The sequence below is a fragment of the Conger conger genome, chromosome 1 (genome assembly GCF_963514075.1).
Source record: "Conger conger chromosome 1, fConCon1.1, whole genome shotgun sequence".
NCBI classification, from domain to species: Eukaryota; Metazoa; Chordata; class Actinopteri; order Anguilliformes; family Congridae; genus Conger; species Conger conger.
Window position 1 is genome coordinate 2,736,157 of NC_083760.1, and position 64,973 is coordinate 2,801,129.

The 64,973-nt window shown below is 48.5% G+C and overlaps 2 protein-coding genes across 8 annotated transcripts in view; both read left to right on the top strand.

Moving 5' to 3' along the window:
• Positions 1 to 21,941: 21,941 nt before the first annotated feature.
• Positions 21,942 to 60,343, top strand: thrap3a (thyroid hormone receptor associated protein 3a). Of its 7 annotated transcripts, none has more exons than XM_061234863.1 (11): positions 21,942 to 22,066; positions 36,801 to 36,954; positions 44,934 to 45,920; positions 47,433 to 48,176; positions 48,998 to 49,170; positions 50,551 to 50,662; positions 51,383 to 51,473; positions 53,249 to 53,433; positions 54,602 to 54,797; positions 56,005 to 56,243; positions 57,097 to 60,343. In XM_061234863.1, exons 2-11 carry the CDS (start codon positions 36,830 to 36,832, stop codon positions 57,269 to 57,271), a joined length of 3,027 nt encoding a protein of 1,008 aa, XP_061090847.1. In that variant the 5' UTR covers positions 21,942 to 22,066; positions 36,801 to 36,829; the 3' UTR covers positions 57,272 to 60,343. The 7 variants fall into 7 exon arrangements, with proteins under 7 accessions (XP_061090847.1, XP_061090857.1, XP_061090837.1 ...); XM_061234873.1 differs by having other exon boundaries at positions 22,016 to 22,383; positions 56,008 to 56,243; XM_061234853.1 differs by having other exon boundaries at positions 22,017 to 22,383.
• A 2,090-nt stretch (positions 60,344 to 62,433) lies between these two features.
• Positions 62,434 to 64,973, top strand: part of sh3d21 (SH3 domain containing 21) — a 25,851-nt gene continuing 23,311 nt past the window's right edge. Inside the window, exon 1 of the mRNA XM_061260226.1 lies at positions 62,434 to 62,591. Coding sequence (XP_061116210.1) covers positions 62,588 to 62,591 — 4 coding nt within the window. The 5' untranslated portion in view covers positions 62,434 to 62,587. The remainder of the gene's footprint in view (positions 62,592 to 64,973) is intronic.

Below are 64,973 nucleotides of genomic sequence, written 5' to 3' on the forward strand. Positions count from 1 at the left end.
TGTGTCTGCTCTCCTCTCCCTGTGTGTGCTGCTCTCAGGAGCTCCTCTCTCAGGGGAGTTCTGCTCCGCGCCGTGCCATCTTCCTCCTCCTGGTTCTTCATCCTGTGGAGGGTTTTTTCACCTCACCGCTGGCGTTTTGGGAGTTCTGGTTCATCCATCCATTATCTGAACCCGCTTATCCTGAACAGGGTCGCAGGGGGGCTGGAGCCTATCCCAGCATACATTGGGCGAAAGGCAGGAATACACCCTGGACAGGTCGCCAGTCCATCGCAGGGCACACACACCATTCACTCATACACTCATACCTATGGGCAACTTAGACTCTCCAATCAGCCTAACGTGCATGTCTTTGGACTGTGGGAGGAAACCAGAGTACCCGGAGGAAACCCACGCAGACACGGGGAGAACATGCAAACTCCGCACAGAGAGGCGCAGGCCGACGGGGATTCGAACCCAGGACCTCCTTGCTGTGCCACCGAGTTCTGGTTCAGTCTTTCCTAATTTCCCCCTTTTCCTGTTTCCTCTAAAAGCATCGCTACAAAAAAGCATGAATTTGCAACTTCTGAAATCCTCATATTCATGCACTCATAAATCTGTTTTGACCAATGAAGTCGCTGAGCTGCAATCAACCAAATTATTAATAAAATACCATGAACAGAATATCATATTGGCAGGCTGGGGAATGGTCTCATATTTCCTCAGATTGAGGCCAACAGGTTTGGTATTAATATTAATAGACTACAAGCATAGCAAGAACATTGCACTGCAGGGGAATTGAATAATTAAATTAAATGATATGCATGCAACATGTTGGCTTTTTGTGTTCATTAGAGTAAAGGTGTTATGCACTGCTGGTAGTCATATGATGCCATTGAAAAATATGTTGCTGAATAATTATCATCTCTCTCCCTGTCGCTCTCTCTCTCTCTCCCTCTCTCTCCCCCTTTCTCTCTGTCTCTTCCTCCCTCTGTCTCTCTCTCTCCCCCTCTCTTCCTCTCCCTCCCTCCCTCTCCCCCCTTTCTCTCTGTCTCTCATGTGGAGAGGAACACAAAATTACAGTTTTCATTTGACTATAGATTACCGCTCTTTGATAATAAACCACTTCACAGTTGTGTTGGGCGTGTTGGGCAGTCACTTCTATTGAGATGAATAAGTCTGTGAAACGCAGATTACCTTGTTTTTTTTCCCCCCCCAAGAAAACAAGTGACAGGTGTTGGGTTCTCACTTTACTTTGATTGTAGTTTTCTTGGTACCACGCTCTGGACACGTTGGTGTGTGGGTGGACTCCTCTGCGGGGAACACACACAGCGGCCTTTTGTGAAGCTGGTTTCAGAGTCTGGAATGTGTTCTCTCCACAGGCTGATAACCACACAGAGATGTTCTTTTCTTATCAAATAATCTGCATGTTATAAATCTATTTCATAGCAGTGTGATATAGTGCAACATCATTATTTATAGTGCAACAAGCATTTGCCAGTGTATTGTGTTTTGCAGTATGTACTGATTATTCATTAATAATGAATACAATTAATGAATAACATTTTATTTTACCTCATATTTTATGACATAGAAACCAGGACCAATTTCTCTGCATAAAAGATTCATACTGATGGCAGTGCTGTTCATACCTTCGACGGTGTCCGGAGCAGAATCTGGGTCTGTAAAGTTTCACAGGAAGTGAGCAGCAAATGAACCGTGTCAGTTTCTCTCTTCTCTCTCCCTCTCTCTCTATCTCTCTCTCTCTCTCTCTCTCTCTCTCTCTCTCTCCCTCTCACGCAAAAAAGAGAGGGAGGAGGAACGAACGTGAATGTGTGGACAAGAGGGAGGGAGGGAGAGACAGGGAGAGAGGGAGAGAGAGGGGAGGGAGGGAGGGAAAGAGAAAAAGGGAGAGAGGGAAAGAGGGAGGGAGAGAGAAAGAGGGAGAGAGGGAGGGAGGAAGGGAGAGAGAGGGAGAGAGAGAGGGAAGGAGGAAGGGAGACAGGGAGAGAGAGGGTGAGAGAGGGAGAGAGGGAAAGAGAGGGAGGGAGGGAGACAGGAAGAGAGAGGGAGAGAGGGAAAAAGAAAGGGAGAGAGGGAGACAGGAAGAGAGGGTGAGAGAGAGGGAAAGAGAGGGAGAGCGAGAGAGAGAGAGGGAAAGAGAGGGAGAGAGAGGGAGGGAGGGAGGGAGGAAGGGAGGGCGGGAGAGAGAGGGAGAGAGGGAGGAAGGGAGGGAGGGAGAGAGAGGGAGAGAAGGAAAGAGAGGGAGGGGGAGGGCGGGAGAGAGAGGGAGAGAGGGAGGGAGGAAGGGAGGGAGGGAGAGAGAGGGAGAGAGGGAAAGAGAGACGGAGGGGGAGAAGAGAGAGGAGGGAAGGGAGTGATGTTGGGTTCAAAACGTCACCTTGGGGAGGGTACTGGAAAAACAAATGTATTTAAGGGGCCCCTTTCTATTGAAGTTCAAAGTTGTGACCGCGCCAGATCCCCCCGCCCCCCTCAGACCCAGGTAGTTTGGCATGAGGGACCTGTCTGACAGTTAATCCCCCCCCACCCCAAAATAAAAACAGGAAACCTCCTCAGATGGTAGTAAAGGCCATATGGATGTTTTAAGAGGGTAACCGTAGTAACGGCAGCTGTGATGCTTGGCTCTCACTCGCCGGGTTTGTGTTACCGTGGTGATTGCACACGGGCCGGAGATAGGCTGTTAACAAGCAGTAATGCTGAGTGACTGCGGCCCACTGATATCGCACTACAGTCAGCTGGAGCCCATCCACCCCCTGCTACCCATCCACCCCCTGCTACCCATCCACCCCCTGCTACCCATCCACACCCTACTACCCATCCACATCCTACTACCCATCCACATCCTACTACCCATCCACATCCTACTACCCATCCACACGCCCTGCTACCCATCCACATCCTACTACCCATCCACACACCCTGCTACCCATCCACATCCTACTACCCATCCACACACCCTGCTACCCATCCACGCCCTGCTGCTACCCATCCACGCCCTGCTGCTACCCATCCACGCCCTGCTGCTACCCATCCACGCACTGGTCTTACCCATCCACACCCTGGTCTTACCCATCCACACCCTGCTGCTACCCATCCACGCCCTGCTCCCAGCCACGCCCTGCTCGTACAGGGACAATTCGACGCAGCCTGGGCGGGGGATCGAACCGGCGACCAGACTGCCAGACGACTTCTCTTACCGCCCGAGCCAATGTTGCCCCCATCCTGCTTACATCTCAGTAGGAGGAGCTAATTAAACCACCGCCCGTACTGTACCCGCTCATGCCCCTGCTCATTCTGCCACTGCTCATTCTGCCCCTGCTCATTCTGCCACTGCTCATTCTGCCCCTGCTCATTCTGCCACTGCTCATTCTGCCACTGCTCATTCTGCCCCTGCTCATTCTGCCACTGCTCATTCTGCCCCTGCTCATTCTGCCACTGCTCTTCTGCCCCTGCTCTTCTGCCACTGCTCATTCTGCCCCTGCTCTTCTGCATGCTGTTGTTGCTGCTGCACTCACTGGAACTCCTGCATCATGCAAGTGAAAGGTTTTCACTTCCTGAAAGGTTTGTGGAAAAGCACCTCCGTGAAGGCAGTGCACCTCCGTGAAGGCAGTGCACCTCCGTGAAGGCAGTGCACCTCTGTGCGCATTTCTTTGTTCAGTGGCGGCTCCATGGCCACATTAACGCACCCTCAGTAAATTATTACTGCTCTCTCTCTCTCATTGAGTCTGCTGGAGGCCACTGGGCAGATCCTGGCACCTGGTTTCTGGGGCAGATCCTGGTGCCTGGTTTCTGGGGCAGATCCTGGTGCCTGGTTTCTGGGGCAGATCCTGGTTTCTGGGGCAGATCCTGGCGCCTGGTTTCTGGGGTAGACTTTTTGTCTCTGTTGCAGTCTCAGACAAGTGAACATCTTTGTCTGTCGGACCCCAGTGGGATGGAGCTGGTTGCAGAGGATTGTGGGAAGGGCTTTAGGGCACTGGGTTCCATAACAGGACATGCCACAGTTGCCCACAAGGGATTTTGGGAGCTTTCATTGCATGACCTCCCTACATACTCATCCAATTTCCTGAGGAGGCTGGAGTTTGTCTGGAGAACGAGACGTGTGCTTGCCTGGCTTTGTTTTTGTTTCCCCTTACGTGCACGGTTAAGGCTGTCGTCCTGTCCGTTTAGCGTGTCCGTTTAGCGTGACCGTTTAGCGTGTCCGTCGGGGGCCCCAAGCCAGTGTGTGTGGCCCCACTGTGACTCGACGCAGAGCGGGGAGATCTCGCGCACGACCTGAAGAGCAGTCCGGTCCCTCGAGCCAGGCCTTCTGGAAGCTTCCACCGTCCAGAGTTCCTGAGCTCAGATCCAGCCCCGAGACAGGCCAGCTGCAGGTTTCAACCCACTGCAGTCTCAATCTCTCTTATATTAAGACTTAAAATGAAAAAAATCTTTTAAATCTTTTAAAATCTTTTTTTTTTTGCTGAATATGACAAAAGTATTGCCCATGAGGTGAGACAGTTTGACTCATTTCAAGATTTGCCAGTGGGGTAAAGAAATGTCACTTTTTGCTGTCAAGCAAAGAGTAGCTCAAAACACGCTAACATCTACTTGAGAGAGAGTAAAAATAAAGAGTCGCTTGTCAAGACTTCTTTTTTTTACAGTGTATACACCACTTACAATTATAGTGTTTCATCTGTTGTCTCTCTCTGTTTGCACTTAGGGCTGCAAACTGTTGTTTGAAAGGTGCTGGGTAAGTAAATAATATATTTATTTCTACTTTGAGAAGTGAAATGAATAAATAAATAGGCAGAATGTGGGCCGTGATAAGCCTGAAGGCTCCTGCTCGTGTTGGAGCAGAGCCTGGTCCTGCTCGTGTTGGAGCAGCGCCTCGTGTTGGAGCAGCGCCTGGTCCTGCTCATGTTGGAGCAGAGCCTCGTCCTGCTCGTGTTGGAGCAGCGCCTCGTGTTGGAGCAGAGCCTCGTGTTGGAGCAGAGCCTCGTGTTGGAGCAGAGCCTCGTCTTGCTCGTGTTGGAGCAGAGCCTCGTCTTGCTCGTGTTGGAGCAGCGCCTCCTCCTGCTCTCACTGTCCAGATTCGAGCGGTGTCTCGCAGCTCAGGCAGGTCCTCTGGGGTGCATTTTTCTCAGTGTGGGAAATAAAAACCTCACATGTCCGTGGCGTTATCCGCGAAGCGATCGCACATCTGTCAGATATCATCCGCTGACTGCAGCCGGCGTGACTGAAATATGAAATCGGGCAGTTTGGTGTTCTCACAGGACCCCAAAGGATGGAGAGATCAGGCAGGTTCACACACATCTTAGGACAGGGGAGCTGAGGCACGGGACCTTTCACAGACACGCAACCTTTCACAGACACGTGTGGGGAAGCAGATTCCCTGTTTCCCTCTCCCCTGAGAGTGCTGACTGAAAATCAAACTAAGCGTTCAGACTTCTGTTCAAAACGTTGGTTTCACTTTATTTTAAAATAAATGACCTAGTATTTACCGTGGAAGTACCACGTACTTATTAGGTAATCATTTTGATCTCAGAGGTAAGTACGATGAAACGGGGTGTAAATCGTCCTTACGTAGTTCTTACTGTGTTTCATCGCACTTACCACTGAAATGTAGTGCAGTAGTTCCCTGATAATTACACAACTAGCTGTGGATTTACCCAGTAAATACTACGGAAAATAAAGCGTTACCAAAACTTTAATAATGTAATTTTATTCTGTATCTGAGCATGCCTGTGGGCAGGGATACTCTTACCCAGAAAGGGCCGGTGTGGATGCAGGGTTTTGTTCAAACGAAGCAGCTCCACACCTGATTCTACTGATCAAGCCATTAGAGTCTACGCGTAGGACCTTGATCAGTAGAGTCAGGTGTGTGGCTGCTTGGTTGGAACAAAACCCGGCACCCACACCGGCCCTTTCTGGATCTGGAGTGAGTATCCCTGCCTTACGGGATTGGACAGGAACCGGGAAACGTGGCTTGTAATATCACAGGGATCACACTGACGAGAAATAAAATCAGTGAAGTTTATGTGAAAGGTCATCTGAGACTGAGGCAGAAGCTGATCTGTCTGAGGCCCTCCAGGAAGTGTTTGTTTTCCACCTTCCAGTTCCTGCTCTGATGGTTTATCCATCATGCAAAGCCTGTCCAACCATCCATCCATCTCAACCCTGTTGACCCCAGTGTTTATCTCTGCCCATCAGCCTGAAGGGTGTTTCGCCCTTGACTGTGGAGTCAAAACTGTGGTGCTGAAAACCAAAAACATCCGGTGAGCCGCTGTTCTGCTGTTGATGAGAGAGGTCAGAGGAGGAGGGCCAGACTGGCCAAAGCTGACAGGAAGGTGACATTAATGCAAATAACCACGATAATCTCTGAACACACAATGCATCATAGCTCTAAATGGAGAGGCTACTGCAGCAGAAGAACAATGAGTCTGATAAATACCTAATCAAGTGCTCAGTGAGTGTACATATCTGTGCTGCTGATAAACCTGGGAGACTAACGGTGCATCCATCCGTCTCAAAGCCTGGGGCCGCTGTGTTTACCTCGAAGCCTGGGGCCGCTGTGTTTACCTCAAAGCCTGGGGCCGCTGTGTTTACCTCAAAGCCTGGGGCCGCTGTGTTTACCTCGAAGCCTGGGGCCACTGTGCTTACCTCAAAGCCTGGGGCCGCTGTGTTTACCTCAAAGCCTGGGGCCGCTGTGTTTACCTCTCCTCTCATTCTCCTTCAAGCCCTGCGGGGGAAATAAATCCCCTTCAGAGACAAACTGCCGTAAATCAGGCTGTGTCCGCTGGAATCCTGAGACCCCCCCTCTCCCAGAGCCTCCTCTATCTGCCCCCCCCCCCTCTGTCTGTACCCCCTCTGTCTGTAACCCCCATCCCGTCTGTACCCCATCTGTCTGTCCCCCCCGTCTGTACCCCCCCTCTGTCTGTCCCCCCCGTCTGTACCCCCTTCTCCCCTCTGTCTGTCCCCCCCGTCTGTACCCCCTTCTCCCCTCTGTCTGTCCCCCCCGTCTGCACCCCCTTCTCCCCTCTGTCTGTCCCCCCCGTCTGTACCCCCCCCCCCCCCCGTCTGTAGCCTCCTCCCTTCCCGGTCTCTGCAGGGGTCACATGTTTGCGATTCTCTTTTCTGTGAAAGGCCTTCTCTGCCCCTAAGCTCTCCGGTTACCGATTCATCAAAAACCTATTAGAGGAAATCCTACCCCCACCCCCCCAAAACCGTACCCCTCATCTGCCCTGCACCCTGCAGAGAGCCCTCGACATTCAAACTGATCTTCCCCCGAAACTCCAACCGGCCTGGCAGCTGTGTGTCTCACGCAGGAGGAGGAGGAGGAGCAGGAGGAAGAGGAGGAGGAGGATTAGCGTTTTATGAGCTGTGCGGAGCGGGTTACACGAGGAAGGTCTATTCAGGTCCGCCGTCCGGGCGCGGCTAATCCTGCTAACGCCGCAGAACTGAACTCTTAGGATGTCTTAGGAAGAGGCCACTGGAGGACTGAGAGCGAAGGAGTGGGAGAGAGAGAGAAAGAGAGAGAGCGATAGAAGAAGAGAGAGAAGGATAGAGAGAGCCCGCCTACACTGCCGTGAGCTTCCGTGACTCTCTCCACTGTCTGACTGACTGATTGATTGATTGATTGATTGATTGATTGATTGATTGATTTGATTCTTACTGTCCGAACTCCCCTCAGTCCCCTGGACATTGGACACGTTCTCATCGTTCCATAATGCCCCCTCAGACACGGCCACACCTCCGACAGACTGACTTCACTGCAGTGAGAGTCTGTGATCAGAGCTTCACTGCAGTGAGAGTCTGTGATCAGGGCTTCACTGCAGTGAGAGTCTGTGATCAGGGCTTCACTGCAGTGAGAGTCTGTGATCAGGGCTTCACTGCAGTGAGAGTCTGTGATCAGGGCTTCAGTGAGAGTCTGTGATCAGGGCTTCACTGCAGTGAGAGTCTGTGATCAGGGCTTCACTGCAGTGAGAGTCTGTGATCAGGGCTTCAGTGAGAGACAGCGATCAGGGCTTCACTGCAGTGAGAGTCTGTGATCAGGGCTTCACTGCAGTGAGAGTCAGTGATCAGGGCTTCACTGCAGTGAGAGTCTGTGATCAGGGCTTCACTGCAGTGAGAGTCTGTGATCAGGGCTTCACTGCAGTGAGAGTCTGTGATCAGGGCTTCACTGCAGTGAGAGTCTGTGATCAGAGCTTCACTGCAGTGAGAGTCTGTGATCAGGGCTTCAGTGAGAGTCTGTGATCAGGTTAATCAGTTCTGAGGGACCTCAAATAAAAAGAGGTTTTTGGAACGGCAGGCAGTTTAAGTTCAGCCGTTTTCATTACTTGCCCACTGTAAAAATAGTACCTTTCTCACCCATTTTCACAAAATATTGTGCTAAAGAGGCCAGTTACCTCAGGCCTCCATTAATTGCCTCCTTTTAGTGATTTTTTTCTCTCTCTCTATCTTGTGTGAAATCAAAAATATGTGAATTCCATCTACAGGGGAAATGAAGTAATTGTGAAAAACTGAACATTTTATTCTGCGACATTTTTGGAGCGTTTCTCAAACACATGGTCCCCTCAGCATGTGTTTCTGATGCTGAGCGCAGCGCTTCGGAGACCACGTTCACTTCCTCATAAGGATTTCAGCTTTTTTCCCCCATAACTTTCTTTTTTTCCAGGTAATACTGCAAACGCAAGAACCTAATGGCTGTGTTTGACTGTGATTAATCCGAAACAGATTGATAACCAGGATTTACGCAAGCGATTTGCTTGCCTGCACTTCCCAACTGCAGGGCTGTTCGGACATGTTCCCAAAACAGCCTCATTTTAATTTGTTGGGTTTGGCTTTTAGCAACGGCAAGCCAATAGGGCCACTGTGCTACAGACACTGTTCCGTTCCACAATTATTCAAAACAACACAAATAACAGAGCCAGGACCTGCTTGGCATAATACTCCTCTTGTAAAAAGGGGGAAAATATTAGGATGTTTTTTTTATCAGTGGAAGCATTGTGTTGGTGTAGAGTTAAGCACTGAATTCACTAGGGTGCAATGTTCTAGGCTGTTTGAAGTCAAGGAGCTTCCTTAACATTTGGCAAAGCACTTGTGGGTTTTCTCACTTCAGTTCTGTGAAGCATGCATTGTGTTGGGCCATCTGTGTTAGTGTTGATAGCAAAGGATTGTGGGCCGGGGCAGTGGAGGTTAAAAACCCTGGGGCGTATTCAAGAAAACCAAAACATAACATGAAAGTTTTAACCCGGAACCACGAGTGGACTGAACGTCCGGTTGTAGGTATGGGGTGCATGTGTGGCCTTTATACTGTGGCCAGTCGCATATTTTAACTTTTTACAATATGTTACCACCCCCACCAATACACACACACAGACACACACACACACACACACACACAACCAAGGGCAGCCAACATTCCCACCCCCATGGCACGCCCATGAAACAGCTCCTGGGGAGTTGTGCTAAAATGTTTAGCGAAACCTTCAGAGTGAACTTCCTGTTCGATAGATGGAAAGTTTTGAAACACAACATTGTTAGTAATGAATTGAACATCAGGACAAGTAACAGAATGAAAAAGGCCAAACTAAACTGTCATTACAAAAAATGTCAGGTTTCTAACCTGCCTGTTGAAAAGTGTGACACTTAATTCACTGAACTGAGTTTTAACCTCACTTCTTAGGTCAGCACACCCTGTGGCTCTCCAGGACCAGGGCTGGGGACCCCAGCACACCCTGCGGCTCTCCAGGACCAGGGCAGGGGACCCCAGCACACCCTGCGGCTCTCCAGGACCAGGGCAGGGGACCCCAGCACACCCTGTGTCTCTCCAGGACCAGGGCTGGGGACCCCAGCACACCCTGCGGCTCTCCAGGACCAGGGCTGGGGACCCCAGCACACCCTGCGGCTCTCCAGGACCAGGGCTGGGGACCCCAGCACACCCTGCGGCTCTCCAGGACCAGGGCTGGGGACCATGAGCACATAAGAGACGGTTAATTGATTGCAAAATGGGGCACAGATGGTTTTGTTTTATTTCATTGTACAGCGCAGTAGGACTGTCCCATAACCAGGCAGTGGTCTGTCCTGTGCACGTTTGTACAGACGGTTCAGCACTTCCCTGGTCGTGTGAGGCAGGCGGGCGCAGCCTGATGGAGACGCAGGAACCCCGCTCGGCGGCCCACTTCCTGAACCGGATTCGCAGGTGAGGCTCCGGATCTCCGGGGATCGGAATGTCCGCGGAGAGGAGTATTTGTCTCGGCTTCAGACGAGAAACCCGAAAAACGCAGCAACACGGAGCGCATACCTGCGGCAGCTGCAGTTCTCATCACCTGCTCACGGTTAAAAAAAAACCCCTCCAAGTCTGTCAAGAGTTTATTACGAAGCTGGGCTGACAGCGATAATAGTCGTTAGATAACGAGGCGGCTCATGTTTCTCGTATTATATACTGTACGAGTGCGGCGTGGCCCGATTTAATGAGGATTTCAGCTCATAAAGAATAATATTAGGACGTGGGGGAAATCCAATCCTGGGTCAGCACTCACGGGCTGCTGAGAGGTGTCACCTTCCCCCCGCGGTTGGTGATGTTTGGAGGTGCGGGGTGAGGACGTGGGCAGCGGGAATCTGATCCCAGATCAGCGGCGCCGCTCCCGGGTCGGGTTCGAGGCGCCCGAGGGAGCGCGGCTTTGTTCAGCGACGCGGCGTCTTTGACCTTTGACCTCTCCGCTCGACACCTCGCGGCGTCGTCCGCGGTTACGCCGCTGAGCAGAGCGGCTCCGCATAACCTATCGCCCCGTGGAAACATCTAGAAGGTGATAATTGGTTTCGGAACAGCTGGGTGGTGGGCCCCTCCCCCTGCCCCGCTCTGTCTGTCAGGCAACTGCCAATTCCGGCAAGTTCCGCTCTCCATTCCACCGCCTAAGGGTGCGAGTCAAGTACCTTACCCTCTCACCTCCCCCCGAGGAAGGGCCCATGTTATGGGCACTGCTGAGGCATCCCCCTGGACACAGAGATTAAACTGTGTGTGAGAGGACTGCATGCTGCAGAGCTAGGCTAAGCATGAGAGGAGGCTAGGCTAAGCTGAGAGGAGGCTAGGCTAAGCTGAGAGGAGGCTAGGCTGAGCGTGAGAGGAGGCTAGGCTAAGCTGAGAGGAGGCTAGGCTGAGCGTGAGAGGTTAGGATCCAATACTGTTCAGCCCTGGTGAGATAATTCTGTCAGGACTGATGCAACAAGAACGGCTTCAATCAGGATTCAGGTGGTGGGCAGTTTTCTGTAGTTAGTTATGCAGAGCATGAGGTTACATGGACACCATTAATGAGTACCTGTACTGTGTCCCTGTCTGATTTGACTAAGCTGGGGACAATCCCCCCTGGAGCAATGAGGGGCCCAACAACTGCCCTGATCTTATCATGGCTACACTGGGGCTTGAACCACCAACCTTCCGGGTCCCAGTCATGTACTTTAGCCACTGGCCTACAGGCTGCCCAAGATCACATGTATGTGATTAGTGATGTTCTTAACTGAACGTTCTAATGCTTATGTAACAATCATGCAATGGAATTCTTGAACACTGACTTGGAATTTTGAAAAGGAAAAATAATAATAATAATATTCCAAAGAACCTACTCTTCAAAGGGTTACAGAAGCATATAACTACTACAGCAAAAATAATAACATATGAGAGGGAAATCTTGGAGAAAATATGAGGATAAAAAAACTCATTGCACACATCTGCTTCTGTGAGGCAGGTGCAGAACAAAACATAATCTACGGAATCTGCTTCTTCCAGTAAAATTTGGAAAGCAGAACAGCTACAAAAAAAAAAATCAGCAGAAATATCCCCCAAAAATGCCCAGCTGAGCAAATATGGAAATATAGCACAGTATTCAGAACTTCAGACATTCAAACGGAAATCTGTACTTTTATGAACTGCAAAGGACATTTGCAGGCAGGTGAACAGAATAACAGATGCACACAGATTTTATATACAGTACGTTTATTTATAGACCATAACTGTGGAACTCAATAGAGCATGTCAAGGTAAACAAGGCAAGCACAAAAATAAAAATGAAATGTCTGAACTTCTGTTTGATCGAGTCAGCCCGTGTGTCAGCCTGTCTAAACTTCAGCTGTTGAATGAAAGAACGAATGAATGAATGAAAGAAGGAATAAATTAACGAATGACTGAATGAATGAACAAATGAATGAAAGAATGAATGAAAGAATGAATGAACACATTAATGAATTAATAAATGAACAAATGAACAAAAGAATGAACGAACAAATTAACAAATTAAAAAGAACAGCATGCTATCGGAGGCCAAGACAAGATGATCCCAATTCAATTCCAGGAAAGGTGAGATGCATATTTTTTAAGGGCTCTCAGCACTGCAAAAAGCAAAGAACAATAAGTATTTTAGTCTTACATTTAGACTTACAATCGTATTTCTATTACATTTTTTTGCTATATAAGACAAAGGTATTGTCAGTCAATGGGGCAAGGAAATTTAACTTGTCAAGCAAAAATCACTCCAAAAAAAGGGAGAGAAAATATTTTAAGTTTTATTGTTACATTACATGTTACATTACATTACATGGCATTTAGCAGACGCTCTTATCCAGAGCGACGTACAACAAAGTGCAGATCAAACACAAGTATGAGTGCTAAGAGGACCTGAGAGGACAGTACAGTTCAGAGTCCTAGTGTAAACATACAGATAATCAGAACCCTTGAAGAATACATCAACTTCCAAACTAGCATACCACAGTTGGCAGCTAGAATAGTACAACAATACAACAATACAATAGCTAATACAAAAAAACAACAATATCTATACAAGTAACAATATCTATACATAAGTGCTATTACAGTCTATGGTATATATAAGGCTAATCATGGTGGTGAGTTAGGGAGGGAAAGGTGTAGCCTGAAGAGATGAGTCTTCAGTCTGCGCTTGAAGGAGGTCAGAGACTCTGCCGTTCTGACATCCACCGGGAGGTCATTCCACCACCGTGGGACCAGGACAGACAGCAGTCATGAGCGAGAAGTGCAGGTGTGGCGAGGGGGAGGCACCAGACGGCACGAAGTGGCAGAACAGAGGGGTCTTGTTGGTGTATAGGTCTTGATAAGGGATTGAATATATACAGGGTCTGATCCCTTAACTGCCTGATACGCGAGCACCAAAGTTTTAAATTTGATGCGAGCCATAACAGGCAGTCAGTGGAGGTTGCTGAGCAGGGTGGGGGGTGACATGTGAATGTCTGTATTGTAATACTAAAGCACTTGACAGATGTTTTGCCGTGAGAAAACATGATATTTATACGGCATTGGCGCATAGCAGACAATCTTATCCAGTGTGGATTACAGAGGTTACCTTAAATACATACAGTCCATGAACACAGCTGGATCTCTCTACTGAAGCGACTGAGATAAAGCACCTCTCTGTGGGGTCTAACTGGAGTCAAACCTGCAGCCTCTCTGCACCCAGCTCATTCACTGCTTTCTGCCTCGCGTTGCATAACCTCGCCTCGAAAGCAATCTGGATCCGCAATCTGCCATTTGCCATGATATACTGTATTATAAACCCTTGAACTAAATTAATTTTGTTAATGAATTATAAACAGCGAGGATAAGTTAGACTGCCCTATGATGGATCGATGAACTGGGACCGATGTGTTCAGTGAACTGTCAGTTTGCAGAAATCTGAACCCTTTGCTGTTAAATCCTGCCAAGCTCACACAGCTCGGTGCTCAGTTGGAATAAAAGTGTTTATATAAAAAGGCTGCGGGTTTGTAACTGAATATCAGTGCTTTGCAGCAGCGGAACAGGTGCTTTCAGCACCACGGAGACCGATTCCAACACAAGGCCGAATTTGGGAGCTGAGATTGGGAGTGAGATTGAACGTAACGTGCCATCGCTGCACACGGTATCTGTTTGGCTTCAGACAACACCGGAGGGCTCTGCATCACCAAGCAGGATCTGCTGGATAACGGCGCTGAGTAAAACCCGGAACAGAGTCCGTGTTCCAGATTTGAGAGGGTGCCAGGTTTTGATTAGCTAACTCAGTAATCCTGCTCTGTGGGTTTTACTCAGTGCAGTCATCCAGCTAACTCAGTAATCCTGCTCTGTGGGTTTTACTCAGTGCAGTTATCCAGCTAACTCAGTAATCCTGCTTTGTGGGTTTTACTCAGTGCAGTTATCCAGTTAACTCAGTAATCCTGCTCTGTGGGTTTTACTCAGTGCAGTTATCCAGCTAACTCAGTAAACCTGCTCTGTGGGTTTTACTCAGCGCAGTTATCCAGCTAACTCAGTAATCCTGCTTTGTGAAACTGGGCCTAGTTCAGGACTGCACAGATCCATTTTGGGATTTTTTGGCAACATCTACTCTTTTATTATTGAAGTAACACAGTTAGTTATTTGGTCAGACATTTTTAAGCTCCAGCTGTCGACTTCACCTGCATCCTTGGTGAGAAATCTGAGAGTATGCACCAGGAATAGGAGTGGACTATCACAGGTTGTGTATGGCTGTTGGGAATGGAAGTGAGATGGAATTTTTTGGTCGGAACGACCAACTGGCTGAGACTTCGCCAACAAGGATTCCCAGAGAACGTTGAGTGGAAAATGCAGTTTTACAAGGCCTCATTTTCGTTCCCGAATCCCGTTTCTCCGTAAGCCCAGCGCTTGCTTTCGCCAACAAGCAGTCAGTAGCTACAGTATCATGTTTTAAACGTGCCCCTCATCAGGAGAGGCAGGAACGGGGAAAAAGGAACGGGACGGAGAACTTTGAGCCAAAAGCGAAGCAAACGGAGCCAATGTGCTCATATCCTGGCTCACGCGAGCCTTAAATCTCCGCCACAAATATCTTCTCCTTGGCCTGGCTTTCACCGTTGATCAAAAAGACGTTATTGCTGAAAGATAAATGAAACCGCCACAGTTTGGCTTCCGTGGGCCCACGTGGAGTTAGCTGGAATTATAAATCATGGAGACATTCATTGTGGAAGAATACATTTTGGGGAGACAGGGCCTACCCTGTTTTACTGTCACCGATATTTTTCAATCATCGATTGAAATAACGCCCGGCTGACGCAAGCATAATAAAAAATATATACATTATATTATAAATATATTATTGTAAATATATACATTAAAGACACATTGGTGATAGAAAAATGAAAGGAAAACAAGTCAACGAAAGAAATTTAGCTTCTGCAAAGGATGACACTTACAAACATACAAATAGTCCAGGTGTTTTCTTGCTAAAAAGGGAGCCAGCTCCATGCTGAGTTAGGGGGTGTTGAGTTTGAAGGACAGAGCTGGCCTCAAAAGCTCTTACTCAACTCAGACATCTGCCATCAACCCAAGGTGATGGCAGAGGACCAAGTTCACAAAATCTTCAGAGAAACTGTATTAAACAGCAGCTGACTTTGCCAGCATGAATTTGTCCCTCCATAACTGATAAAGTAAAGTAAAGTAAAGTAAAGTAAAGTAAAAACAAATATTTTGTCATTAACTTTGCTAATCCCTTATATGAATTTAAAAATTGGAATCAAATCAGCCAAATTTTTCTGAGCCGGAAGATAAAGTGATAATGGGACTTTTCAAAGGCAAAAGTTGGCTGTACACTCTAGAAAATGTGCTCCAATGGGAACCCTGCGATTCCATAGAGGAACCACGTCGAGATAAAGGGTTCTTTGTCAGGCAAAATGTTTTTTTAAGTGGGAGCACACACACTTCACTTCAGGGATCATAGTTCCATAAGGAACTAAAAAAAAAGGTTCCTCTATGGAGACAAGCCAAGGACGCCTTTCAGAACCCTTTTTTAAAGAGTGTAGTCCTCCGTTTCATGTATTCATGTGTTTGTCTGCAGAGATGACTTTGGGAGTGTTCAGACAGGCAGGTGCAAAGGTTCAAGGCGGTGGGTGTTTGGGGGGTGGAGGGGTTGGGGCGGCTGCCTGTTCCCGTTGCCTGCCCTGTCACAGAGAGGCAGGACGACTCCAACAGGTGTGCAGGACAGAGGGAGAACGTTTTCTCTTAAACCGGCCCCGTACTCGCGGGGGGGAAAGTGGTGTCAGGGGGCCCAGTCCAAAATAAACTGCCTGCAGTACATAACTGGAGAGAGAGGCAGCTGGTGTGTGTGTGTGTGTGTGTGTGTGTGAGACTGTGTGTGTGTGTGAGTCTATGTGTGAGTGTGTGTGTGTGTGTGAGTGTGTGTGAGTCTATGTGTGTGTGAGACTCTGTGTATGTGTGTGTGTGTGTGAGTGTATGTGTGTGTGTGTGTGAGACTGTGTGTGAGTGTGTGTGTGTGTGTGAGTGTGTGTGAGTCTATGTGTGTGTGAGACTCTGTGTATGTGTGTGTGTGTGAGTGTGTGTGTGTGTGTGTGAGTGAGTGTATGTGTGTGTGAGACTGTGTGTGAGTGTATGTGTGTGTGTGTGTGTGAGACTGTGTGTGTGTGTGTGAGTGTGTGTGAGTCTATGTGTGTGTGAGACTCTGTGTATGTGTGTGTGTGTGTGAGTGTATGTGTGTGTGAGTGTGTGTGTGTGTGAGTGAGTGTATGTGTGTGTGAGACTCTGTGTATGTGTGTGTGAGACTGTGTGTGTGTGTGTGTGTGAGTGAGTGTATGTGTGTGTGAGACTGTGTGTGAGTGTGTGTGTGTGTGTGAGTGTGTGTGAGTCTATGTGTGTGTGAGACTCTGTGTATGTGTGTGTGTGTGAGTGTGTGTGTGTGTGTGTGAGTGAGTGTATGTGTGTGTGAGACTGTGTGTGTGTGTGTGAGTGTATGTGTGTGTGAGACTCTGTGTATGTGTGTGTGAGACTGTGTGTGTGTGTGTGTGTGTGTGTGCGTGCGAGAGTGTATGTGTGTGTGAGACTGTGTGAGTGTGTGTGTGTGTGTGCGTGTGAGTGTGTGTGTGTTTCAGGGTTAATGACGAGGTCTGTCAGGTTAATACCATAGAATTAAAGAGACTGATGAGATGAGAGGGGGAAAAATGGTGACTCAGCTAAATTGTTTTCCTGACCTTTCTAAAGAAAACAGAAGTGAGGTCAAAGACGATTAGGACTGATAGAAACAAACTTTTCTGATGATTTAGCCACTAGTAAAATGTTTTACAATTCAGTAAACATGGGATTTATTCTTAAGCAATTCAGCAATATTTGTAATAAACACACAGAAAAGATGCAAGCTTGGATGGTGGAAACACTTAAGTTTTCAGAATTTAACAAAATTCTTAACTTTCTTCTCCACAAATATGGCTTGTGACTCATGCCAAAATTATTTTGAGTTTGCAAGGAAAAGAAATGTAGAAGAAGCTGATGGTAAATGCTGACTGATATCGAAACCACAGACAGGCAGTTACAAATCAACACATCAGCTGCCACAATCTCCACCAAAGAATGTGTGAAGCCAAAAAAAGGCTTAAATGTACACGGTACTTGGCCTATCGTTTTGCTCGCTTACAAAAAATAAATCTCGTCTTTTAGATTAATTGAATTAAAAGAAGATATTGAAACTAAACTGCATCCAGTTAACATGTGATAAAGCACCCCCCCCCCCCATTCCTCAAGCAGGGACCCTCCGTATCAGAAAGCTCAAGTTTGACAAGCACACATTTGTCTTTCAGCAGCCGTTGCTGCAGTTGTGCTGAACAAGAGGGGAACTGTCCGGGGGAAAGCGCCCCTGTTGTGCTGCAGGGCTATTTTGGGAGCGGGGCACGAGTGGCTCTGAGCAGCTGTCACATTCGGCATCAAACGCAGTCATGGACTGCAGCTCTGGCTTTTTGTCTGGGACTTCTTTCTGGGAACTGATTATCCCAGGACCCACACTGTGCAGCCTGTAGCCTAGTGGGTGAGGTACCAGAGGACCCGGAAAGGTCGGTGGTTCAAGTCCCGGTGACGCCACGATAAGATCTGCACAGCTGTTGAGCCCTTGAGCAAGGCCCTTAACCCCAGATTTCTTAGGGGGGGATTGTCCCCTGCTTAGTCTAATCAACTGTAAGTCACTTTGGATAAAAGTGTCAGCTAAATAACTGTAATGTAATTTTTGAACTACAGGATTAACCCTTGCCTTGTTTCTGCAGAATAATATGTTATCATATTAGATCTCAATCTTAATGAAGTTCAGGCAGTTGAAGGGCAAATCTCACACTTGCACACTGACACATAAGAAGCCGATGAAATCTTACACACATATATATATATATATTTTTAGAATTACATTTTAAACTGCTGATTGTCAAACACCCTTCAATGCCCTACAATAATGTTTGTCGCTGTGTTGCTAGCATGCTTTCAAATGGTCCGATGGGCAAATGAAGATTCTGTCTGCAGAATAATAATCATTTGTTATTTAGCTGATGCTTTTATCCAAAGCGACTTACAGTTAATTAGATTAAGCAGGGGACAATCCACATTGGGACAATGCAGGCTCAAAGTCCCAACAGCTGTGTGGATCTTAGCATGGCTACACCGGGATTGAACCACTGACCTTCCGGGTCCCAGTCATGTACCTTCGCCACGAGGCTGCTGAACAGCTCTGTGCAGATCTCATAAATGCTTTCACAGAACCTGGCAGAGATGCAGTTTTACAGAGATATGTTTGTGGGAATGAGTCCATGAAGCATCAGATAAATCAGAAAATCAGATGAATCTTTTTTTTTTTGTGCGATTTCTCATGTTAGTCTCGCAACAGCGTAGGCCTACAGTCCCTGGCCCCTGCCTGCATCTCCCCTGGGAGTCGAAGCTGCAGTGAAGATTTCACCTTGCGTCAAATTTACACAGGAAAATCCAGGTTCAGAAAGTCCTGCCCAGTATTGTGTTCCAATCACCTGGATATTCTAATTAGCACAATGCTTCAGGCAGGCAGAAGAACTAACGAGTGAAATCAGCTGGGTGAGGGTGGAGTTTCTGAGCCCTGGACCTTTCCACCTCTGGTTCCCAGTACACAGGTTTGTAAGAAACATAAAGTTCTGTCCTCAGGGGCGCACGAATGAACCTGGTGCGGCGGTTTTTTTGGAGACACAGTGGTGCATTTTAGAACGACATCCAGGAGACAACGTTATTCTGGCCCGGGGAGAACAGGAAGAGGAGTAGACCTGCTTTGAAATGGATGAGGAGGGGGAATGCACTTCAGGGAGGTGGGGAGGGGGTGGGTGTGTGAACTGGCGAAGCTTTCGAATTTTTCCAGAACAGAGGTGTTTCGGTCTGTGAGAGCAGACCATTGCTTGGGTGAATTGTGAGACTACGACGCAGAACGTAAAAGCATCTGTCTGCCACGCTGACCTGCACTCCTGTCCTGACGACAGCCTAATTAATTCAACACTTGACGCTTTAACCACAATTGGATTTTTTTTCTTTAAGTGATGAGATCACACTCCTGGTCCCAATTAAATGTCTACTTGTGATTAAGACTGTGGCTGATGAAATATGAGGCGACTTTATTCAGAGTTCAGCACCGTTTAGCGATAAAACAGCATGGCGGCTTTCAGTTGATTGAACCAAGTTGGCGATGATGAGCTTGTGGTGGTATTGCTTTTATAAACTTTTACAATGCGAAAATACTTTGGCTGTTGGCCCAAATGTCTCTGCACTGCTTATGAGAGACTTTGGAATCATACACTATTGGTGTCTTACTGTAATTTGTAGCTGTAGTTGATGTCTTGGATCTTTGACAATGACTTGAATAAGACCGAGATGGCTCTTTTTCCCAACAACATTGTTTGATTTACACTTGTTTAGAGATGCTCCATCAACTGTATCACATCATTTCCCCTCGCCTCTGCTTTGTGATGTGAATTTGGCTGTTTCTTCCTTTCACAAAGCACAATATATCTTTTGTATAACTACGGAAGATTACGTCGAAGACCTCCAGGCGAGAGGCTGGCTATGCAAAGAATTCATGAATAAATGCCCAACAACTAACTGCTCTTGGCTACAGTCTAATGGTGGTAACAACTTGGAAAAATAAGAGAGACTGAAGATTATGGCTGTATCAAGTGGCCTTTTCATGTGTGTGCGGTCGCCAACTAAAGCACAGTACTTTGTGTGCAGATCTGCGGGTTGAGGCAGCTGCGGTTGTCTTATTACGGTTATTTTTTAAATCTTCTGTGCAGCGTCCGTTTGCCAGGCATTGGAATTTGGAACCCGATGTTTCCATGGAAACCGAGCCGACCTGCAGTGAAACGAAAGAGGCTGCAGTTTAAAAAAAAGCGAGCGTCAATATATTTCGATGGCGTCAACGAAGCCACGTTCGTATACACTGTCACCTCGTCCGTGGAGATCTGTCACTGGCACCGGGAGATTTTGGCGCAGAAACGGCAAATCTTCGCGACTGAGTTCTCATCAGCCTCCACCGTCATAATTTTTTTCCCCTCATTGCACCTCCATTGGCACGTCCTTTGTTTAATTTTCCGGAGAATTCTTTCAGTGGAAATAGCCACAGTTTACAGGCTGACAGGAAAATGTGGCAGGCTTTTGGAAAATACCAGGCTTTAAAGGTTGGGCATGAGCACAATGTCAGACTTGTGCTGTTACAGGGTGTTTTGCATCCAGCTTTGGCAGGCTTGAGTTGGGTTGTCCTTAGTCTTAAAACAAACTACATTTCATTTATTTTCAGTGATTGGCGCCAAGGCTGCAAAGGCTGTTTTTATTTTGATCTTTTTTTTTTTTTTTTTTGCCTTGTTCACTCTCTCTCACTGTTTGATCATCTGAGCAAGTTGATAATTAGCAAAAGTTTTCAAAGGCCTTGCAGTAAGGCTTGCTCCCACCTGTGCTATAAATAAAATTGCAAAACATTTAGAAAGTTGGCTTTCTGATGTTTCTCAAGATCGTTCACGTTTACTTGCTTTGATCAGGGACACTTTCATCTCAAGAAAAACCACCAATTCTATGAGGCAAATGAAACAAAAAAGATTCTAAAGCAAGATAGCCTACGTCTAACATCAGGCACTGCTAGTTGCATGGTAACCTGTGTCCTTTGAACGTCTATTTCCTGTATCAATGCTTAAACCTGTACACTTTGCAATATTCCAATTCCGAGAGAAAGTACTTAAAAGTAAGTACTTGTCCTATCGCTGTAAATATACATTGGCCAAGGTCATCCCCCGGTGTCCTGGCTAAATCATTGTAAGCGCTTTGAGCATCTAGAAAAGCGCTATATAAATGTAATGATCTACCTATCTAAAAATGTGGCAAGGCTGACCATGTAAAACAAACAATACTGTACTGCCTGTGTCCCCAACTTAATGCGATGTTGAGTACTGGATATGAAGGGCATATACATATTTATATTTTTCAGTGATAGTGTAGCAAAACATTAACACATGTAATTATCAGTGATGTTACCATTGGCAACATCGTAACTTAAGTTGCTGGTGTAGATCATTGCATCTCACACAAAAATAATTTTACAGTGATGAGGGGGAAACTCGCCTCAACCACCACCGATGTGTTGCACCCACCTGGGTGATGCAACGGCAGCCATTTTGCACCAGAACACCCACCACACACTGGAGAATTTTTGTAAATTAAATCAAGGGACAATTAGGTGGCAGGTTGAAAGAGTCAGCCACAATTGATTTATCAGTTCTGTGTGGCATAATTATGCTCAGTTATGAGTTAGTGGTAAGAGATAAACCAACCATTTACATTATCTGAAATCTGGCTCAAGTCAGATTGAAGGTAGTCTCGATAAGGAAAACTGAATGACAGCTAAGTTCTCCTCTGCCTGTTTGGAATTTAAGGTAGCAAATATTAAAATGGTACCTCGTTGTCCAATCGAAAAATCCCGTATAGTGCAGTTGGTTAATGAAAGGAAACACTCTTCCTTTGTGGACGTATTTAAAATAAAAGTTGAACTTCAATTAAGTTTGAACCTCCTTGATTGGTGACACCGGTACCTTCGTAGTGAGCGGTGGACATCCTGCTCCTTTAAGCCGAAGGGGCAGGGTCGATATCATCCATAACTTGTTTGACAGGGAGAGCCAGAAAACCAGGAAGGAAATTTGACCTCATCGCTTGTACTCGAGTGCAATATCCCCTCTTGTGCGGCGCGAAGTGGCGTTAGCCGTCTGCAAGATAGCTAGCAAGCTTCTGGAAACGAAAGTAAGTTAGAGCTAGCTAACTGCTCTTGTTCTCATTCGTTGCACGTAGCGTGCCGGGTTACGAGAGATGTGACAACAAAGTGAAGCGCACATAGCATGCACGCTTTCTTCCTAGCATAGCTACATTCATTTTTTGTACAGGTCGCGTATACGGATGGTAGCGCTTGGAGGTTAAAAAAATAGGCTGTTCTGTGAAGAGATAGCTTGCTGTGTGTTCGGTAGCAATCTGGCTAGCTTAGCTAGCGGAGCTACCAAGTTAGCCAGCGTTAACGACGACATTAATACGGCGTGGAGAAGAGCGATTAAACTGAAACGGAGGTAAGTGGGGATTCATGTTGCCAGGTCCCATTAGCTGGCTAGCTAGCTACTGGGATATCTAGCTGCAAAGGCTGCAACGCTTGTGAGGACCTCCTCCACCACGGCAGATGTTTTCTTCGATTCCAGCTGCGGTTTTTGCAGCTTCTGTGCAAATATATAGGCTAGCCTAGCTAACATTGGCTAGCTAACTAGCCGACGACGTTATCAAGCTAGGTTGAAACTAGCTAGCTAGCTTGATGACGACCATTGGCAAGTGTTGCACATTGCTGCCTAAAGTTGTCTGGATGTCATGAAACAGCCTAACGTTATTTGACATGAGCAGTAAGTGATCCATTTGTCCATAGATTTACTGGAATAAAATAAATTGGTTGTCGATAGACTGTGGTCTAGTCTGATAAAGAAAAACAAGGCCAAACGTCAGGTAACGTTAGAAAGCTAACTTTGCCAAGCTTGCGAAAGGTTCCCATTTATATTGGCGTCAGTGAAGTAGCTCGGGTGTACCTATTGTGTAAATGTTTGATTACCTAATGTTAAACTAGCGTGACATTTTTTAAATATTCACTGGCGGGCCAATTTATCTGGGGCTTTACCATTGACATCTCATTCAGCATCATTATCTAGCTAGCTAACGTCAAGTGTCATATCGGCTAGCTAGTACCTTTGCTTTGCCATTCATTTAGTCTTGCTGTCGCTGGCTAAATTAGCAATGTTGACCACACAGAACTAGCCACTAGCTAGCTATCAAAGAGCACCTTTCTCACAAGCACCATTGTTAGCTAGCTATTTAACTTGAAGCTTACTCATTTATGGTAAATTAAGCAGCTAGGTGGTTATCACATTTTCAGATCGTTAGCTAGCTTGCTAGCTAGCTAGCTAACAGTAGCCAAATATGTGTAAATCGCTGGTTAATGCTAAGCGAAAGTAAAAGTTTAGCTAGCACTTGCTTAGCTCGTTCGGTGACAGTAGCCTAGATTTATAATTCGTAGTATAATTAATCATGCACTAAATTTATTTGCGTCTCGACAGCGGTAGACTAACGTTTACACTCTATTGTATATAGGTTCGGGGATAGTTTGGTAACTGGACGTCTGTAACCGTGCAGTAAGTCGATCTGACTGAATTGTTTGGCGATTGTGGCTGGGGTCCGGTTCTGTTTTGGCCAGTTTGAGTGGTGCGATGGGCTCTACTGGCAGATGGACCTGCGCCGGATCGCTAGGAGCACATGATTAATGCTTTGTGAAAGGCGACTGGTGTCGCCCTATACTACCAGCCAAATGTCATGCCAGTGTCAATGTCACAGGGCTGTGGTGGTCTTTGCTATGCGCTCATCTCTCTGTCAAGCGAAATCCAATTTAAGCTCAGCGAACCTCATCTTTGATGGTATTTATGTGGTGGCCCAGATGGGAGCATAACATTGTCAGCGTTGTGCTCTTAATTTAGCCAGGACGCTATAGTATCGTGCAGTCTGCGCGTTTCGGGGTCAGAGTTCTGTGCATCTTTTTTTATATTCCAACATTACATTATTGGCATTTGGCAGACGCTCTCATCCAGAGCGACGTACAATTGATTGGACTAAGCAGGAGACAGTCCTCCCCTGGACCAAGAGCCCAACGGCTGTCCGGATCTTATTGTGGCTACCCCGGGATTAGAACCACCGACCTTGTGTGTCCCAGTCATTTACCTTATCCACTACGCTACGGCCCGCCCTCTGCTTGGCCACGGAAATATGTGCCCCATCAAAAACCCCAAATTCATGATAGGCGTCTCTTTAATTGTAGCGCGGCTGAGAAGCACATTTATTCGCCTGCTTTTTCAATGTGTCTCTGTCAATATTTGATCTCAAATGCAAACATACACTTTGCCCATCCTGCCTTCCCTGGCTCTTTCTGGGTTTGAAAAAGAAAATAAGTGTTGTTTGTGCAAGGCAGGTGGGGGCAGGGGGTCATTCAAATGAGGTGAAACAGTTTCTCTGTTGTCTGAATCAAAGGTCGCGCTTGCTCCACGTCCTGCAGAGGTTTTGTGGTTTCAGGAAAAAAAAGAAGAAGCTCAGTGTGACTTCTCTCTTTTGGTTATTCAGCACAAGGTGCTTTCCAGCCTTTCAGTGCTACAAGCCGTTTAATTTCGCTCTCGTTTGCCAGTCATGATTTCGTCTTTAAGTACCGTTTGTACTTCTCAGTTTCAGTAGAATTTCGTTGTGCCCTGTTCAGGTGTTAACAAAAAATTAGTAGGCAATCATTGTTTCTTTCTGGTCATAGGCAAACTTTATTTTATGTGGCTTCACTGTAGCGTGTGCAATTTGGTGTAAGATGAATCCTTATGTCTTCTGTAGGGTGGCCTGTAGCGTAGTGATTAAGGTGGGACCCGCAAGTCACTGGTTCGATCCCCATGACTGGGACCCGCAAGGTCAGTGGTTTGATCCCCAGTGGAGCCACAATAAGATCATAGCCGTTGGGCCCTTGAGCAAGGCCCTTAACCCTGCGTTGCTGCAGGGGACGATTGTCTCCTGCTTAGTCTCATGAACTGTAAGTCCTTTGGATAAAAGCGTCAGCCAAATGACATGTAATGTAATGTCTTGCCAGCTTCTGTGCCTCTCTACACGTGTTACTGAGTGAGTTTATTATTATTTATTAATAATTGAGCAAGGACCTTAACCCCACATTGCTCTAGGGGGGATTGTAGGCTGCTCAGTCTAATCAACTGTAAGTCACTTGGGACGAGAGCAGCTGCTAATTAACAAATGTTTTTATTATTATAACATTTTGGCAAGCGATGATGCTAGGGAGTGTTTAATTTAGGCCTTCAGCAAAGAGTCTTATCCAGAGAGACTTAAATAGCCTTCATTCTTCACCAGAGGTACAGAGTTCAGGGGTCAGAAAGTAAAATCCTGACGTTTGTTTCTTCCACCCTTGAACTCCGCCAGCTGATTTCGCTTTTAATAATAATAATAATAATAACAATAATATTATTTATTGAACCCTGATTGTCTCCCGGTATAATTTGTCCTCAGCGTTTGACCCATCCTAGCTGCTTAGGAGCAGTGGGCAGTCCAGGAGACTAGGGAGGATTTTTTCTGAACCTGGATTTTCCACCTCTTTTTTAAATTTGTAAAAAAATTTTAAACACCCAATTCTTTTTCACGGTTGGATATTTTACTGAAATATTTTACTACGTGCTTTGCTCGAGGGCAGTCGCCCACGTGGCAGTTGAATGCACAGCCTTTGAGTCTGAAGCCCTGTTTGAAGCCCTGTTCCCTGTTATGCTCCACTCTGTTCTTTGCATACCTGGCGTGAAGTTGACGAATGCAAATCTCTTCGGCATCTGATGGCTTGCAGGAGCGATGGCCTTGTAATCGCGCGCCCTGTCTGTTTCGGAGAAATGGGCTTTGCAGGCGGGGTGGAGTTGGGTCATTAATTCAACATCGGTCTGATTATCTGGCTTTCGTGACCGGCTCTTCATGTGAGGTTTGACAACAGATTGTGCAACTGCGCTGTTGGTCCGATGCTGTGTGCGTTTGTGTGCGTCTTCCTTAGCCAGCCTTTCCAAAAACGTGCAGTTGATTTGTAGCTCCCACACCAAGGGTTTGTGTACTCTTAATTGAGTTAAACTCTTCAATAACATTGTTTGGGGGGGGGAAAAATGGAGTTGATTTTGCTGGCAGAGAAGGCCGGTTTCCCTCTGTGAAATGGCTGACATTTGAAGAGAAGCAGCTTCCCTCTTGGCTCCGGAGAGCTGGAGAAAATGAGGCGGTATTTTATGAAGTCAGAAAGCTGACGTTCTGTAGCGCTGTGCCTGGCGTGTGATGCCTCTGTAAGACACAGCGGAGACACCGCACCTCTTCATTAGCATTTTCCCCGTTTAACAGAGACCTGAGTCGCTTGCATTCATCTTAAATGTAAATGGTAAATGGTTGGAATTTATATAGCGCCTTTATCCAAAGCGCTGTACCATTGATGCTTCTCCATTCACCCATTCATACACACATTCACACACCAACGGCGATTGGCTGCCATGTAAGGCGCCGACCAGCTCGTCAGGAGCATTTGAGGGTTAGGTGTCTTGCTCAGGGACACTTCGACACAGCCCGGGCGGGGGATTGATCACCAGTGTTCTGATGGTGTGTTCACGTGTGCCCAGAACCCCACAGGAAATGGGTCTTAATCATACCTAGTAGGTGGTGGATTTGAACTCATGGGCCAAAAATGCTCCTGACCTGTTCGGTTGAAAAGCTGAAGTTTCGACGCCTTTCTGACTTCCTCTATCAGGACAGGAAGTAGCACACTCCCTGCTTAATTGGACGAGTGCCGGTTTAGATTTGAGAACTGCACATTGAGGACTACCTTCTTTAAATGTCACTATAGGCCATCTAACAGAACCTGCATTTCCTGATTTGACTCTACAACAGCTGCCAAAATTCAGCCTGGTAGACTCAGTAATTTTATATTATATTATGATATGATATGATATGATCTGGCGGCACGGATGGTGCAGTGGGTAGCACTGCCGCCTCACAGCAAGGAGGTCCTGGGTTCGAATCCCCGTCGGCCGGGGCCTCTCTGTGTGGAGTTTGCATGTTCTCCCCGTGTCTGCGTGGGTTTCCTCTGGGTACTCCGGTTTCCTCCCACAGTCCAAAGACATGCATGTTAGGCTGATTGGAGAGTCTAAATTGCCCGTAGGTATGAGTGTGTGAGTGAATGGTGTGTGTGCCCTGCGATGGACTGGCGACCTGTCCAGGGTGTATTCCTGCCTTTCGCCCAATGTATGCTGGGATAGGCTCCAGCCCCCCTGCGACCCTGTTCAGGATAAGCGGGTTCAGATAATGGATGGATGGATGATATGATCTGTGTGATTTTTTTTTTTCTTCTTGTCCTTCTCTCTCTGATTGCTCGTGCAATCTGTTGGCTGAGAATCGTTGATTTTCTCGTAGGGTTGGCCAACGTCAGGGACGGTTGTTTCTGCACACTTCCGGAAAACGCAGGTGTTTCTGAGCTCTTAGGTCATCCAGATTTAAATTACATCACATCACATTACATTATTGAGGTTACATGAGGTTAAGGGCCTTGTGCTCAAGGGCTCAACAGCTGCACTGATCTTACTGTAGCTACACTGGGGCTTGAACCAACAACCTTCCAGGTCCCGGTCATAGGCTGTAGGCTGCCCACCACAGAGCAGTGAAGTAGATAAAGGAACTGAACATAAGAATACACAATCAGGCAAACAGGCCAGCGCTGTGTCAGTCTCGAATGTGAACATCATGTATCTCTCTGCTACAGTGCAGCATCTGCAGTGTGCAGTGATCAGTACCAGGTCTGCAGTGTGTAGTGTGCAGTGTGTAGTATGCAGTGTGCTCTGATCAGTACAGGGACCGAGGCCCCTTGGCACTGGGGATGGAGTTTTCGAGTCCTAATATGGCGTTCTCATTTTTCTGCTGTGAACAGGACCTTGTTGGCAGGGTCTTGGGGCTGTTTTTGGGGTTTACGTAGTGCCACTTCTGACCTTGGGAGACACTGAATTTTATAAACCTGCGTGTACTGTACCAGAAAGATATAAACATGAAATTACAGCCGTGCATTACACAATAACTGCCTCTGTTTCAGTTTAACTGGCTGAAAAGGAAAGATGAAATTATACAGTACTTAAGTGTTCATCCTGTTTTTTTGGAGCCCTTAAACCCACATTGCTCCAGGGGGTTAAGGGCCTTGCCCAACAGCTGTGCAGATCTTATCCTGGCTACACCGGGACTTAAACCGCCAACCTTCTTGGTCATAGTCATGTATCCTTAGCCACTCGGCTACCGGTCGCCCCAATCGGACCTTCTTGTGTTGCAGAACACATTGTAGCTCGTTGGGTCAATGTCAGACAGATTATGAGTGGTCCTCACTGTTGTCATGGCGATACCAAACTGGTTTCCTGGGAGTGTCTGTAATGTCCTCCATTACGGCTCGTTGCTATGGGAGTGTCTGTAATGTCCTCCATTACGGCTCGTTGCTATGGGAGTGTATGTAATGTCCTCCATTACGGCTCGTTGCTATGGGAGTGTATGTAATGTCCTCCATTACGGCTCGTTGCTATGGGAGTGTCTGTAATGTCCTCCATTACGGCTCGTTGCAATGGGAGTGTCTGCCTGATTGTGATGTGATTTACATGGGGCTAATCGGACACTGTGTTCCTTCCACTGCACCTCTGATCTCTCTGCACGGTGTGGTGTGCTCAGCTTCCTCCCGCTGTAGCGTGCAGAACAGCACTACCTGCACGCTTTGTGCCGGGAGTCTGCACCCCTCTGTGTCACTCCCAGGGCCCGGGCCCATCGTATCGACCGCTGAATTCAGTGACGAGTTTCACAGCAGGTCCCAGCCTTTCATGAGCTGGCAGGGACACTGGTGTGTCTGTGTGTCTGTGTGTCTGTGTGTCTGTGAGTGTGTGAGTGTGACAGTGTGCGCACAGTAAAGGTTCTCAGTCATGCAGCTGGCCTCTGGGTTTTGTCCGTGGATGGATTTGGAATCTGCTCGCTGTTCGCTTCAGAATGGCTCGCCCACCCCCTGTGGTGCTCTCCTCTCTATCTATCTCTCGTTCTCCCTCCATCTCTCTCTCTCTCTCTCTCTCCCCTCCTCCTCTCTCTCTCTCTCTCTCTCTCTCTCTCAGCTGCAGCAACAGGACGGGCGCAGGAGCGTGCTCCTGATTGGTGGAGGCCTCTTTCTGCAGCGGCTCCCGCAGATGATTGGCCGCCGGCTCTGAGAGCTCTGTGATGTCGTTTGGAACACTGTGAATGAGAACATTCCTGTGTTCCGCTGCTGTCAGGTTTCCACAAGGGCTCCGTTCCATCATACGTTTGTGCGTACGATATATATTTATAAATATATACGTACAAATCTTTACGTGAGGCTTGCAGCCCTGTCCGGCAGCTGTGGCTGACATCTGTGCGGATGTTTATCTGATTCGCAGGGCTGTTGGTGGACAGGGGTGATTAGATTTAGCCCGTCGATGGAGTGTAGGAGCAGGGCGTCTGGTCTGACCCGATATCGGAGAACAATAGGCGTCAGTGCGCTATAGTGAGGGTGGCACGTTTACATAAACAGTGCAGGTAGGCTGCTTCCTGTTTGATATGTAAAACCCGGGATTTATACGTGCGTGAATGAAAACTCTCTCTCTCTCCCTCTCCCTCTCCCTCTCCCTCTCCCTCTCCCTCTCCCTCTGTCTCTGTCTCTGTCTCTGTCTCTGTCTCTGTCTCTGTCTCTGTCTCTGTCTCTGTCTCTCTCCCCCTCTCCTGACGGGCTGGTACGTTGGCCCTGGCTGGACGGGCCTCCCCCTCTCCTGACGGGCTGGTGCGTTGGCCCTGGCTGGACGGGCCTCCCCCTCTCTCCCTCCCCCTCTCTCTCTCCCCCTCTCCTGACGGGCTGGACGGGCCTCCCCCTCTCTCTCTCCCCCTCTCCTGACGGGCTGGTACGTTGGCCCTGGCTGGACGGGCCTCCCCCTCTCTCTCTCCCCCTCTCCTGACGGGCTGGTACGTTGGCCCTGGCTGGACGGGCCTCCCCCTCTCCTGACGGGCTGGTACGTTGGCCCGGCCGCAGAGCCCTCCGGGCCTGGAAGCAGTGGCTGCCACTCTGAGCGCGTTTCCAGGCTGTGTGACATCAATCAGAGCCCTGCTTTAATCACTTCCATAGGGGCTGACAGATGTTCTCCGAGCGCGGAGCACAAACAGCGCCGCGCAGACCTGCGTGTTGTGGAAAAGGAGGTGACATAGAGGAAATCCTGACATGTTTTTTCAATTCCGGCCGAATCCCTTTCTGCAGATTCAGTTGATTCGTTTCGTTAACTTGACGACCGGTGGACTGCGAAAAGGCGACCTCTCGTTAGCGTCTGCTTAACGCTGGGATCTGTTGAGATGAAGCCGGATGTTAATGGACGTGGGGGTGGGCGGAGCCAGCTTCTAATCTGCCTACGTTTCCCAGCAGCCTCCTGGGGGTGCTCATCGACCCGCTCAAACCGGCTGTTGCTAAGGGAGAGAGGAGGAAGGAAATAATCAGGAGCTTTTTGTTTTCTCTGTTCCTCTCCCGGCCTGGCAGAGACGGTCCTGGGGGGCCGTTTCGGCGGGGGTGGGTGGGTGGGGGGGCTCATTTCTCTCCTCCCGCAGTCTGTAACCACTGAAGTGAGGTCATTACAACGTAAACTCCTCTGCTGTCTCACCTGTTACTGTGTGACTCACCCCCCTCCCCCCCCCCCCCCGGTCATCGGTCTGCCCCACAGAGGGCCCTGCCCTGGGGTCACATCCTGGGTACGATCAGCCCACAGAGACACCTAAACACTCTCTCAGTATGGGGGCTTTTTTTTTTTCCCCGAAAGTCGGTACCGTTGCGGGCAGCCTGGGGCTTAATTTGCATGTTTCCCCCCCCGCCCCCGCCCCCTGCCCCCGCCCCGGACTTCCCCCTCTTCCTGTATCAGTCTCTGTGGCCTTCGCCCTGTGATGCGTGACCGCCGGAACCCAGAGCCAGCTGTCGTTCAGAAGCAGAGGTTTTTGGGGTGGGCCGCTGTGGCGTGCTGGTCCCTCCGGTGGGCTTTTGGTTGAGAGACGCTTTGCCTCAAGGGCGGCGTGTCCGACCCTGCCCCCCCCCCCCCGCCCCCCCAGTCCGGCCGCACCCAGGACGGAACTCCAGGCGGCCCGCGTTGGCACGGTAACACGCCACCTCCTCCCCCCATGCCCATCACGGCCCAGAATGCCGTTCTTCGGACGTTTGGTCAGAAATAGGCCTCTCTGTCTGTCACGCAGGGTGATAAAATAACCACAAGTCCCCCCACTCCCCTTAGTCACTCCACAGGGACGGAAAACGATAGCGCACTTCGTTAGTTTATTTATTTTTATTTCCTGATAAACGGGGGGGGGGGGGGCTGCTGCAGCAGTCAGGATGCTGGAAAGCGGAGCATTGGGGGGGTTTGTGATGAATGCCAACAAACCCCCCCACATACCCATCACTACAGCAGAGGGGCCTGTGTCCAGACAGCCGTGTGTGTGTGTGTGTGTGTGTGTGTGTGTGTGTGTGTGTGTGTGTGTGTGTGTGTGTGTGTGTGTGTGTGTGTGTGTGAGTGTGTGTGAGTGTGTGTGAGTGAGAGAGAGTGTGTGTGAGAGAGAGTGTGTGTGAGAGAGAGTGTGTGTGTGAGAGAGTGTGTGTGTGAGAGAGAGTGTGTGAGAGAGAGTGTGTGTGAGAGAGTGTGTGTGAGAGAGAGTGTGTGTGAGAGAGAGTGTGAGTGAGTTTTTCTCACACCAGTGTCCCCGTGGGTGTATCACATTGCCTTCTCATTGTTTCCGGCCAGTTTCTCCCCAAGTGAAATAAACAGGTGACGGTCTGTGCTGCAGCTGCTGCTGTGTGTGTGTCTCTCTGTCTCTGTGTGTCTGAGGAGTGTGTGAGTGTGAGTGTGAGTGTGAGTGTGAGTGTGAGTGTGAGTGTGAGTGTCTCTCTGTCTCTGAGGAGTGTGTGTGTGTGTGTGTGTGTGTGTGTGTGTGTGTGTGTGTTAGAGGAGGGAGGGTGTGTCTGTGTGTGTTAGAGTGGTAGACAGTGTGTGTGTGTGTGTGTGTGTGAGGGTGATGGACAGTGTGTGATTAGCTCAGATGTTTGCTGAAGGCTTCTTTAGATGCTCTAATCCCTGCTATTAGGCCAAGGCCCTCGCATCACACAGGACAGAGACCACAGCTGTCCTTGGCCGTCATTGGCTCCCCCCGCCCCCCCACGCCTGTGTCTGCATGCATGCGTGCCCTTTCACCCATATGAATTAAACCAGTTTTATCTCTGAAGTCAAGCATTTATTCTTGTGGTATAGTTATCTAAACTGTGGTATTGATACTTCTTGGTCAGTTTCTGATTATAATCTATGTGAGCATTCGAGCACTTGAAACTGCACTTCCCTCTCGGGTCTTTCAGCACTCTTGTCCCTGGCTATGGGTATGCACTTTGCACTTTGTTGTATGTTCCTCTGGATAAGAGCGTGTGCTAAATGAATATAATGTGAGGTAATGTAGTGTTCTCTGCCTGGTCGATGGGGCCCTGTGGTGGGACTTGTGATTTTCGTTTGGACGTTTTTTTTTTTTTCTCACCTCGCCGAACAGATATTTTCGGATTTGCAGGTTTTCGGCCCAGCTTCCTGTGTCATGTCAAACGGTCGCGCCCGGGGTCTGAGTCGTTCTGCGCGGGGTTGGACCGCGCTGACCGCTCCAGAGCTGGCCGGGGCGCGAGCAGCTCCTCTGCCAAACCCACGACTCGCTCCCATATCTAAATATTTTCTCGCGCCCTCGGAGTCAGACTCTATTTTTCCACCGTCGCCCCGTTCGAGTCAAAGACGGCACCTTCCAGAAAAATCCCTCTGCTGTCCGGGAGCCAAAAACAACTCCGCTCCAACGAAAGAGCTTAATAAAGGGAGGGGGGGGGGGGGGATCTCACTCCGATCCCCAGATCCTACGCCTGACTGCCATGCCCACCCCCCTCCCTCTGTGCCCCCCCCTCCCACCCAACCCGCAGCTAAATCCCCTCGGATCTGTCCAGGAACGAAACCGCAATCATTGTGAGCTTTGCGGCTCTTAGAGAGAATCTGGTGAAGGCCCACTCCTCAAAGGGTGCCGATCTCATGGCAGTATTTATCATGTATTTTACAGGGGGGCTGTGGACAGGTATTTTTGACCTTCAAAGGGGCAAAAGTGAATTTGGGTGTGTTATGACAGGAAATTAAAAGCATTAGGCCTCTTTAACGGATCATTTATTTGACTTTCCAGACCAATTTCAGTGCCACTGTAATCAGTGTGCAGCCAGAGATTGTTAGGGATTGACTGAGGGCATTGTTAAGAGGGCTATTTTGTGTAACTATTTATTGCTTTTTATACTTTTTATGGCCCAGTATACTTTAATGGGAGAGCGCGTCTGTATCACCAAATAGCTGAAGTTTGTAGAATGCAAGTGGCGCATTTTAAAAAAGACTCTAGGTTTCGTTTTTGGTCTTTCGAACACTTAATGTTTTTTTTTTTTTTTCCATGGCCCTGGAAAATTTTTAGACTTCCCTGGGAAATACTGGGAATTGCATAATAGCTGGAAGTTCCCTTAAACAATGGCAGTATAAAAACCAAATCTGCTGGCGGTTTAACTTCGTCCTTGAGCTTAAAGCAGCATTTCACCCATGGCATTTACAAACACACTAAATATGTTTTGACTTTCTCATTTTTTTTTTTTTTTACATTTTCTTTTCCATGCGGATATTTGCGCTGTATGCTAATGCACAAAGAAGACCCCATGACTTTCAGATTATGATCATTTACGTCTTCTGGTCTTTTGGCTTCAGATCAGATTATTATTTAGAAAAAGGGGGCCCGTTTACAAAGCCTTGCAATCCCGCGGTGAGGAACCTCTCTGTTCCACAGCCAACATTCAGCTGGGACCCCGTCACTCCGGAGCTCCCACAGAGCCGATGCAGTCTCCGTCATTCCCAAACCTGTTTAAATGTTTGCGCTGAGCAGGTCTCCTGGGCTTGTATTATCTTTCTCCGTTTGTTTATCCGTTATTGTAGAATGGTTCTGAGTGCGCGGGGCTGCCGTGCGTGTTGGTGACTCACGCCCCAGCGGGGAGCCTCTTTCATGACCTCTTCTGCGGTTCTGAGATCCACTTTCACTCTTCCTGCTATTTATACTGCGCCAGGCAAGCCGTTCCCCGAAGATCGGGAGAACAGATACTGAAAACTGCATTGCACAACCTAAACGCCAGCGCTTGAAAGCCACTGGTAATGCGAAGCTACAAATCTTATATTTCATATACATTTTGCTCTCTAGAAAGCTACAAGTCTTCTATGTCATGCATATTTTGCTCTATAAAAGCTGGATGTTTATTTTGTGCATATTTTACTCTCTAGAAAGCTGAGGGGTCTCGCTGACAGCGGTGGTCAGTGATGGATCATTCCTCCAGGCCTGTTTCCTCATCCGCTGCAGACATACCGCGATGATAACAGGCCGTCAGTCCCAGTGTGAGGCCCTGAGCCCTAGGCCCAGAGAGACCACGGTGGGGCGGGGCGGGGGGAGGGGGGTTAGGCCCAGGGGCTTCGTTTTGGGGGGCATAGGGGGGTCAGGATGCGACGGAGAGAGAGCCAGTATTTCAGAGATCTGATGGGTTCCCCAGGTCTGCACTGCAGAGCTGAGTTTTCTCCATTGATCTATCCTATTAAATTACCGTTGAAAAAAAAAAACGAGAACTTTTGAAGCACGTGTCCCGTATGTATTACATGCAGTGTGTGTTACAGGGTTTTTTGGGTTGATTTCTGCCCCTGTTCCACTTCTGCAGGGCACCCTGCAACTCCGTTCTGAGAGCATTTATTGGTGCGTTTAACCTGCTGGTGTTTAATTGTGAACTTTGTGAAGAGAAGTGTTGACTGGTGTATTGTTGCAGGGCTTCGTCTGAGACTTGTGTCTCACACTGTGGGTGCTGTTTTGCTTCTGATAACAAGCTGTTTTTTTAAACTGTTTTTGTCTGGTGTTTATCAGGCACCTGTTGTCTGTTCCGTATTGATTTTCCTTCATCTGACGCGCGGAGTCAGTGCTCACGAGCAGCTGAGAGACAGAGAGACAGAGAGACAGAGAGACAGAGAGACAGAGAGACAGACAGAGAGACAGAGAGACAGAGAGACAGAGAGACAGAGAGACATCTTCACCTCTGACGAGCGACTCTAAAGTTACGTGTAAAATGCGAGGTTACCGGCCTGATGAGAGGGAACACAGCGCTGAGAAGCACTCGGGTCCGGGGTGTTGGGTTCCCTGTATACACATCCAAGAGTCTGACCCCAGACATTCCTCCCAAACGGCCGGTCTGTTAAAGCGGTCCGACTCTTTAATGGCCGTCTGCCTGTTTAAAATGGCTAATCTGCCTTATTCTGGCAGTCTGCCTTAAAAATCGCTGCGATGGGGAAAATGCTGGTAGTCTGAGGTTTTTAAACATACACAGAACGCGTATGGATCGTATAGTGCTTATGTAGACACACCAGGACTCCTTTTAGGGAATAGGCATTTTTTGTGCAAATTTACAGTTTCTATGCTACGACATGCTATGCCTGTTTAGATTTACTGGATTCCTTTCTGCTAAAATGTTCCATTCTGGTGTGAACCTGTTTTTTCTTTTTCTTTTAACAGACTTCATGATTTTTGGTCTTCTGGTTTTCTACTGGGAGAACTATGCAAAAAAAAAAAAAAAAATGAAAAAAGAATTCATGAGAAAATGCAAAGTTAGGATTTTATTATCAGAGAGCACTTCTTCTAACTTACTGAGCTTTTAAGAGGCAAGCGCAACTGTCAGAGATACGACCCTCTTAACCCTTCAGTCCCGAGTCCAATATGAAGCAGCTTCAGCCAAATCCTGAGGGCTTCTGGCTTTCAGTGAGAAAATCGAGAAGGTTGAGAGACTTTTATAGAGTTTTAATAGGAGCTCAAAACCATAGTGTAGCGTTTTGATTGGTTTAAAAGGTCAAGAGTGCTGTGTGGCACTCTTAGGATTGAATGTGTTAATGCTCTTCTTTGATAGAGCTTCAGGCCTTTTAGAGGGCAGCACAACTGCGCTTTAAGCCAAGGCCTCATTGGACTGTTCTAACCAGGCGTTTGCCAGAAATCTGTGGTCTGCCGTCTGCAGTAGAGAATATGGCTGAGAGCTGAGCTCAGCCAATCTAGCCACATACAGTGGGTCTCCTCTGGATACTTCGCTGTGTGTTTGCGTGCGTGTGTTGCGTTTCTGAGGGGTTAGTCAGTGTTTGCTTGTACCCCCTACACAATGGTCAGCCTCATTCTCATTACCGTGGCGACCACGGTGACTCAGTCTCTCAGCCTGCCTAGATGCTCTGTGAGCACGTTAGCCTTGTAGTGTTAGCACGTTAGCCTTGTAGCAGCACGGTCAGATTGACTTAATTCGTTATTCAGCTGACCCTTTTTAGCCGGAGCAACTTCAAGTTGATTAGACTATCTTCACTGGAGCAATGCAGGGTTAAGGGCCTTGCTCAAGGGCCCAACAGCTGTGCCGATCTTATCAGGGCTTGAACCAACAACCTTCCGGGTCCCAACCTTAGCCATGAGGCGACAAGCTGCCCCTAGATGGGCTGACAACTTCTTCTCTTTATATAACTGATTTATGAAACAGAAATATGACGGTAAAAGTGTTCCTGCGTTTGTGAAGCTGCCTGCCCTGGCCTTTGTCCTCGTCATCCTGTGGCGTCGCAAAGTATGAAAGTATATTTCTGCATTAATATGTCCCTTACGATAAGAGTACAGTAGTTCCAGAATGGCTGGGCGCTGGGTTCACACTTGTGTTCCCGTGCCCCTCGTGACATCGCGGCGTCCCGTTAACGGGCGCGAATCGACACGTGCGAGGTTTGTTAGCGTGAGGGTGTTAATGTTGGCGTTTTGTGTTTTTTTTCAGCCCTAGACTGCAGGACGTGGCCCACGGGGATGTCCAAGGCGAAGTCCCCCTCGCATTCCCGCTCCCGCTCCGGGTCCCGCTCCCGCTCCCGCTCTTTCTCCCGCTCCCGATCCCGGAGTCGCTCCCGCTCCCGCTCCCGAAAACACCGCTACAGGTACCCTTCCCATCTCTCCCTCTCCCTCTCCCTCTCTCTCTCTCCCTGTCTATCTCCCTGTCTATCTCCCTGTCTATCTCCCTGTCTATCTCCCTGTCTATCTCCCTGTCTATCTCCCTGTCTATCTCCCTGTCTATCTCCCTGTCTATCTCCCTGTCTATCTCCCTGTCTATCTCCCTGTCTATCTCCCTGTCTATCTCCCTGTCTATCTCCCTGTCTATCTCCCTGTCTATCTCCCTGTCTATCTCCCTGTCTATCTCCCTGTCTATCTCCCTGTCTATCTCCCTGTCTATCTCCCTGTCTATCTCCCTGTCTATCCCCCTGTCTATCCCCCTGTCTATCCCCCTGTCTATCCCCCTGTCTATCCCCCTGTCTATCTCCCTGTCTATCTCCCTGTCTATCTCCCTGTCTATCTCCCTGTCTATCTCCCTGTCTATCTCCCTGTCTATCTCCCTGTCTATCTCCCTGTCTATCCCCCTGTCTATCCCCCTGTCTATCCCCCTGTCTATCCCCCTGTCTATCCCCCTGTCTATCCCCCTGTCTATCCCCCCTGTCTATCTCCCTGTCTATCTCCCTGTCTATCCCCCTGTCTATCCCCCTGTCTATCCCCCTGTCTATCCCCCCTGTCTATCCCCCCTGTCTATCTCCCTGTCTATCCCCCTGTCTATCCCCCCTGTCTATCCCCTTCTGTTTTTCCTCTCTCCCTCGATCTCTCGTGTTTTTAATCAAAGGAGAGAGCGTGAGGTTGCCGAGGTGCCTCGAGGGGGTTTCTGGTTTATTTTCGTACTCTCGAACCGTCGGGATGTGTCTTTAGACACCTGGTCCCGGCTTGGGTGATCTGTGCCACACATCACACCCCGAGATGTGTACAAGCTGTTCCACTCGTGTTGTGGAATCGCTGTCTCTAAGCGTCTCTGAAAACAGCAGAATTAAAAATAATAATAATAATAAAAAAATAAATACAAATTAATCAAAATCATATCAAATAATGGATGGAAGTTTCAATAATAATAATCCCTCAGGGTTGTGACACTGGATTGGCAGTAGGCTTGTAAAACCGGATTGACCGTTTGCTACTGCGTAATATTTCGGGTTGAGGATGTTGAAGTAAAACCCAGGGACGGGGGAGGGGATGTGGGGAAATGGAGAGTGAACAGGAACAGGGTGAAATCTGGTGTACAATGTCAGATGAAACCCTAAACGGGGGAGTAAAAAGCGATTGTATTCAAAACCACACTGGATCTCTGGTCCTTCTGCATCTAGTCCTTCATGTTTATTTCCTCGAAGTGGCTTATTCGGAGAGGGGTTGGACCACAGTTTAAGAAATCAAACTGGACGGGGGTACTGTGTGCTGTAGGGCAGGGTTACTCAGTCTCACTCAGAAAGGGCCGGTTTGGATGCAGACTTTCATTCCAACCAAGCGGTTTACAAACCAGATTCTGCTGATCAGCCATTACAGCAGGAGTGTCAAACTCCTGGAGGGCCACTGTGTCTGCTGGTTTTTGGCGTGTTTCAGCACGAGAGATACATTTCAAAGTCTTACATTGGCAAAAGAGTCCACACACCTTCTTCTCGAGGCCGATTGAAAGAAAACCACAAACACCTACAGACCAACTGCGGCCCTCCAGGACTGGAGTTTGACACCCCTGCATTAGAGCCTATGCGTAGGACCTTGATCAGTAGGGTCAGGTGTGTGGCTGCTTGGTTGGAACAAAAGCCTACACCCACACCAGCCCTCTCTGGGTCAGAGTGAGAGTCCCTGCTGTCTTCAATTAGCTGGTCAACTGTGAACTCCTGGGGTCTGCAGGGAGGGGGTGGGAGAGACAGGAGGACAGTATCGAAGGTGACCGGATGTCCCTCCCCCCCAAATCTCACACTGCGGAGGATGTGTCTGTTCCTTTTGGTCGGAGGTGTCTCTTTAATGTTAATGATGATGTCCTGGCCATCAGCGAGGCGTTAAGGGCCTTGTTCAAGGGCTCAGCAGCCTCCCTGATCTTCTGCACCAGGGCCTGAACCTTCTGGCTCTCAGCCGTGCACCGTAGCCACAAGGCTACAGGCCGCCCCATAAACATGTTGCCTTGGCGGATGAGTAGGAGAGGGGGGAGCCAGTTTGGGAGAAGCAGGAGGGTCAGGTTTAGAGTATTATAAATCCTGTGGCTGAGATGAAGCAGACTTTTGGAGGGGGGATGGGGGGATGGGGGAGAGAAAGAACATTCTGTACATTGTCTGAAGAGGAGCGATAGTGTGTGTGTGTGTGTGTGTGTGTGAGTGAGAGAGAGAGAGAGAGAGATGTGTGTGGGGGGGGGGGGGTGTGTGCGTGTGTGTGTGTGTGTGTGTGGGGGGGGGGTGTGTGTGTGTGTGTGGGGGGGGGGGGGGTTAACGTGGAGAAAACAGGAGCCGGGACCCTAAAGGAGGCCTGTGCGTTTCTCCGCCGGAGAAAATAATGAGCGTGCAGCCCCCCGCTGCTTCCTGCAGGTCTGAGGGCCGAAACCGGCGGAGAGAGATCATGACAACGGAGCGCAAGCCTGAGCTAAGCCAGAGCTCTGCGGTATTTTTAGGAATCCCAGGATCTGCTATCTCACACGCTGCTGAGATTGTGTGGAGTGAGTGATTATGACCGGAGCTGTCTGTCTGTGTGTGTGTCTGTGTGTGTGTCTGTGTGTGTGTCTGTGTGTGTCTGTGTGTGTGTGTGTGTGTGTGTGTGTGTGTGTGTGTGTGTGTGTGTGTGTGTGTGTGTGTGTGTGCGTGTCTGTCTGTGTCTGTCTGTGAGGTATGAGAAGGGAGACTCATCCCAGTCCTTCGAAGGACGGGCGGAATCTGGATTGGGAGGGATCGTGGAGGGGGATGATGGAGGGGGGTCGTGGTGGTGAGCGATGCCAGGGGATGTGTTTGTGACTGCCAGCTTCTCGCAGGATTCTGTAGTGAAAGTCCGCAGCACAGGTTTCACAGCATGCGCTGACCGCCAGTGTACTCTACCCAGTGGCCCCTCTCTTCTTCTGTCGGGTGTGTTAAGCGTGGAGTGAAACGCCTTTCGCCTCTGCTTCTGGAAGGTGCCGCTGACAGGTATAACGCCAGCCTATTGATTTCCGTTTCCACGGTCCCTGCAGTAAGCTCCCCATCACGGGCTACAATGGCTGTGTCAGAACCGTCAAACCGAGACACGACAACGGGGACGCGCTGTTTGCAAGAAACGCTTTCGATAGGCGTGCCCCCCCCCCCAGATATATTACACCTGCGAGGCCATTCCACTTTATCATCTCCATGGAAACCCTCCCATAACTCACTTCACATTAAAGTTCTCACCCCTGACTGTTACCCGCCAGCGATTATTTACCCGCACAATCCTCTCCTTACGGACTGTAGTTGAGCCCTGGTTTTTATTGCGTTTTTTTCCTTCTTCCCGTCTGCACTTCGCGAAGCTCGAGTTCCCGCGAAGCAACTGGAACCGAATTGTGCCGACTCAGCACACCACTGTTCTCTCTTCTTCCCTTTCATTAAATAAAATTGAGTTTCATTTTTCCCTTTTTTTCCCCCCGCCCCTCCGTCATCGTCTTCATTTTCGAGCTGTAGACGCGCGCCTCATTTTCTTGTTTCCTGTGCTGAAACCTGGCCGTCCCGTCTGGAATACGGCGCGTTATTCCTGAGGTGAAGTCGGCTACATAACTACAGGCTGCGTTGTATGTCTGGAGTTCTGGGAGCATTTACACTCAGGAAATTGATTGTGATAAGAGTGTCTGGCTGCTTCTACAGGCACGGTAGTTTCTACTGTTTCTAAGAGTGCATGACACCTCCCCCTCCCGTTAAGGCTGGGACTAAGGCGGCTGAGAAATAACTCTTGTAAAAACGTAGGTGTCCATAAATCGGTTTAATTTGTATTTTTGTATTTTTTATTTGTTATTTATTTCCGTGCATATTTTAAAAAGTGTACATCGCGAACCGTGAACCGGCTGCAGTAAGGCCCTTCCACACTGTACAACGGGCTCCGTCCTTTACGATCGTCACACTGTTTCACGTGAAACTTAATATCAGACGAGCCGGATTGTATAATTTGCACTAGTTCTCTCGTCTGACACTGCTGGCATTAGCTTGCGAGGCTACGTCGGCCGTGTGAGCGCTTGCGGTAGTCTAACCAGCAACTTCCCAGTAACTTCCCCATGTTCGCAGTTATGGTGTTTTTAAGTGCACATCAGAAGTTATTTTTACGTCTTTAAGCAGTCAAATGAAAAAAAAAAAAAATTCCTCGACCGAATGTGTTGAAGTGTATTTTTACGTTTACATATTTTACATTTTAAAACCATCTATTGTAAAGGTAAATGATACGGAAATAATTAAAATAATAAATCCCCTAAGACCTGCGAATTTGTGGTGCTTTCGGTCGGTGTAAGGGAAAGTGCTTGCTGTGACGTCTCCCGTTTGCATTAACGCGGCGGTGACCACTGCAACGGTAATATGGGTGTCTTTGCGTGTGAGTTTGCAGTGTGTTGGTAGTAACAAAAAGCAATAATTAAAAAATATATATATTAAAAATTAAAAGGCGCGGCCAGCAGGTTTGCTTGTGGACTGAGATCTGGGTCGTGGATGAAATTGTAGGCCGTTCGTTGGACTTGCTTCAAACCTTTTAAGTAAGCTACTGCTCTAGAAGAGTACTGTTTCTCAATCATGCTGCTGCGACGTTTGTTTCGGCTTTTCTTTTACAATTCATCTTCAGATTTTTTTTTTATTTTTTTTATTTTTTTTCCAAAGAAACTTGAACCAACTTAAATCTGATTACAGTATTTCCTATTTGCATTGCTGTACCATTCAGGTTTAATCATCGGTGTAGAGAATTGTCATTGGCAATAGATCCTCCGCGCAGTATGTCTTCAATTAATGTTAAAAGACAATTAACCCCCCTTCCCCCATCCTCTCAAAAAATAGACATAAATAAAAAAAATCGAAGCTAACAATTGGTCCATTTAGGATAGATTTTGGGCAGGCCCCTGTTTTGTAATTGGCAGGCAGCGTAGCCCCGGCCCCGCCCCTCCCATCGCCTGGGAGGATTACAGTAGAAATGTTTCCCATCTGGAACACGTGACCGCGCCTCTCCAGCGCCGAGCTCATAAGAGATACAGAGACGCTCACGCCGCCGCGAGTTTGCGATGCCGCCGCGAATGCTGCTCGGTTAGCGCTGTATTCCAATGAAAAAACGCACCGGGTGAGTAGCGAGTCGCTTTCTGATCATCTGCTGCGGGGTATTTCAGGCGGATTACGTCGGCGATATGTTTTGGCTGCGATTAAGACGGAAAACGATTTAGAACTTAAACCAAGTTTTGTGGGCTTTCCTGGTTTTATTTAGCGAGCCCGTGCTCCGTCTGTGCGCTCGTGTGCGTTTTTTATTAGACGTGAGCTGTTTTACATGTATGCTTCTGGCGAGGCTGTTGTTTCAAGTTGTTACCTTCAATTGCTTATTATAGGTGTGTACGTGTGCATGCGGCGAAGAAATCTGGGCATTAAGGTCACGTTTATTTATATTTTACTCGTTTGTGGATTGCTTACTGTGAGAATATATGCTGAGAGAATCTATATTTTAGTTTTTATTTTGGTGGCTGTGTTCCGAATTACGCGAGCACAGATGTCTTCAGTGCCCAGTAAATGACTGCGCACCAGTTATATGTTGTTAATCTCATTTTGTGTTTGCTCGCTTATGGGGCGCGTTCGATGCCCATCCTTATGTGCTGAAGTGAAGTCGTTCAATAAAAATATTTACCCTTGACGTGTTAAAGAAACCTGTGTGTTGGGTAAATGCTTCGCTTGCCTTGTGTCAACGGAAAGCCGAGAGTCTTTTGACCAGCACAGACTGTTGATTTTTTTCGCCCGTCGCAATGTGGAGCTCCAACGGCGATACAGTGCCATCGTGAGACCGCGGCTGGCATTGCAGCCTCGTGCTTAAAGCAGCCATCACCGAATTTAAAATGTCCGTTATAACGTTATAACGAGCTTTTCACTGTTCGTGCCTTTTCTTTTCTTTAAATATAATCTTCCGAGTACACGTATGAAGCCAGTTACGAAGAAGATGTCCTTCTTTCGTTTTTAACCACTTTTTGGTTTCTTTTCATCAAGCTTTCTGAAACTTCTCACATACCACAGCTGTTAAATGTTTTACCAATCTAAAGCAAAATTTATATTCCACGAAACGTGTATTTGCATGTCTCTGTAAGTACTTAAAAAAAGAAAAGAAATTTCCATTCATTGCGACCAGGCTTTCTCTGGGGGAGGGGAGGGGAGAGAAGTGCGGTGAGCTAAATTTGACTAGCAGCTAGAATTTCAGTCCTCCTGCCAAATCGTGTTTTGAATTCTGACGGGAAGATTTGGTCATTAAAAAGTCTCGGCTACCGCATCTTGGAATGGGTTCTTGCCATTAAATATTTTAACTTTGCATTTTGAAGTTGAATTGAATCATTTGCATAAAGAAAAACCAATGTTGGGTTCATATTGGCATTAACTAGCATTTCTGTGATGATAACCTGATGCTGAGGTATAATTTCAAATGACAGCTGGACGGCTTGTGTGAATGACGGGGGGTTTAGCACCGGAGCTAATTCGTCTGGCACCAGATCCTCGCCCTGCCAGTGTGGGCTGTGGTTCCACAGCCTCCCTGGGTGTCGAAGAATGGACCGGGTTCTCAGCCAGGGAGGGATGTTTTTGATCAACCGGACTGTCCTTGTGTGTGGAGTCTGCAGTTCGGCCTGTGTGGCTGTGCGTTACGTTTTCTCCCCTCGACGAGGTGTCTGCGCCGCCAACTCCAGATGTCCAAATACTACTGAAAAAGCATTACATTACACTCATTTAGCTGATGCTTTTACCCAAAGCGCGTTGCAGTTGATTAGACTAAGCATTGACCAATGCCCCCTGGAGAAATGACGGGGTTGAGGGCCTTGCTCAAGGGCCCAACAGCTGTGCAGATATTATTGTGGCTACACCAGGGATTGAACCACCAACCTTCCATGTCCCAGTCATGTACCTTTAGCCACTAGGCTACAAACTGCTCCTGGTGTGCTCTTCTGAAACCTCCCGAATTTGCAGAGGATGTTGACTCACGTGAAATGTGGGCCTACGGATGGAATCCGACGATCCACCTTTGGAGGAAAAGACAAAATATTGGGTTCAAAGATTGGTAGTAAATGAATGGGTGCAGAAACAGAACGGTACATCTGTGGCCAGGTCCTGGAGAGCCGCGAGTGTGCTGGCTTTTCCGTTCACCCTGAGATGACTCAATGTTTAGACCTGAAGGCTCCAGGTGTTCTCAGTTAACTGTACAATCGACCGCTTCAGTTTCTCAGTTAACTGCTGTGTGACGATGGAAACCAGCAGATCGTGCAGCTGGGTAATGCCATGTCGACTTCGTTTCTTCGGTTGAGTAATGAACGATATCGCTGAAATGACTCAAATTTCCAAGACCAAATTTTCTGGAGATGGTGTTCACATTATACCCTAACTTTGGTGTAAATTTAATCCATTTTAAAACATACATTTTTTTGCAAATCAGATTTAAACATCAGTCACTCAAAACTCCTTTGCCTTTCATTTTGGGGTGAACATACAGCCTACTGTAGTGGAGATGGGCCAAGTCGAAGTCATGGAGCCGCACAAATTGGGTTATCCCATTTCTCCCAGATTAGCAATCCGAGACCAGTGCGATTTTGGTTCCCGAGGTTTCTTATGAGTCAAAGTCAGCACGCCACATCTCATACAACTCTGTGGCGATGCAGTCCAAAAGGGTGTCGAGTCGCGATGGGATTACCCAGATCTCCCCAGACCTGTGATGGTCACCTTGGGCATGATGGACTCACCTGCATCAAGCGTGCAGGTCCCTGTTCATCCCCCCCACCACCCTCCCCCCCTCCCCCTCCTTCCTCCCCTGCCCTGCATTTTCTTTTCTCTCTCTTCCCTCCGCTCCCTCCCATTCATCTCACCTCCTCTGCGTTTCCTTCTCTCCCCAGCTCTAGGTCTCGCTCTCGCTCGAGATCCCACTCCCCCGCCCACAACCGGGACCGGGACTACCCGCGGGAGTACCAGAACAACCGCCAGTTCCGGGGGTACCACCGCGGCTTCCGCAGGCCGTACTACTACCGCGGCCGGGGGCGGGGCTACTTCCCGCGCGGCCGCTACCAGCGCGGCGGGGGGGGCGGGGGCTACAACAACAACTACCGGCCCAACAACTGGCAGAACTACCGGCAGCACCCCCAGCAGCAGCAGCCCCCGCCGCCCCCGCACCACCCCCACAGCCCCCGGCGGGGCCGCTCCCGCTCCCGCACGCCCAAGAAGCGGTCGGGCAGCCCGCGCTCCCGCTCCCGGTCCCGCTACTCCGACCGCTCCTCCTCCGGCCGCTCCCGCCGCTCCCACCGCTCCTCCTCCTCCTCGTCCTCCCGCTCCTCGTCGCCGCGGCGACCCCGGCGCCAGCGCCGGCGCTCCGGGTCGGGCTCGGGATCGGCCAAGGACAGGGAGAAGGAGAAGGGGTCCAGCCGGGAGAAGCGTGGCTCAGTTAAGGATGCCAAGGAGCGCTCGGCGTCCAAGGAGGCGGCCGCCCGCGCCGGGAGCGGGAGCCGGAGCGGGAGCGCCACCGGGGGAGCGGAGCCGGACCCGGAGGGGGGAGGCGCGGGCGGCGCTCCCGGGGAGGACGGGAACGCTCCGGAACGGCCCGGGAGCGGGAACTGGCAGGGCCTGACGGACTACAGCGCCAGCCCCAAGCGGGCCAGCCCACAGATGCGCTCGGCCGTGGTGTCGGTGCCCGGCCAGCCCAGCCCCACGCCCAAGAGCTCCGGCTCCTCCACCAACAGCGCCGCCCCCTGGCACGGCGGCGGTACTGCGCCCCCGGCCCAGAGCCCCAAACAGAAAAGCCCCACGGCCGCCTTCTCGGGCTTCGGGTTCTTCTCGAAAGAGGACCACCGAGCAGGCGACAAGAGTGCCATCTCCGCCGCCTTCAAAAAGTACGTCCCCCTCCCCTCCTCTCGTTCATCACCCTCTCTCTCTCTCCGTTCATCACCCTCTCTCCCTCACTGTAGACCAGATGTGGGATTCATCTAATGTTCAGAGTACGAATCTGTTGTAAAGTTCTTGGGTGTAATTCCTTTTTTTTACGGCCCATCAATTGCGTCGTACTTACTGGCTAAATGCCAGGTACTTATTAGGTAACAGTTTCGATTTCAGAGGGAAGTACTATGAATACCTGCGCTTATTATTAAGATATTTACATACTATTTACACATGGTACTTTCATCATTTTTACCACTGAAATCAGAGTAGCTGCCTAATAATTACACAATCAAGCTGTGTATTTACCCAATACATACTTGCTAATTAGCTTTTTTCACGTCTTTATTGTTGCTCAGTTTTGTTTAGTTGTGAGTCATTGTTGCAGCTCAGTGAGTCTCCTGATCGTTGTTCAGAGATGTTCCTTTTTTTGATTTCAAAGTCTGTGCCCATAATCATTTGATTTCCTTCTGTTTAGCTTTGTGGCTTTTTGGTTTTGTACTTTAGATTTTGCTCATGACCAATTACGATGGTTACGATTAATAATATAATTTTGTTTTTTGTTTTTGATTTGTTTTAGTCTGCGCTCCGCTTCAAAGCTCGGAGGAGGAATGTTGTTTAAAGTGGGGAGTCGTAGCCTTCTGCTTAATTAACAAAACCCCCAAACGTGCCTGCTATTCTCAGCCGTTGGTTAGATGCACGTTGTATGCTTTCCCAAATGTTTAGGAGTCTGAGGGTCGGTAGGAGTAAGTATATCAATTTTATTTGAATTATGGTCAGTCATTTCCTGTGACTACATAATTGAACATTTGATACATGGTGTGCTGAAGTGCTTTTAAAAATGAGAGACGCTAGTATTCCACTCCTCCCCGCCGAAACATCGTAAAGTGATTCAATCCGGGAGGTAAATGTTGCTGTTCGCAATTTGGTGACGCTCCCTTGGGGCCACACAGCCGGTTGGAACCAGATTGTGCTGGTTTAAACGGCCCCCGGGGCCTCTGGGAGTTGTGTGTGCGCGTTCCCGGACTCCCCCGTGGGAGTGGATGTAAACCTCTGGTGGTCTGTAATCAGGGCCCCGAAAAAAAAACCCAAAAATAAACTGCCCCTCTCCTCCCCTCCCCTCCCTAGCGGGTTGTACTCGCCAACTGCTCCTACAACCATTCTACGTAAAATCACCCTGCTTCTGTCTCTTTTGAGAGCTAAGAAGCTCGGTGGCTATCACCCTGTCAAAAGGCCTTGTAGCAATGAAGACATGTTGCAAAAAGACCTTGCAGTGGAGTTAGTGGTTTGTGGTTAGCATTAGCATTAGCATTATCCTTAGCATTAGCATAATCCTTAGCATTAGCATTAGCATAATCCTTAGCATAATCCTTAGCATAATCCTTAGCATTAGCCTTAGCATTAGCATTAGCCTTGACCTTTGCCTGAGTGTCGCTAAAATGGCGCCCGTGTCTTCCCCGATTGCCCAGGTTCCTGGAGGAACACAAGAATAAGAAACAGGTGGCGGAGTGGGAGAACGGCCGAGACAAGGAGCCCGGGGACGCCGCGGACGGGGAGCCGGAGAAGGGCCCCGCGTTCGACCGGGCCCCCGGCTACGGGGCCCCAAAGGAGAAGGAGAAGTACAGCAAGTACGGGGCCGGGTTCGAGACGGGCGGGGGCGGGGCCGGCGGCGGCGGGTTCCTGAAGGCGGCTCCGCCCTTCCTCTGCGCGGAGGAGGAAGAGGAGGATGAGGAGGTGGAGAAGATGGCCGCCGCCCGCCGGCCCCCGAAGCCCCGCCGGGACCGGGAGGCGGAGCCGCCGCAGGTGAAGCTGTCCACGCGCGAGCTCTTCGAGGAGCGCTTCGGCAAGTGGGACGACCTGGCCTACTTCCCCTCGGGCAAGGAGCGGCCGCGGAAGGCCCCGGAAGGCGAGGGGGAGGAGCCGGACGAAGCCGAGGAGGAGCTCTACCGCGCCCGCAAGCAGGAGCGCGCCAAGAAGGAGGCGCTGTTTCGGGGCTTCTCCCCGGACAAGGCCCCCCAAAAAACCCGCAAGAAGGAGCCCCCGGGCCTCAGCCCGTCCCCCCCGGCCCCGCCCCGCCGGGGGGGGGGCAGCAGCGACGCCCGCGACCGGGACACGTTCCTGGTGCAGCGGGACGGGTCCCCCGTCAGGGCCTCGGCCAAGAGGGGCGGCGACACGGCCGTCAGAACGGAGTCCTTCAGAGACGACGCCGCCAGGTAACCGTGACGACCGTACCCCGAATGCGTGGCTGCCCCCGGGGGTTTATCCAGAGCGACTAGGCTAAGCAGGGGACAATCCCTGGAGCAATGTCGGGTTAAGGGCCCAACAGCTGTGTGGATCTTATTGTGGCTACACTGGGGCTTGATCCACCAACCTCTGTCATGTACCTTAACCACTAGGCTGCAGGCTGCCCCATTTTGGTTTCCTGGCAGTATGTGGCCATTTTAGGCCTTGCCAGGTGTGTGGATGAGCAGTCAGTGACTCAGATTTACTCTGTGAAGCACGGAAACAGTGGAAAAACCTGAACTTCAGCCCCCCCCCTGCAGACTGCAGCCTTAACACCCCTCCTGTCCTCTGCAATGATCTCGGCATTTAACACATTTAACACATTTACCACATTGACGCATGCCTGAATCATGGTTTGAATTCACCCAAAAATTGTTGTATGCTTTCTAAAATGTAGGAATATATAAACCAGATGTTCTTAAAGATGCTTATCTCAACGATTATCTTCACGTCTTGAGCCGAGGACCACCTGGGACACCTTCGTACATCTGAGTTTTGGAGGCCCCGTACTCTTGGCCATTAAAGGGCACTGAAGCTCTCGTAGCACTATAACGATGGCCTCCGTCCATATCTGTAACATCAGCTGTGAAGGAGAGGTTTATAAATATGCCCTCGGTGAGAGAAATCTGATGCGCCCAGTCTCTAGGTAGAGCGGCGTATGATTTTATTTATGGGACAGAGGGCCTGGTGAGAGGGAAGTGGAGTTGACCGTTTGTTTGTTTGTTTTTTTTTTCGGCGTTCCCTCCTCCAGCTCTTCCGGGGTTCTGGTGACGGAGCGCCGGCTCTCTCGGGATCTGGTTCACCCCTCGAAAAAGGAGCAGGAGTTTCGCTCCATCTTCCAGCACATTGAGAACACGCAGCTCTGCCGGAGTCCGTCCGAGCTGTTCGCCCAGCACATCGTCAACATCGTCCACCAGATCAAAGGTACCCTGCGCCCAACCCACAATGCACTGCGCCGACCCACAATGCACTGCACCCAGCCACAGCAAGTCTGCACCATAACATTATTATTACATTATTGCCATTTGGCAGACGCTCTTATCCAGAGCGACGTACAGTTGATTAGACTAAGCAGGAGACAATCCTCCGCTGGAGCAATGCAGGGTTAAGGGCCTTGCTCACGGGCCCAACGGCTGTGTGTATCTAATTGTGGCTACACCGGGACCGACCTTGCGTGTCCCAGTCATGTACCTTAACCACTATGCTACAGGCCACCCCACACACACCCTACCATGCCATTGTCCACATGATCAAAGGTATCCTACCCACAATTCACCACAATACACTATTCCACTCCATTGTCCACATGATCAAAGGTATCCTACCCACAATGCACCACAACACACTAACCCTACTGTGAATCACAGTAAGTCTTGTTAGGGTGCCACTCCATTGCTCACCATGTCACTGGTAATGTACCAACAGTGCATTTCACAACACCCCCATGGTGATGCGGTAACTCCTTCGATGCCAGTGTGAAGGTCGCCATTTTGTGTCACCTGTGCCACATTGTGTCCAATTCAGTGCTGTGCCCTGCTCAAAATGGCGCATCCTGAATTGAGTGTCATCTCAACTTTCTCTCAACACCGATGCCAGACTCCGTGTGTGCGGTTTATTGTGGCCGCTGAGTTTAGTGTATGGGAGACATTTTGTTTTTGTTTAATTCACTAAGCGTAAAATGTACAGACCTGCTCTGAAGTCTCATCTGGCAATCCTAATTTGGTTTGTCCTTTCTTGGCAGAGGGAAATCGACTTATTTTATTTAAATACAATTAATATAATGTGCATTGACTTCTCCTTTTATAAATTGCATTTCAGGGATTCATTTTGTGGAAATTGATTTTGCACTGTCACGCTTCCTTGTTGATTGGCAGCTGGTCACGGGTTCAAATCTCCACTGGGGAGCTTTTGCTGGATCCAGGAAATTATAAATGTCTTCTGTTAACAACCATAACGGATATTTAACATTTAACATTTATAAATGGATAAAAATAAAAGTCTCTTCTGAGACTCCTGGCTGGTGCGTCAGCCAGGCGAGCTACAAACCTCCAGCCAAGTCGCTTCGAGCTCGGAGCTACGTTTATAGATTTAAACACCGGCTTCGCTTCCAGAACTTTCTCCACTCCGAAGGGAAGCCCGAAATGGCGGATAAAAAACAGCTATTGCGTGCGCTGTGTGTCTGTGTCCGTGGTTCTGACGGGGAGAGGACTGTGTGTGACGGGGGAGCGGGTGGTGTTTTTGGGTGTGTGTGTTTCTGACGGTCCCTCTCTCCTCCTCCTCCTCCTCCTCCTCCTGCCCGTGCAGCTCAGCACTTCCCCTCCTCAGGCCTGACTCTAAACGAGCGCTTTGCCCTTTACCAAAGACGAGCGGCCGAGAAGGAAATGGCCAAGCCCAGGAAAAGCCCCGAGATTCACAGGTACAGAGAGCGCTTGGAGACGGACACAGGTACCGAGAGTGTGTGGAGTTTAGAGACTGACATGTTCTGTCCCAAACCCCCCTTCCCAGGCTCTAGGCAACGCTATTCCTGCTGAAGTGATCTCACTGGGAAAACATGCACTCTCCCTCCCTCTCTCTCTCTCTCTCTCTCTCTCTCTCTCTCTCTCTCTCTCTCTCTCTCTCTCTCTCTCTCTCTCTCTCTCTCTCCCACTCTCTCTCTCTCTCTCTCTCTCTCTCTCTCTCTCTCCCTCCCTCTCTCACCCTCCCCCCCTCTCTCCCTCTCTCTCACCCTCCCCCCCCTCTCTCTCCCTCTCTCCCTCTCTCCCTCTCTCCCTCTCTCCCTCTCTCTCTCTCTCTCCCTCTCGCTCTCTCTCTCTCTCTCACCCTCCCCCCCCCCCTCTCTCTCTCTCTCTCTCTCTCTCTCTCTCTCTCTCTCTCTCTCTCTCTCTCTCCCTCTCGCTCTCTCTTTCCCCCCTCTCTCTCTCCCTCTCGCTCTCTCTCTCTCTCTCACCCTCCCCCCCCTCTCTCTCTCCCTCTCCCTCTCCCTCTCCCTCTCCCCCTCTCTCCCTCCCTCTCCCTCTCTCTCTCTTTATTAATGGCGTTTCTCCCGCTGGGGGTTGTGTGAAGCTGTGTCTCCTGCATTGGGGCCCCGGCCCCGGCCCCGCCCTCCCTCACCGTGCTGTCACTCTGTGTGTTGCAGGAGAATCGATGTGTCTCCCAGTGCTTTTAAGAAGCACTCTCACTCTCACCTGTTTGATGACATGAAAGCGTCCGGGGATGGCGGCTACAAGGTGACCGAACGTTTTGAAATATGAAGTATTTGGAGAGAGTGAAAAAACAAAACAAAAACAAAGCAAAAAAAAAAAAAAAAAACGAGCAGGAAAGCAAGCAAAGCACAGCGAATCCAGTCGCTCCTCAGCAGTGGGGTTTAGACTGCTCTCTCTCTCTCGCTCTCTCTCTCTCTTAAGCCGTGCTTTTCTTTCAAAGGAGGTGAAATAAATCTCAAAGACAAAAGCAAAACAGACAACACAAAAACCCAGAAACCCAGCCAATGAGCCGCACTCAGGTCGTTGTGTATTGCGTTTGAGATATGGGTACACTGTGGGCACACACACGCCTACCCAAAGGCAGTTGAGTCGAAGCTTGAGGGAGGCAGAGAAGGAGGTGACCATGTCCAAGCCTCTCGAAGGAATGTCATCGTAAGTATTTTTCCTCAAAAACCACAAATAGAAAAAGGCAGAACACACAAGTACATTATAGCATGATGTCGTTTTGTCTCTTTGTCCTTGAGTGTGTCGCCCTGTTCCTGGAGAACCGCAGGGTCTGCTGGGGTCCCCGGCCCTGGTCCTGGAGAGTTTCTGAGCTGTTGATTGATCACTTAAAGCAGCCGTTTGTACACTTGCACGGTTCTTGGGGCAGATTTATTTTTAACGGTGAACGCAAGACCCCACTGGATCCTGCAGCTCTCCTGGATCAGGGTGGCACGCTCATGGTCTGCACCTGTGTTGTAATATTTGTAATGTTTGTAATCTCGGCCTGACACTGTTTTTGATCCGTCTCTCGTCATTCTTACGCCTGTTGTGTTCTCCACAAGAAATGCCTCCCATTTCTGTCCGCCTGGGGCGTGTAGGGCGGTGAATGTCTGATTTGACTCTTGCTGGGTGTATTTCCCACGGAGTCTCGTTTGCGTAAGAATAATGAGAGGAGAGGGGCCTCGACTGACACACACTGGGAATTCTGGGATGCGTGAATAACTGGCAGTGACCACTAGAGGGAGTGCTGGAGCCTTCTCCCATAACACCCCTCTCCGCGCGGCTCAAATCTATTTGGCAACCTCAGAGTCTCGGTGCAGTCGGGGGGGAGGAAGAGGTTTTTAAGACCGCTTGTGGTTCTAAAAATGGCGAATGTTAAGATGAACATGGTGACCAGACTGGGAGTGACGGAGGAGAACACGCCAGGTCACAGTGTGGGCTGTCGATGGGAGGATATGCACCACCCAGCCACACCTGTGTGAAATGTCTGGAATCTGGAAGCTTTGGAATCCACCGCCGTAGTAACATTTATTTGTTTATTAATATATTTTTACAGTAGTGTAATGCCGCGATGACGTTCGTTTGAGTGGTAACGACTGCCCCGTACTCAGTACGCAGTTACCCCCCTGAAGGACACTGAGGTCTGTTATTCGGGTCCAGGGTCCCGGCCTCTCGAGCCCCAGCCCTGGTCCGGCTAGTTTAAGGTCCCCCCCCCGTGGGATCAGCCAGCATCTCCAGTGTGTCGCACTCTGGTCCCCGCGGGTCGTCCCCTCTCTGTGGTGGTGATGATGATGATGATGATGATGTTGATGGTGGTGATGATGATGATGATGATGATGGTGGTGATGTTGATGAAGATGATGATGATGGTGGTGATGTTGATGATGATGATGATGATGGTGGTGGTGGTGATGAAGATGATGATGATGATGATGATGTTGATGATGACGGTGATGTTGTTGTGAGGCGTGTAAACTCCACGCCGGGCCCTAACGCTGCCCCCTCCTCTCCGCCCCGGATGTGCCGTTCCGCAGGAGGACAGGAAGCGAGGGATGAAGGGCGAGGCGGTGGACCTGAGGCTGGATATTGAGAGGCGTAAAAAGTACTCCGGAAAGGAGGCGGAGCCCCGGCGTGAGCTGGGCCGGGACTCCGCAGACTCCCGGGGGTCCAGCCGGGAGCGGTCCGGGGAGAAGTACTCCAAGCATCACAAGAAATCCAAGTACGTTACCCCCCCCCCCCCCGGCGAACGGCAGACGTGCGTTCAAGACGGCGAACGTTGGCGGTGAACTGTTTTTGCAGCGAACAGTTACTACGATTTTAAATGAACATTCCATTTAGTTCCCCGCCCACGCCTTTTTAATACAAAGGGACGCGACTTAGATTTAACAATGCCGGCTTGCTCATTCACTGCTCGCCTGCGATTTCTTTTTAAAGGTAAGAACAGGTATTACGCTGATTAGAGTGCGTTATAACAGCCGTTGTCCACTTCAGTTCTCTCGGCGTCTTTCTTGTCGGCCGCCATTTTGTTTGTCACACGCTTGCCTGGCGCTCGCCGTCTTGAACGCACGTCAGCTTTGGCACGCTGTGAAGCGAAAGAGAGTGGGATTCTGGGTAATCTCACGGAACGAAGGACGAAGCGGAGTAATCTTTTGATTTAATAATTTTATTTCTCATGTTCGCGTGAGTCTCGCTGGCAACCCGGTTGATGTCCGCCGTGGTTTTTATCTAAAATCGACTGAAATCGACCAGCCAAGACGGACAGAACCAATTACAGCGCTGGGCTCTGCAATGCCCTGCTGTCTGTGTACTGAAGAATTCCCTCAGACTACACTTAAGGGAACTCTGAGATGATTAGTAGTTTTCAGCACGGTAAATGAGTCCTCTGGGTTTTGTATATGTTTTTATATACATTTGGTGTTCTGTAATATTGTAGAATTATGCTCATGCTGTATAACCGCATCAATGAGTCATATAGTATCATATGAATCATATAGTTATGAAAATGTATACAACACAGAGTTCGGACAGTGTGTTCACTTGAAGCCAATCAAGGAATGGCATTTATTTTCTCCATGCGCCTCCTGTAATCTGCCTTCAGAACATTCAGAGTCGAGTCTTCAAATGCACAGGAGTTTTAAAAAAGAAAGAAAAAAGAAAGAAAAAGATAATTTTAGCCAGTACATTTCTGGCAGTGCTGTTGCCTTTTGAGTGATCTGACAGGAAGTGTCTCTCCCTCCCCCCTCTCTCCTCTCTCCCCCCTCCTCCCTCCTCCCTCTCTCCTCCCTCCTCCCCCCTCCTCCCCCCTCTCTCCTCTCTCCCCCCTCCTCCCTCCTCCCTCTCTCCTCCCTCCTCCCCCCTCCCTCCTCCCTCCTCCTCCCTCTCTCCAGGAAAAGCAAGAAGAAGCGCGAGCGCTCTCGCTCTTCCTCAGCCTCCTCCTCCTCCTCGCCCTCCCGCCGGGCGGGCCCCGGGGACTTCCTGCACGAGGACATGGAGCCCAAAGAGGAGGGGGGCTTCAACAAGGCCCGTCTGGGGCCCCGCGAGTTCGGGGGCCCCATGGAGAGGGGCCGCGCACGCGGGGGCTTCGTAAGTTCATCATAAATAATCTTTTTTATTATTAATGTGGCACTTCTACCAACACTTTTCAGTGCTCAGTTCTCTTAAAGAGTTCTGTCCCTGATTTTATGTGCAACTGGAGAGTCTTAAACCCCTGGCTGCAGTCCATTTTGTCCCTGGTGGGACCATAACATACTTGAATTATGAATCAGCTCCTTTATGAAGCAGATTATTTCACACCGTTTCCACAAACCCGCTTATAATGCATTTAATCATTATAATGCATTTTATGAGTAAGAATACTTGGAAGTATATATCAAGTTTATATCAAGTATGTTTCGTACACTAGTTTTTCATATAGGATTACAGGTAGCCGGTCATGTTTGTATGAATATGTTTGTTTATATGTGTATATACACTCAGTGAGCACTTCATTAGGTAGACCTGTACACCAGCTTGTTAATGAAAACGTCTAATCAGCCAATCATGTGGCGGCAACTCAATGCATAAAAGCGTGCAGATATGGTCAAGAGGTTCAGCTGTTGTTCAGACCAAACATGAGAATGGAGAGAGAAATGTGACCCAAGTGACTTTGGCCGTGGAATGATTGTTGGTGCCAGAAGGGGTGGTTTGAGTATCCCAGAAACTGCTGATCTCCTGGGATTTTCACGCTCAGCAGCCTCTCGAGCTTACAGAGAATGGTGCGAAAACAAAAAACATCCAGTGAGCAGCAGTTCTGCGGGCAGAAAGGCCTTGTTGACAAGAGAGGCCAGAGGAGAAGGGCCAGACCGGTCAATGCTGACAGGAAGGCAACAGTACCTGAAATAACTACATGTTGCAACAGTGGTATGCAGAAGAGCATCTCTGAACGCACAACACATTGAACCGTGAAGTGGATGGGCTGCAGCAGCAGGAGACCAATGAGTCTAAAGAATAAGTCCAACAAATACCAAATTAAGTGCTCACTGAGTGCATACTATGTGAACCCATGTGTAAAAACAGTATGCCTGAAGTATACGGACTTCACATAAAGTTAAGTTTATGTAAAGTTAAGTATGCTTGGTATACCATTTAATTGGCGAATGCAGACAGCCAGTCGTGTTGATATGAAGACACTGTTAGCATGTGTGAGTATATGTAGATATAGATTGGCATTTTCTGCTGATTATGTGTGAGTTTGTGAATCCAGTGATTTCATCTGCTCCTGCTGTAATCATACCACTGGCTACCATTGCAGCAGTTCAGGATAAGAGGGAGGGGGTGGAACAGGGGCAGTTACCCTGGAAACAATAGCAACGGAAACCCCCCCAACATGGGGCCAGTGCCCACGCACCCCAAGAGCGAGGACTGGGACCCTGAGTACACCCCCAAAAGTAGGAAGTATTACTTGGTAAGTTTTTTTTGGCTCTTTATATTTCTGTATTTTTCCCCCCCTTTCAGGTTGGGTACAAAAGAGAAGTTGAGGATCAGAGCACAGTACGTTTGATTTTTTTTTTCTTTTTTTTTTCTTTTGACTCATTTTGTTGATTTTTGGGCCTTATTTAGAATGTCCTTAACTGAACATTCTAATGCGTTCTAGAACACTTAAAATATATCTTTCTTTCTTTTTTTTATGTAAAAAAACGTTCTGACAAACCTTCTGCTGAATCCCTGAGCATGGTACTTAAAGGTCCACTCTGTAATTTCCACACAACTTTTGGTTGCTTTTCGACTAAACTGGAAGAACCTTGGTGGATCTTGGTACTTGTATTTTTTTTATCTGTCTATGGTGAGAAAGGAAAGGACTCCAAAACATCCGTTATTTAAAACTCAGAAGAAGAATGAAATGTGGAAGATGAACGTGGATGTTCGATCTCATCTTTTCCTTTTGAAATGCTTTTTTGAGGATCCATACCATTATTTTTGACTGGAGAATGATTGTGTACTATTGTACCATATCTTTGCCTTTTTGCTTGTTGTCAGCCGTTGGCATCTTATTGTAGCAACCGAAATTACTGAGTGGGCCTTTAACCTTTAAATGATCGTATTGGTAGTAATAATAATAATAATGCATTTGGTGATTAATGAAGTACATTGCATTAAAATGGAAAATGACAGTGTGTGCGATTCGGTTAGACAGAATGCCATTAGTCGTTCACAGTCTTATTCACAGCGACAGACCGTAGTGGAGAAGTCCCGTAAGTGAATCTCATGAATACACAGATGTGGTGTCCGTTAAATAACGATTCAATAAAATAAGTACGCTGCGTTATATGGAAATGCTGCCGGGTTATTGGGGGCTCGACCCCTCCGCATGACCTCTGACCCTCTCCCCCCTCCCCCCCCCCAGCATGACGACAGAGAGGGCGAGGGCGACAAGAAGTGGCTGGACAACCGCGGGCGCGGGCGCGGCAACTTCCTGCGCGGGAGGGGCCGCTTCATCCTGCGCAAGGCGCCGCCCACCAGCAGCAGCCCCAAGTGGACACACGACAAGTTCCAGGGCAGCGGGGAGGAGGGCGAGCTGAGGGACGATGACAGTGAGCAGGACCACAAGGAAGAGGACAAGGCCGAGCAGTGAGGCCCTGGCCACGGTCACAGCGCCCCCCGGTGGCCCGGAGGCCGCCCCGCAGCACCCTCTCCCCACGTCTCCACTTCTTCTGTTTTCGTTTTTCATTTCAGTTCGTTTTTGTAGTTTTAATTTTTTTTTATTTTTATTATTCACCCGTGACCTTAACATGGCCACCGCACACAAGACCCCACTTCCACTCGATAACGGCAGCCCTGCGTTCACCCGAGCTGCTCTCCGCTGTCCTGAGAGGGGGGAGGAATCCACAACTATCCACGAAACGTACATCAAAAAATTACCAGTAGAGGGGGTAAAACGGAAATCGTTTTTTTTAAAGCTTGACAAATTTCTGGACAAATTTTGTCTGGGGTACTGTTTTTATTTCTCTCACAATGCAAATGGAGCAATTGTAGTTTAAATTTTTATGGAACAGTTGTAGTTTCAGGAGTACTTCCTGTTCAACGGTGTCACTGTGTACATCTCTTCTTCTTTCCTACCCCCTTATTTGCTGTGGAAGCTCCATTTGGCAGTCAGTGGCTGCATGGGAAATGTAGTTTTTAGGCACGGCTGTGGAGCTGCACTGTAGTTCTCTTCTCAGAGTGTGATGCACCAGGGTTGAGAGATGCTGGGCATGAGCAGATCACATGGTGAGGGAAATGTTAGCCTTTCTCTAACCAGGCTGGCAGTGGGCGCCATTTATTTGAAAAAAAAATAAAAAAAAAAACAGAAAAAAAACATTTTGTAGAAAGTTTTACTCTGAAGTTTAATTAGACGGGGCATGAGAAGGAATCGGATGCATTTGTGCCTTAGACGTGTACAGAGAAATATGTTTATGAATATTTACACATATAGTTGTTGTTTTTTTTTGTTGGATGTCTCCTGGTAGGAGACTACACACACTGCTTGGGGGGTGGGGGGTGGGGGAGGGTCGTTATTTTGGAGTCTGACCCCTATGACCCTGTGACCCTTCTCAGAGGACGGGACCAAGCTACTCTCCAAGTGAAGCTTGCATATCACAGACGGACGGACGGACAGACGGGTCGCTGTAGCTGGGAACGTGCCATGCTCAGTGGCTTCGCTGTGACCGTGTCGGAATGAACTTCCACCCCTGCCCTTTCACCCCTGCCCTTTCACCCCCGCCGTCTCCTTCCTGATTGGCCGTTGTGGTCGATTTCAGTTTTTTGGTTTTTTTTTTTTTCGACTGGATTAAAATGGCTGGCTTGTGTCATGGGTGTGTCAGTGGAAGAGGTCTTCTGTGGACACTGTACTAGATTTCTCTTCCGTATTTTTAATTGGGCAGTGAGGTTGTTGTTGTTTTTTTGTCTTTTGAAAGTATTTAGGAATTTCATAAATTTCGCGGCATTTATGTTTGTGCCTCAGATTTTTTTTTTTTTTTTTTTTTTTTTGGAGAATTCACTCAACTTTCTAAATAGACGGACACAATTACTGAAAAAAAAAAAAAAAAAAAGATCGTTTGTAGAAACTAAATTATTGTGGCCTTTGTACGTCTGGAAAACGTAAGATGATTCTGAAATGAAATGTGTTTTGTTGGTGTCCTCTGTTGGTGTTTGAATCCTATAGCTGTATTTCTTTACTCTTTTTAAAGCGTGGGCTTTTTTTCCTTTTCATTTTAATTTAGATATTTGAATTGATTACACGGGAACATGGTTCCAGAACGGTGCGTAATGGAGATAGACTCTCTCATGCATGCAGGGCTGTGAGCCCAACGGAGGGGTAAATGTACCTTTTTTTTTAGTAATGTAAAAATGAATTTAGCTGGATGCGGTCATTTGGGGGAAACTCGTCTGTCATTTACACTGCTCCTAGCCTACTCTGCGGTCAACTGGAGTTACCCCTTACCCCGTACCCCGTACCCCGTACCCCTTACCCCTTACCCTTTACCCGTTACCCCTTACCCTTTACCCGTTACCCTTTCTCCAGCACCCTACTGTGTGCTAGCGAGCTGGACCCCCAACCCTGATTATTTAAATATGTGAGTTTTTCTGTAAATAACATTCGAGGAAATGGGTAAACGAATCATTTGGTCAGAATGGGCTAACCTGGCCCTATTATGTGAGATTATTGTTTAATGGTAGGCTATAGCTCTACTCGGGTAACATTAGCCGGAGAATGAGCAGTTGCGCTAAACGTAAACTAAACCTTTTCAAAATGGCCGCCCTTGCTAGGCTCCCTTCACGGCGAAGTTGCATTAGCGCTCTCTCTGTCCCATATCACTGTGAATCAGTGGTTTTAACATGGTCTGCCAAAGGTGAACTGAGGTGAAATATAGGGATAAAAAACTGTTTGCGAACTCATGTACACAACAGAAAACAGCCGTATAATTACCCAGGTGCTTGTAAACACACAAATCTGGGTAATTATACTCTTCTGTGCGTCTCCCACTGCCCTCATCAAGTACATTTGAGAGCATCTGTGTAACTTTATATCTTACCTTGGCCACTAATAAATTCCAAAGAATATATATTTTTTTGCAATAATACAAAGTGCCCACATGTTTTTGTTTTTGAATATAAAGCAAGTTTTTATTTAAATGTAAAAGATTTTAGATGTATATCTGGGGAAAGGAATATTTGGTGTCGAGGATTATCACGGCGAGGTTTGTTGATGTTAACCTTGTTAGCGTAAACGCCGCCAGGATCATGTTCCCGTGTATTAGCTGTGTATTTACGCAACGGTGCAACCCAGTCTTCCTGCAGCGGTTTTTAAAACTAGAAATTATAAAATGGGAAGAAATGTCTTTTTATAGCCAAATTAATATTAATCTTCAGTGAAGGGATTAAGAGATATGGTGAACAAAGAGACCGTGGCGATATGGCCCGTCTTGTTCTGGATTGCACTGCATTATACTGTACAGGTTGGTCTTCAGTACTGTGATTGATGTTTTTCCTTTGACAGGCAGTCATTTTTTAAAATCGTTTCTGTAGCTGTCCCCCACCCCCCACCCCCACCCCCCCGACCCCCTTCACCCCCTTTTCGATTGTCAATAAAAAACTAAATCTGCTTCATTTTATATGTGCGTGATTTCTTCTTTTTAAGATGACGGCGGGGTTTGATTTCGGCTGTGGTGAAGCAGACGCTTGACGTCTTAATGTCAGTCACGGTCTTGTGATCGCTGTAATAATGGCTGACAGCAGATAAAATGTGAGACTTGAGCGTGTAGCTGAACGCGTGAGGCAGTCTCCTGAATGACGGGTTATCCGTGCGTTGGGATATCGGCACGACCGTCAATTCATTTTTAAACCCAGACCTATGCCCTCTCTCCAGCGTGGGTGAATACTGTAAGTAGGGACTTCTAGGGAAACGGCCACAGATTTCTCTTGGCATGATTTCAGAGAGAGGCCCAATAATGCTCTCATTTTACCAACAAATGTCCACCCCCCTTCCTGCTATTGGTGAACTTCCTGTAGGAGAGAGGTCAACTAGAGGTCATCCTGTCACATATAACTTCTGTTACATCTTTGTTCCTGGAGAGCAGAAGGCACAAGAGGGCCTTGTTTTACGTTTGGATTTTGGAAGTGCGTATAAGCGGCTCTTTGTGGTGTGCAGTTCGGCTGTCCCCAGCAGCTCAGGGGTGGAGCCTCCTGATGACCTTTGTCATAATGATGTCACTCAAACGAGCTACTGCGTTTCCATGGCCTCCGCCCGGTTAGGGGTTAAAGGCTAAAGGTTATGCTCATTTGAGAAAGGCGTGTTTGTCTTGACTCAGTTTTTAATTGTTATGAGTTGTTTGAGGGTTGAGAATTACTTCCTCAATTTCACCCATATCTTCCAAAGGATCACATGTGAACAAGAACTTCAGCGGTGGTGGTTGTGGGAAATGATCCCAGGAGATGTTTGACTGGACAAACTTAAAACACTTAATTACAGCTCCTCTAATTGCTGTGTGTTTGCGGTGACCGGTTGTGTGTACTTCCAGTGGTATATTTGATAAAATCTCATTTCTGAACTTTAGGCTGTCTCTTGAAATCAGGGTCCTACAAACTCCCATTCTGGAGATTCCGGTGCATGTCCGGGTTTATCAGTCCGACCGGTTTTTCCGGCATTTACTTGAACGCTGGCTCACTCCCGTCAGACCAGAGTTTCACCAAGCATACGGGAATGCACAGCCCGCAGCTGAAGATCAAAATGCAATGTGTATATATATATATATATATATATATATATATATATATATAAAATTAAAAAACCTAAATGTTTTGGTTAATTAAACTAAACGACTAAGAGCAGAAGTCTGCCGGAACCCTCCCCAGTGGATAGGCCCTTGTTGTGCAGCCCTGTTAAACGCGATTAATTTCCTCCAACAAGCGCTACCTGTCCGGTCCTAATTACACGGCTGGCGTATCGATCGTTAACGAGCTGAGCGGCAGTCCTCAGCGGGCCGGGGGTTCTGACGAAGGCGTTAGATAATGAGCAGAACCCCCCCCCCCCCCGAGGACGGTCTGTGAGGAGCCTGCGGGGGATTGCTTGCCACCGCGTTACCCTCCGTTTAGCGATGGCTGAGGAGTTTTTATTCAGTGAGACGTGAGAGTATTTATGCACCTCATTATGGTCTCTGATAAACTGCAGCCCAAACACTCCTCCGGCACCTGTGTTAATACTCCTGTTCGTACACCGTCAGGTGCCTGTGTTAATACTCCTGTTCGTACACCGTCAGGTGCCTGTGTTAATACTCCTGTTCGTACACCGTCAGGTGCCTGTGTTAATACTCCTGTTCGTACACCGTCAGGTACCTGTATTAATACTCCTGTTCGTACACTGTCAGGTGCCTGCGTTAATACTGTCTTAAGCAGTGCTGAACAAGCCAACAATTACTGCCAGCAGGAAGAAATATACATTTCTTATTTTTCTTGTATTGTACTTCACAGAAGTGGGAACTCCCCTTGTTTATGTGTAAAGGTATTTTTATTTTACCACACCTTTACCTGGCCTTGCTGGATCAAGGAACTGAAAGAAGAAAAAAAAAAAATCCTGTCAGCTGGGATAGTCATTCCTCCTCCTCCTCTCTCTCTCTCTCTCTCTCTCTCTCTCTCTCCCCCACACAAACCTGTCCCACCTGTTTATGCTTCCCCCCCCTCTCTCTCTCTCTCTCTCTCTCTGTGACGTGTTTGGACTCGCGTTGGGAAAGTTCTTCCATGTTAATGTTTGACAGGGTGGATCAAGGACTGAGGCCACCTGCTTCTCCGTCTCACCTGAGCGTGAGGACTGCGTTGAGCTGGGATTCTGAGGAGAACGACCACACACGCTTCCCGAGGCCATGGGTAAGGTCACCTCTCTCCCTCTCTCCCTCTCTTCTCTCCTCATCTCTGAGCTTAATTTGACAGTTTCTTCTTGTTGGGTTTGTTTGCGGTTGTTGCTGTTCGCACTGCCTTTCCTTTATGACGGACGTTAAGTGTTTCAAATGCCTATGGTCTGATATTTGCGTATGGAAAACTACGTCCTAATCTGCATCGCGATGAAAATGCTTCAGAGCGGTAACGCTTTTCAGCACAGCAACATCACGTCACGTACTGCCTGTTTGGGAGTTGAGTTCTCTGGGTTGTTGTTGCTGTTGTTGTTGAAGCTGTTAGGATTGTCCTACGACTCACCAAAGACGGAGACCATTGTCAACAAACTTGGAGATGGAACCTTTTACTTTCAGAATATGAATAAGTACTGTCAGAGCTTCAGCAGAAACAGGACCTGCATGCTGGTTGCTCGGTCACTTTTCAGCCAATAGTAAGCATCCTCGACCCCCACAACATGGCAGCGGTCTTCATATATATATATATATATTTATATATAATACATATATGAACGGTCTGATAAGATGATGTCAGAATTATAAACTGGTTCAGTGTCAATAGAGTGAATACACCTACCTGTTGCCAAAGCCTACAAACAGGGCATTCCAAGCCGATTACAGCCTTTATTTACGATCGCTGGCAGGGAGGGTCATATACCCAGAGTGTGATTTAGCCCATGGTGAGGGTGGGGGTATCTGAGCTGGTATAGTATTTCATAGCACCAGGACCGTGATGGAAATAAGTCATGTGACTTCTGATAGCCTAATAAATGACGTGCCCATACACATATCTGTGTATAGAGTTCATAAGAAACTCCGTTAACCAACCAACAAGGAATCAGCCCCATCTGCCGTGGATGTACGAGTCCCCTCAAATATGTTAGTGTTCCCGGAGAGGGACTGCACATCCTTGCTGTCTGGCGTTCCTGCCGTGGAAGACGGGAGGTTTTACACGGACCTGAGAGAATGAGCGGGCGGTAAACATTAGCTAAGGGAAGGGAAGGACACACAATGGAGCCTCTGTGCCCTGCGTCCTGCTGCTTAATCTTCCCAAAAGCCCGCGAACTCTGAGTCCGTTTTCTGAGCGGAGACACCGTTTATTGTCGCCTAGGTGGGCGAAAAGGCCACTCTGAATGCCCCTCTAAATGTTATATTAGTCAGAAAAATGCACTCTTGCCTATATGTAGGCACATTTTCCATGTCAGTGACTGAGATAGAGGCCGATTTCACTCATTCAACCTGACTACAATTGTTTTGTGAGTGTGTTAAAAAATCCCCTTAATAACTCAATATACTGAAACTATATTCATCACTATAGTAATTTCTGTTGTCTTAATATTGCAAAAATGCTGTGAAATATATTTATCAGTGTATATATTAGTTTAAGAAAAGTCCACGTACGAGCAAAATGATGCGCTTGCGCTCCGCGTGGGTAAGGAGAGGAGCTGACGTCTCTGTTTCCTCGCCCCAAACTGCTGACTCACGGGAGTGTGGTGTTGCGCTGACGCACGCTCGGTCCTGGCTGTTTGAGATGACGGCCGTTTAAGGGTTCAGTCTCTGTTCTCAGTTGTCTCGTGCTTCCCCCGCGGCTGAGACACCACTCAGCCAGGATCAGCAGAAGGGCGGAAGCGTGCGGCATCGTGGCCTCGATGCAGAACTGAGAATAATCCTCATTCGCCTGAAGTCTCAGTATCTGGTTTGCCACCTGTCCTGTTCCTCAGGCACCTGGCAGTGATATTCGTCCTCTGAGCGAGTCTGGCCCCTCGAGCCGTTTATTCTGCTGTGCTGAAACCGACGCTACGAGGGACGTTTCAAAACAAAGTCAAAGAACGTCAAATAACCGCAACATGTTTTTGTCATCCTAGACGCTCGCATCATGTGAAGAAAGACGAAAGTGCGGGGCTTGAGCGTAGATCCCGGGCGAGATGAGCCGTTATAAGCGCTGAGTCGTGTTTATTGGTGTTGTGGTAATGTCGTGCTGAGCCCTGCTGTGTTGAGGGGTTGAGCGGAGTAACGCGTGTGCTCAGTAGACCACGCTGCCTCTGGACACACATTCTCCAGAGACATCGCTGGGGAAGTAGCCCAGAGAGACACAAACACACACTGCAGAGGATGAGAGGAAAACTGGAGAAGTGATCACCACCCCTCCCCTGAAGAAGAGAGAGCTGACGGATGAGTGTGGCACAGAGACGTCCTGTGGCCTCCTCCTGCACCGCCCACAGACGCTTTCCCTGCCAGGGTTGAATTATCGTTTTTTTATTTTAATATTTTTTATTTTTTATTTAACTAGGTAAATTCTCATTGAGATTTTAAAAAATCTCTTTGACAAGACCTTGCCAAGAGGTAGCTCAAATCAAAA

Coding starts and splice junctions, on each gene's coding strand:
- thrap3a (XM_061234863.1), top strand. CDS start 36,830: ATGTCCAAGGCGAAGTCCCCCTCGCATTCCCGCTCCCGCTCCGGGTCC. Junction 36,955..44,933: donor TCCCGAAAACACCGCTACAG/GTACCCTTCCCA, acceptor TTCTCTCCCCAG/CTCTAGGTCTCGCTCTCGCT. Junction 51,474..53,248: donor CCGGGGATGGCGGCTACAAG/GTGACCGAACGT, acceptor GCCGTTCCGCAG/GAGGACAGGAAGCGAGGGAT.